The sequence below is a fragment of the Triturus cristatus genome, chromosome 1_1, assembly GCF_964204655.1.
Source record: "Triturus cristatus chromosome 1_1, aTriCri1.1, whole genome shotgun sequence".
NCBI classification, from domain to species: Eukaryota; Metazoa; Chordata; class Amphibia; order Caudata; family Salamandridae; genus Triturus; species Triturus cristatus.
Window position 1 is genome coordinate 127,292,174 of NC_140579.1, and position 61,124 is coordinate 127,353,297.

At 51.3% G+C, this 61,124-nt stretch overlaps 1 protein-coding gene across 1 annotated transcript; it reads right to left on the bottom strand.

The window, feature by feature from the left end:
- Positions 1–497: 497 nt before the first annotated feature.
- Positions 498–42,465, bottom strand: PSMB8 (proteasome 20S subunit beta 8). The gene is made up of 6 exons (XM_085614571.1): positions 42,254–42,465; positions 29,077–29,221; positions 21,179–21,290; positions 18,719–18,848; positions 3,552–3,756; positions 498–760 (listed from the first exon to the last, which is right to left on the bottom strand). The coding sequence occupies exons 1-6, from the start codon at positions 42,383–42,385 to the stop codon at positions 672–674; spliced, it is 813 nt and encodes a 270-aa protein (XP_085470697.1). The 5' UTR covers positions 42,386–42,465; the 3' UTR covers positions 498–671.
- Between the last annotated feature and the right edge of the window lie 18,659 nt (positions 42,466–61,124).

Below are 61,124 nucleotides of genomic sequence, written 5' to 3' on the forward strand. Positions count from 1 at the left end.
TGTGATCTGCAGCTCATATGCCTCGAACACGGCGTTTCCGTGGCGATAGGGGCTTGTACATATGCCCCAATGAGTCTTGACCAATGTCGTTTTTCCTTAGAATAGCAGTGGGTGCCAACTTATACCATGATGACCTTGAATGCCAAGCTGTCCACCAAAGGAGGGGTTCCCTTTATCACCTGGTGACCCCACAATATTACATCGTCTTCTGGTGATGACCAAACCTAAATTAAAATCTTGACTATATGGAACAAGAGCATTTGCAAGTCATCTGGATACTATTGAGAAGGCTGTTGTAAACTGATGAGGCCTTCCTCATTGAGGAGTGGCTGACAAATCATAGGGGGCTTTATATATTACACCGGCTCTGCCAATTACATGTCATTCACTTGGAATGTGCCAATGCTTGTCAATCAACTCTTAAGACTAAGCATTGTAGCCCACAGTAACATTAATATTAAACATTACAAATGGATAGTCCTCACCAGTGACAGATGTGGAGGTTTGGCTCAATAAACTTTATTGATATTTTGCAGTAAGTAAAACTAGGAAGCAATGTGCGTGCTTCATGGATCAGCGTCCAGAGAACTGAGGGAAAAGGGTCTGGACATATCCGACGTCCCCCTGGATCCGGGCTTTGAAGACGGATGAAGCTGGAGTCTCCTTCCCATCTATTGCTTCTCCGATTGGTAGTGGTGAAGAAGTTCGCTGACGTCTTCCCTGCAGACTTTAATCCAGCCATCTTCCTTCATGTGGTACACTGCGAACAGAAAGATGCAAGAGAGCTTAAGCACCGTGAGATAGGAGCCTGCCAAGGCGTGAGGGGAGAGCGGGCTCTGATCAGAGGGGGCTTGTACATGGAGGGAGCTCTCCAAGGTATGAGCAGGGTTAGTGATCAGAGTGGGCTCGTACATGGAGGGAGCTCTCCAAGGTATGAGCAGGGTCAGCGATCAGAGGGGGCTCGTACATGGAGGGAGCTCTCTAAGGTATGAGCAGGGTCAGCGATCAGAGGGGGCTCGTACATGGAGGGAGCTCTCCAAGGTATGAGCAGGGTCAGCGATCAGAGGGGGCTCGTACATGGAGGGAGCTCTCCAAGGTATGAGCAGGGTCAGCGATCAGAGGTGACTTGTACATGAAGGGAGGTCTCCAAGGTATGAGCGGGCTCTGATCAGAAGGGGCTTGTACATGGAGGGAGCTCTCTAAGGTATGAGCGGGCTCTGATCAGAGAGGGCTTGTACATGGAGGGAGCTCTCCAAGGTATGAGCAGGGTCAGCGATCAGAGGGGGCTCGTACATGGAGGGAGCTCTCCAACGAATGAGCGGGCTCTGATCAGAGGGGGCTTGTACATGGAGGGAGCTCTCTAAGGTATGAGCGGCCTCTGATCAGAGAGGGCTTGTACATGGAGGGAGCTCTCCAAGGTATGAGCAGGGTCAGCGATCAGAGGGGGCTCGTACATGGAGGGAGCTCTCTGAGGTATGAGTGGGCTCTGATCAGAGGGGGCTTGTACATGGAGGGAGCTCTCTGAGGTATGAGCGGGCTCTGATCAGAGGGGGCTTGTACATGGAGGGAGCACTCTAAGGTATGAGCGGGCTCTGATCAGAGGGGGCTTGTACATGGAGGGAGCTCTCTGAGGTATGAGCGGGCTCTGATCAGAGGGGGATTATACATGGAGGGAGCTCTCTAAGGCATGAGCGGGCTCTGATCAGAGGGGGGCTTATACATGGAGGGAGCTCTCTGAGGTATGAGCGGGCTCTGATCAGAGGGGGCTTATACATGGAGGGAGCTCTCTAAGGCATGAGCGGGCTCTGATCAGAGGGGGGGCTTATACATGGAGGGAGCTCTCTGAGGTATGAGCGGGCTCTGATCAGAGAGGGCTTGAAAATGGAGGGAGCTCTCTGAGTTATGAGCGGGCTCTGATCAGAGGGGGCTTGTACATGGAGGGAGCTCTCTAAGGTATGAGCGGGCTCTGATCAGAGAGGGCTTGTACATGGAGGGAGCTCTCTGAGTTATGAGCGGGCTCTGATCAGAGAGGGCTTGTACATGGAGGGAGCTCTCTGAGTTATGAGCGGGCTCTGATCAGAGGGGGCTTGTACATGGAGGGAGCTCTCTAAGGTATGAGCGGGCTCTGATCAGAGAGGGCTTATTCATGGAAGGAGCTCCCTGAGGTATGAGCGGGCTCTGATCAGAGAGGGCTCGTACATGGAGGGAGCTCTCTGAGTTATGAGCGGGCTCTGATCAGAGGGGGCTTGTACATGGAGGGAGCTCTACAAGGTATAAGTGGGCTCTGATCAGAGGGAGCTTGTACATGGAGGGAGCTCTCTGAGGTATGAGCGGGCGCTGATCAGAGGGGGCTTGTACATGGAGGGAGCTCTCTGAGGTATGAGCGGGCTCTGATCAGAGGGGGCTTATACATGGAGGGAGCTCTCTAAGGCATGAGCGGGCTCTGATCAGAGGGGGGGCTTATACATGGAGGGAGCTCTCTGAGGTATGAGCGGGCTCTGATCAGAAGGGGCTTGTACATGGAGGGAGCTCTCCAAGGTATGAGCGGGCTCTGATCAGAGAGGGCTTGTACATGGAGGGAGCTCTCTGAGTTATGAGCGGGCTCTGATCAGAGGGGCCGCGCTGACCCCGAACCCCCCCAGCGCCGCGGCGGAATTCGTGCCGCGGCGAAGGGGTTAAATGTTTTAAAAACAAAAACATAAACAAAAAAAATGTCATGAGCAATGCCAATAGCTCTAACTTTAACAATGCCGAGACCGTTGCACTGTAAATGCTTGTTATGGATGGGGTAGTTTTTACAGCTCGGGGGGGGGGGGGGTCAGGTTGTTTTTACGGCTGGGGGGCAGAGGTTTTTTTTAGGGCTCAGGGGGATCGGGTTGTGTTTAGGGCTCTGGGGGGACGGCTTATTTTTGGTGCTCTGGGGGGTCGGGTTGTTTTAGGGCTCGGGGGGTCGTGTTGTTTTTAGTGCTGGGGGTCAGGGTTGTTTTTAGAGTTCGGGGGTTCAGGTTGTTTTTAGGGCTCAGTGGGGAGGGTCAAGGTTGTTTTTAGGGCTCAGGATGGAGGGGCTGGGGTGTGATCTTTACCACAGATATCCCTTTACTAAGTATGCCTTTACAAGGAAATTGCATGGTAAAGGAATGCGTTGTTAAGACACATTCGCTGTTGGGGCCGCGGGTTAGAGGCACGCGTGGTTTAGCCATGCATGCTTCTGTCATACAACCTAATATATACTTCTGAAACCTAAAAATTCCCTTAGCAACCAAACATCATTACCCACAGCTACGCCTTAAAAAATTACTGAACCCCACAAATAACCCTAAAAAGCCTGGGCTCCATATCTACCTACCCCTACGGCCCAAAAAAAACCCTATCACCCCAAATAAATAATAAAAAACAATATTATGTCCTATGATATTCTGATTATCAGGATATTTTGGCAACAATATTAATGACCAACTAGATTTGTGAGTCAATATTATGGTTGAACACTTTCCTAGGACACAGGGAGCCAGGTCACACAGCTCAAGTGCCAGTCGTTCTAGGTAACTCACTATTAACGTAACCACCAGAGTACGCGTCCCGGTGCGTGGCGTGACAGATGGCTCGCTGGCCCAGGTCGTAGGCCTCCTCCACTGTAAGGTCATATCGGTAGCCACTGTCCAGAACTCCATAGGCGTAGCTGTTCCCAGAGCCAGTGGAGAACAGAGGTCCAGTCAGACGCGTCCCATTGTCATCGACATAGTACAGTCCGGGGCCCTAGGAAGGAAGAGAGACGGGTGTCAGTGCCAGGAAAGAACCTGAGTGTGGGAGCCCAGGGGCCCTAGGAAGGAAGCAAGATGGGTGTCAGTGCCAGGACAGAACCTGAGTGTGGGAGCCCAGGGGCCCTAGGAAGTAAGAGACGGGTGTCAGTGCCAGGGTAGAACCTGAGTGTGGGAGCCCAAAGCCCTAGGAAGGAAGAGAGACGGGTGTCTGTGCCAGGATAGAAACAGAGTGTGGGAGAACAGGGCCCTAGGAAGAAAGAGACGGATGTCAGTGCCAGGATAGAACCTGAGTGTGGGAGCCCAAAGCCTTAGTAAGGAAGAGAGACGAGTGTCAGTGCCAGGATAGAAACTGAGTGTGGGAGCCAGGGGCCCTAGGAAGGAAGAGAGACGGGTGTCAGTGCAAAGACAGAACCTGAGTGTGGGAGCCAGGGGCCCTAGGAAGGAAGAGAGACGGGCATCAGTGGCAGGATAGAACCAGAGTGTGGGAGCCCGGTGCCCTAGAAAGGCAGAGAGATAGGCGTCAGTGGCAGGATAGAACCTGAGTGTGGGAGCCAGGGGCCCTAGGAAGGAAGATAGACGGGTGTCAGTGCCAGGACAGAACCTGAGTGTGGGAGCCAGGGGCCCCAGGAAGGAAGAGAGACGGGTGTAAGTGCCGGGACAGAACCTGAGTGTGGGAGCCCAGGGCCCAAGGAAGGAAGAGAGATGGGTGTCAGAGCCAGGATATAACCAGAGTGTGGGAGCCCGGTGCCCTAAAAAGGCTGAGAGATGGGCATCAGTGGCAGGATAGAGCCTGAGTGTGGGAGCCTAGGGGCCCTAGGAAGGAAGAGAGACGGGTGTCAGTGCCAGGATAGAAACTGAGTGTGGGAGCCCAGGGACCCTAGGAAGGAAGAGAGACGGGTGTCATTGCCAGGATAGAACCTGAGTGTGGGAGCCCAGGGCCCCAGGAAGGAAGAGAGACGGTGTCAGTGACAGGATAAAACCTGAGTGTGTGAGCACAGGGGCCCTAGGAAGGAAGAGAGATGGGTGTCAGTGCCAGGATAGAACCTGAGTCTGGGAACCCAGGGCCCTAGGAAGGAAGAGACACGGGTGTCAGTGCCATTATAGAACCAGAGTGTGGGGGCCTGCGGCTTAGGAAGGAAGAGAGACGGTTGTCAGTGCCAGGATAGAATCTGAGTGTGGGAGCCCAGGGCCCTAGGAAGGAAGAGAGACGAGTGTCAGTGCCAGGATAGAACCTGAGTGTGGGAGCCCAGGGGCCCTAGGAAGGAAGAGAGACGGGTGTCAGTGCCAGGATAGAATCTGAGTGTGGGAGCCCAGGGCCCTAGGAAGGAAGAGAAACGGGTGTCAGTGCCAGGATAGAACATGAGTGTGGGAGCCCAGGGGCCCGAGGAAGGAAGAGAGACGGGTGTCAGTGCCAGGATAGAACCTGAGTGTGGGAGCACGGGGCCCTAGAAAGCAAGCGAGACGGGTGTCAGTGCCAGGATAGAACCTGAGTGTGGGAGCCCAGGGCCCTAGGAAGAAAGAGAGATGGGTGTCAGTGCCAGGTTAGAACCTGAGTGTGGGAGCCCAGGGGCCCGAGGAAGGAAGAGAGACGGGTGTCAGTGCCAGGCTAGAACCTGAGTGTGGGAGCCGGTGGCCCTAGGAAGGAAAAGAGACAGGCATCAGTGCCAGGATAGAACCTGAGTGTGGGAGCCCAGGGGCCCAAGGATGGAAGAGAGACGGGCGTCAGTGCCAGGATATAACCTGAGTGTGGGAGCCCGGGCCCTAGGAAGGAAGAGAGATGGGTGTCAGTGCCAGGATAGAACTTGAGTGTGGGTGCCCAGGGGCCCTAGGAAGGAAGAGAGATGGGTGTCACTGCAGGATAGAACCTGAGAGTGGGAACCCAGGGGCCCTAGGAAGGAAGAGAGATGGGTGTCAGTGCAGGATAGAACATGGGTGTGGGAGCCCAGGGGCCCTAGGAATGAAGAGAGGTGGGTGGAAGTGCTGGGATAGAACCTGAGTGTGGGGGTCCAGGGGCCCTAGTAAGGAAGAGAGATGGGTGGCAGTGCCAGGATAGAACCTGAGTGTGGGAGCCCAGGGCCCTAGGAAGGAAGAGAGACGGGTGTCAGTGCCACGATAGAGCCCAAGTGTGGGAGCCCAGGGCCCTAGGAAGGAAGAGAGACGGGTGTCAGTGCCAGGATAGAACCTGAGTGTGGGAGCCCACGGCCCTAGGAAGGAAGAGAGACGAGTGTCAGTGCCAGGATAGAACCTGAGTGTGGGAGCCCAGGGCCATAGGAAGAAAGAGAGACAGGTGTCAGTGCCAGGATAGAACCTGAGTGTGGGAGCCCAAAGCCCAAGGAAGGAAGAGAGACAGGTGTCAGTGCCAGGACAGAATCTGAGTGTGGGAGCCAGGGGCCCTAGGATGGAAGAGAGATGGTTGTCAGTGCCAGGATAAAACTTGGTTGAGGGAGCCTGGAATCAATCATAGAAGGAAGAGAGACGGGTGTCAGTGCTAGGACAGCCCTGGGAATGGATCAAAGCAGCGCTGTATCTGAGGCATTCATTCTACAGTGTCCTGATGATGATCCTTACAATTGGAAAGGATCGAAACGTCGACGACTTTGCTTTTAGACCCTTTTTTGTGTATTTAAGTTGACAGGGGTGTCCTTTGGTAATTTGAATTGTTTTTTGTGTATTTAAATTGACAGGGGTGTCCTTTGGTAATTTGAATTGTTTTTTGTGTATTTAAGGGTGTCCTTTGGTAATTTGAATTGTGACATAAACAAATGATTTTCTATTTTTGTCACGTTTGTTTGCCTGAACACATTAGCATGTCTGTTTCTTTTGGCGTTAGTAAACATTATATCTTTTAATTTTACATATTAACACATTGTGTCATTACTAAATTCATTCTAGTTACTTGTGTCAAATTGTTTCACTGTAGGGACCGTTGTTCCTTTAAAACTACAGTATTTTTGTATAGCAGAGGTGTGTATTTTTACAATACAGGTGATACACATCCTATATTTTCATGATGCAGGCAACGAACGTGAACCGAGCCCCTTGTCTCCTAGTGGTCAGCCCTATCCCAGAGTCCTCTGTGCAACGAAGGCTATAGAAGTCCTCCAGGTAGCCATCCAGGGCTACCATTGTTGTAACTCTGCATAGCCGCGACCCACCGGTGATACTTCTGACTGTGTGTGAGCATGGCACTGCAGCTTCCGGCTCAAGAAGGACCCTGAGGTTTCTTCTCTTCACCCAGCTCTCTGGTTGGCCGAGTGTGGTCTTCCTGTTCCAATGGCCATGGACTAACCATGTGTCCATCCCTGTATCTGTAATGGTTCTCAATGTATCACTGTATGAAGGTCCAGTTTGACCCTAATACAAAACTCCAATTCCTCAGTCTCAGCTGGTGAAACAGTGGAAGTCACAAGTCTAGAACACAAAAAGTTGGCTGGCGAGGTGTGATTAAAGATGGTGCCCAAAACCCATCCCTGCCCAGAATGACCCACAGGCATACTTGGAATTCTTATAGGGAATAATACTGTTTATTGGTGCCCAATACACCACAGTCTGGTCTCTCAGTATCACTAGGACTCTTCAGCCCTCTGAGCCATCGCTGCCTGTCAAGAGGGCGCGGTAAGTACTGTCTCAGAAAGGGAACTCTGGCACTGGATTACCTTGACAGATTCTCAGTCACTTGGGCTGAAACCCACTCAGATGCCTCTCTTTAGAACTAGAGATGGCAAGTAACTAGAACAAACGCAAGATGCATCATATATATTTCTTTATTAATTTGCTTGCTATGTTTAGAGCCTCTGTCAGTCAAGAGGCCACTTTTCATCTCTAATTATAGTACTCTATCTTATGAGTTTCTTCCTGAATCCAGATGTCTTCAGTTTTGAGCACTGAAGAAGGCTGGGCTGCATTGGTCCAGGGGGTCAATGCCTCATGCGAGGGTTGATCCCAGTGATGGCTACAAAGGACCTTGTCCTGCGCTTCATCTTAGAAAGGCTACAAGGGTTCTTTCAATCCTCAGATCTGGACGTAGAGTGTTCCAGAGTTGTGCACTCTCGCCGTGACGTGCTCTCCCTCCCTGAGTTTTCTTAGTGAACCTTATTCGCGTCACTACATTTGCTCTGCTTGACCTCATGGTCTGATCAGGTATGACATGCAGAGTCAGCTGATGAAGGCAGACTGGACCAGGTCTGCTGTGTGATCTGAAGACCGAACACAGACGCTTAAACCTTACTTTGTGCTACTGATAACCAATGAAGCTCTTTGAGAACAAGGCAGTGATTCGTTTGTACATGATTAAGAGTCCAAGGTGTTTCTAAAATTGATGCCAATGCTAGGATTGCAGAATACAAAGGCTGGGTAGTCTTGATTCCACCCCATACCTCTTTCATCCACCACCAAATGTTGGAGACACTTCCTTTTGGGTTTGCGCTTTCCAGTAGTCCAAGAGTATTGTTGATGTGGTTAAAAAGAATCATATCTCTAATCTCGCTCAACGCAGTGTTTTAACTACAGCTTTGGCGGGCACTGGAGCAGGACCCAGTTCCTCGCCATATGAGTATAGCACACACTGTAATGTAATGTAATGTAATGTATGCATCTTGTAAAGCGCACTGCTGCCCTGAGGCGTCCTGGCGCTGTAGACCGCTGGGGAACCCGTCCTGGCTATCCCTGTGAGATGGTCCCTCCTGGGTATCTCCAAGGTGAAACCAGGCATCCCCGGCGAATGTGGGGGGCCGTTGTGGAGATGAGGCAAGCTAATGCCCAGAGTTGCCGAGTGTGATCCCTGGTTAGAGTAGGCACCGAGGCGAGAATTATCGAGTCCACTGGCCCTGGTCCACGACCCTGCCGCGTTGGGAATTGAACCCTGGTCCCGGGCCGTCCTCTGCTTCCGGGTCTGCTGCCTCTAACCAGTGAGCCACACCACTCCACAGCGGGCGAGTCCTCCGTAAGAAGGGGGCAGGTCGAGCACGATAGGAGCTTCTGGCATGCCTCTTCCTAAATATGCCTCTTCCTAAATGGAATATGCTACTTACCAGTATGCTTTTGTTCTTGGCATGTAGAGCTGCAGAGCCACACACTAAGGATAAGATCGCCATCTGGTGTTGGGCTCGGATGATTGCAGGTTGTTGTTGTCTTCGGAAGAAGCCTTTGGTCACGAGACAGGTGACTCCTCCTCTGGACAACAGTGCGCATGGGCATCCACTCCATCCTCAGATTGTTTTTCGCCATGATGGGAAATGATGGAGTGTATAAGAAATAAAGAGAAAGGATGTCCATGTGTAGTGTCTAATTAAGACAATGCTGGAACAGATACAGGTCCCGGGGAGGCGGTTTGGCGTGTGTGGCTCTGCAGCTCTACATGCGGTTTCAATTGAACCAATACAGCTTTTGGTTTCGGTTTCGAAGAAGGGAAACCAGCCGGTTTGGGCATTAATGGCTGCCGCTGAATGTCCGAGGCCGGGCCCGAGGGCGGGGCCGAAGAACTGCAGGATAGGTCTTGGGTAAGGCCCGAAGGCGATCCCTCGACCGGAGCCATAGACTGTTGCACTGGGCTTTCCTCAGTCTGTACGGGTAGGCCTTGCTCGTCACCGGAGCTACTCTCTTCGGCCCCTAAGGCCTCATTGTAGTCTCCTACCTCGGTGTCGTCTTCATCTCTGCGAAAGAGTGTTTCGTCGACGTCTTCCGATCCGGAGTCATGTTCGGAAGCGGGACTGGAGGGTAGGTTCTCCACTTCTTCGACATCTTCGGTCTCGGCGCTGAAGATGTCGGCCGGGGCCGGTGCCGCTTGCTGCGCCTCGAGTCTCGACGCTCGTCGATTCCGGAGAGTCTTCTTGGATCGAAATCGGGCACAGGCCATGCATGTAGATTCGTCGTGATCCGGTGAAAGGCATTTGTTGCACACCGGATGGACGTCGATGTGGGGATATTTCGCATTGCATACCGGACACCGCTTGAATGGTGTCCTCGATTCCATCGTCGATGTCGGGTCGATGGTCGGGCAAGATGCGAAAAAGTTGGTTCTGGAAGTTAGTAAACTAACAAAGATACTATCGATACCGATCGGGAACAGTACCGACGCGAACTAAAGGCCTTTTGGCCTGGAAAAAGTTTTTCCTAACTTGAGTCAAGATAAGCACATCCGAACCCAATGGCGGAAAAAAACAATCTGAGGATGGAGAGGATGCCCATGCGCACTGTAGTCCAGGGGAGGAGTCACCTATCCCAGGATACTTCGAAGACTCTTCCAGGACAACAACGTGCAAACATCCGGACCCAACACTAGGCGGCGATCTATGCACAGATATGAATTCAGCAGCCCACATGCCTCGAACGTAGCATATTCCGTTCGAGGCATATGAGCTGCAGATCACACAATTAGGATAGACTATATAGCAGTGTCTCCTCTAGCGGTGGTCACCTGTATCCGTTGCAGCAGTTTGGAATAGAGTTTTTAGGACAGCCTGGCCTACTGAAGCTTGTTGTTTGGATTGCACATCAACACAGTAATGCTTAGTGAAGGTGTGTGTAGTAGACCATGTGGCTGCTTTGCAAATATCTCCTAAGGGGATGTTCCCTAAGAATGCCATAGAAGCCCCTATTTTACGCGTGGAGTGCGCCCTAGGGGGAACTGTAAGAGTACGTTTAGCTTTTTGGTAACATATTTGGATACATTTAACTATCCACCTGGCTATACCTGATTTTGAAATGGGGTTGCCTTTATGTGGTGGAGATAAAGCAACAAACAGTTGTTTGGTTTTGCGAAAAGGTTTGGTTCTGTCGATGTAATAAAGCAAGGCTCTTTTAACATCTAAGGTATGAAGGGCCCTCTCAGCTACTGAGTCTGGATTAGGGAAGAAGACTGGCAGCTCGGCCGATTGGTTAAGATGGAAAGGGGAAATGACTTTTGGTAGGAATTTTGGGTTTATCCTAAGAACCACTTTATTACGATGTAGTTGTAGGAATGGTTCTTCAAGAGTTAAGGCTTGTATTTCACTTACTCTTCGCAGGGATGTGATTGCGACAAGGAAAGCCACTTTCCATGTTAGAAACTGCAGTTCGCATTTGTGCATTGGTTCAAATGGGGGACCCATGAGCCTTGTTAGAACAATATTAAGGTTCCACACTGGGGAAGGTGGTAATCTTGGAGGAGTAATTCTTTTAAGACCTTCCATGAATGCTTTAATGGCTGGTACCTTAAAGAGGGGCAGGTGTTGTCTATTTTGCAAGTAGGCTGCTAATGCCGCTAGGTGTAGACGTATAGAGGAATATGCTAAATTGCATCTTTGCAAGTGTAGTAAATAGCAAATGATGTTTTGGATGGAAGCATCTAGTGGACGTATGTCATTGTTAGTGCAGTAAATGGCAAATCTTTTCCATTTTGTCGCATAACACGCCCTAGTAGTAGGTCTTCTGGCTTCTTTTATGATATTCATACAGTCTGCAGGAAGGTTGAGGTACCCGAACTCTAAGACTTCAGGAGCCATATTGCCAAGTTCAGTGTTTGAGGATCTGGGTGTCTGATTTCTCCATGGTTCTGGGTTAATAGAGCCGGGGAGAGACGCAATTTTTGATGTGGGACTAGAGATAGTTCCAGAAGTGTGGTGAACCAGGGTTGACGGGCCCAAGTGGGAGCTACTAGGATGAGTGTTAGCGACTGTTGTTTCAGTTTGCGTACCACAAATGGAATGAGTGGGAGAGGCGGAAAAGCGTACGCAAATCTGCCTGACCAGTTCATCCATATTGCATTGCCCTTTGACTGTGGGTGTGGAAACCTGGCGGCGAAGGTTGGGCATTTTGCGTTTTCTTGTGTGGCGAACAGGTCTATGTCTGGTTGTCCCCACTGTTGGAAGAATGGGAGTAGGACTTTGGGGTGTAATTCCCATTCGTGTGTTTGCTGTGTGTGGCGACTTAGGAGGTCGGCCACCTGGTTCTGAACCCCTGGGAGGTGTTCTGCTAGCAGGTAGATGTTTTGGGGAATTGCCCATCTCCAGATTTGCTGTGCAAGTTGGGATAGTTGGAGAGAATGTGTCCCCTCCTGCTTCTGTATGTAATACATTGTGGTCATGTTGTCCGTGCGGATGAGGACAGTTTTGTTTTTTAGATGCACGTGGAAGGATTTGAGTGCTAGGAATACCGCCAGAAGTTCTAGGTGATTGATGTGGAGTTGTTTTTGTTGAGTGGTCCACCTGCCCTGAGTGGTGTGTTGAAGGAGGTGGGCTCCCCACCCCGTGAGAGATGCGTCGGTGATCAGCACAATTTGTGGAAGAGGGTCTAAGAACGGCCGGCCTTTGGACAGGTTGATGGTGTTCCACCACTTCAGTGAACGAAGTGAACGGCTGTCCACCAACACCAGATCGGTAAGTTGTCCGTGAGCCTGGTTCCACTGTTGTGCTAGACATTCCTGTAAGGGAAGCATTTGAAGGCGTGCATGGGGTACTATGGAGATGCATGACGCCATCATGCCTAAGAGTTGCATAAACACTCTTGCTGGAAGAGAGTGTTGGGTTTGAAATTTTTTGATGAGATTTTGTATGTTGGCTATTCTGGCTGTGTTGGGATAAGCTATGGCCTTGGATGTATCTATGGTGGCTCCCAGGTATTGACGTACGTGGGAGGGTTGCAGTTGAGATTTGGGATAATTGATGGTAAATCCCAAGTTGTGTAGGGTTTGAATAGTGTGATGAGTGTGGAGAACGCATTTGTGGAGAGTATTGGCTTTTATGAGCCAATCGTCCAGATAGGGGAAGACATGAATTTGTTGTCTCCTGAGATATGCTGCTACCACTGCCAAGCATTTGGTGAATACCCTGGGTGCGGTTGTTACTTCGAATGGGAGAACGGTAAACTGATAGTGCTGACCGTCTACCACAAATCGTAGATACTTCCTGTGCGCGGGATGCATAGGGATGTGAAAATATGCGTCCTTGAGGTCTAATGTGGCAAGGAAGTCGCCTTGTTGAAGTAATGGAAGGACTTGCTGGAGAGTGATCATGTGGAAGTGATCTGATTGTATATACTGGTTTAGTAGTCTGAGGTCCAGTATGGGTCGTAAGGTCTTGTCCTTTTTGGGAATGAGGAAGTATAGAGAATATACTCCTGTGCCCTGATGTTGGAGTGGAACTGGTTCTATTGCGTGTTTTTGAAGCAAAGACCGAATTTCCTGTTGGAGGAGCGTGAGGTGGTGAGACGACATGGGACGGTGTTTGGGTGGTATGTTAGGGGGGGTGTTTATGAGTTCGAGGCAGTAGCCAAACTGGATAATTTGTCTGACCCACCTGTCTGTTGTGATGGAATTCCAGACAGGCAGGAACTGCTGGAGTCTTCCCCCGACAGGTGTGGAATGGTCTGGGGGGAGTGGGGGCAAGTCACTGTTTAGTGGCTGGAGAGGTGCGGGTGTTGGTGTTGCCCCGCCCTCGGCCCTTGGTATTGTTTCCCCTGTAACCTCCTCTAAAATATCCTCTGTTAGGGGATGTTTGGCCCGATGTTTTGAAGGTGGAAGAGGTGTCTGTTCCCACATTTTTGGAGGCTCCTCTATAAAAGGAGCGTCGAAAGGAGCCTCTAGGTTGAGGAGACTGTAATGCTCCCATTGATTTGGCAGTCTCATTATCCTTCTTCATCTTTTCTAATGCAGTGTCTACTGCGGGTCCAAATAGTTGCTCCTGATTAAAGAGGTGAGCAAGAATGGTTGTTTGTACTTCCGGCTTAAAGCCGGAAATACGGAGCCATGCGTGACGTCTAAGCAATACGCTTGTGTTGACTGCCCTAGAGGCGGTGTCCGCTGCATCTAATGCACATTTGATTGAGGCATTTGATATTAGTTTGCCCTCTTGGATGAGGTCATTGGCCTGTGATTTGTATTGATCAGGCAGGTGTTGCAAAAGGTCCTCTAGCTGATCATAATGAGCCCTATCATATTGAGCCAATAGGGCTTGTGTATTGGCAATACGCCAGTGGTTAGCAGCCTGTGCGGCAACCCTTTTGCCGGAAGCCTCCAAGAGCTTAGACTCTTTGTCTGGGGGCGGTGTGTCTCCAGTTGTTTGGGAGTTCGCCCGCTTTCTGGCATTTGAGACGACTAAAGAGTCTAAGGAGAGCTGCGCTTTGATGTACGCGGGATCCTGTGGGGCTGGTCTATATTTTTTTCTATCCAGGGGTTAAGAACCCTGGCCCTAACAGGGTCTTTAAAAACCTCAGTGGCGTGCTTTTTCACTCCTTTAATCATGGGCAGAATGTGAACGGTTTTTTGCGACTGCTCAAAGGTGTCAAGGAGAAAGTCTTCTTCAGGTGTGTCTGTGTGCATGGTGACGCCATGGAACAGTGCCGCCCTGTTTATAAGCTGACCAAACCCTAAATGGTCATCCGGAGGGGAGGGTTTGGAGGGGTATGGAGTGGGGTCAGGCACGTCAGGCATAGGGTAAGCCCAGTCATCTACGGGTGCTGTGTCCGGGAGTGTAAAGGGATCATTAGGATCAGTAGGATCATTAAGGAAATCCGGGTCTCCCCCTCCCCCTAAATCATCATCATCCTGTGGAGGTGGTGTATGAGAAGGAGATGGTAGAGGTGGGGGTGGGGGGGATGGGATAGGAGGTAATATAGGAGAGGAAGGACGTATGGGTGAAGTGGCACAGTCCTTCTTCTTTAGAGGAGCTGGAGGAGGTGCTGTGTCCAGCTTCCTTTTCTTGTATGGCACAGCTATGACATGTCCGGTTTTAGGATTGATGTAAATCCGTTTTTGCGTAGGATCTGGGCGAAAAAGTTCCTCAGTGTCCGAAGGTGGCTTTGGCGCCGACTTTTTGGGTTCCGATCTGGATTTTGGGAGATCGGCAGAGTCTTTGTGGACTTTTTTCGGCACCGAGGATGGGTTTGGTGCCGAAGAACTTTTCGGTGCCGGGGGAGATTTCGGTGCCGAAGAACCTTTCAGTGCCGGTGGAGACTTAGGTGCCGAAGAACGTTTCGGTGCTGGTGGAGCGGTGCCGGTGGAGACTTCGGTGCCGAGGAACGTTTTGGTGCCGATGGAGATTTCGGCCTCGGAGCCTGTTTCGGTGCCGAAGGTATTGTAGGCCCAATAATATGAGGTTTGCTCGAGCCCGAGCCACCTGCAGGCTTATTCTTCTTCGGAGCCGGGCCCGAGGGCGGGGCTTCTGAAGATGATTTTTGGTCGCAACTGGGCCCAGCTGGCAGAGTCTTGACCAATGTCTTTTTTGGTGGGGTTGGGGTAGGGGAGCTGGTACTCACACGCTGCCCCGGAGTGATGAGGTCATCAGAATCGTCGGCCTCGGACACGATCTGGAGGTCTTCGGAATCGTCGTCAGGGACATCCTGGGCAAAGATGTCGTCTGGTTCTGGAGCCGGTTTGGCCATGATATGGCGTTGAGCTCTTCGGTCCCGGATGGTTTTCTTCGAACGGAAGGCGGCGCAGGCTGGACAGCTGGATTCGTTGTGGTCCGGCGAGAGGCACATGTTACAGACCTCGTGGTGATCACTGTGGGGGAACTTTGCTCCACATTGGGGGCATTTTTTAAAGGGTGTCCTTTCCATGAGCCGCGTCCGGAGCCGGTCCGATGGGATTTCGTCGTCGAGTTGTAAATTTTGGAGAGTTGTTGTGATTGCTAGAAGTTTTCTGCTGGAGCGGAAAAAAGTTCATCCGAACCCAATGGCGGAAAAAAACAATCTGAGGATGGAGTGGATGCCCATGCGCACTGTTATCCAGAGGAGGAGTCACCTATCTCGTGACCAAAGGCTTCTTCCGAAGACAACAACAACCTGCAATCATCCGAGCCCAACACCAGTTGGCGATCTTATCCTAAGTGTGTGATCTGCAGCTCATATGCCTCGAACATCAATGATCACCAACTCTGTTCCCATCACTGGTCCAAGCCAAGATAAACAAACTCTTGGAGTCGACGTGTAGCCTCCCGGTCCATGGTTCTTCTTACAAAGGGGAGGTGGGAGAAGGAATTTGACACATTCACTTGTGTTGCCAGGTGTGTCTGTCCCATAGTTCGAGATACGTCACAAAGCCCATCATAGAAGACTACAGACCCAAGAGTTTCCAGAGATCTCCAACAACGCCAAACCTTTCTACAGAGGATAGCACTGGCCATGGGGACTTCTGTTATTTATATCACAGAGTATAAGACTATGAACCCAAGAGTTTCCGAAGATCTCCGACAATGCCAAACTTTCTTCAGAGGATAGCACTGGCCGTAGGGAGTTCTGTTATTTATATCACAGAGTATAAGACTATGAACCCAAGAGTTTCCGAAGATCTCCGACAACGCCAAACTTTCTTCAGAGGATAGCACTGGCCGTAGGGAGTTCTGTTATTTATATTACAGGGTACACGACTATAGATCCAAGAGTTTCCAAATATCTCCAACAATGCCACACCTTTCTTCAGAGGATAGCACTGGCCGTAGAGACCTCTGTTATGAAGAATGTCCAAAGAGTGCCAAACCTGTCGGTAGAGGATAGCCCTCACCAGAGGGACTTCTGTAATTTATATTACAGCGTATACGACTATAGATCCAAGAGTTTCCAAATATCTCCAACAACGCCACACCTTTCTTCAGAGGATAGCACTGGCCGTAGGGACTTCTGTTATTTATATTACAGCGTATAAGACTATAGATCCAAGAGTTTCCAAAGATCTCCGAGAATGCCAAATCTTTGGTCAGAGGATAGCACTGGCCATAGAGACTTCTGTTATTTATATTACAGGGTACACAACTATAGATCCAAGAGTTTCCAAAGATCTCCAACAACGCCAAACCTGTCTTCAGAGGAAAGCACTGGCCGTAGATACCTCTGTTATGAAGAATGTCCAAAGAATGCCAAACCTATCGGTAGAGGATAGCCCTCGCCAGAGGGACTTCTGTAATTTATATTACAGCGTATACGACTATAGATCCAAGAGTTTCCAAAGATCTATGACAACGCCAAATCTTTCTTCAGAGGATAGCACTGGCCGTAGAGACCTCTGTCATTTATATTACAGCGTATAAGACTCAAGATCTAAGATATTGCAAAGATCACAGAGAATGCCAAATCTTTTATCGGAGGATAGCACTGGCCGTAGAGACCTCTGTTATTTATATTATAGAATATAAGACTATGAACCCAAGAGTTTCCAAAGATCTCCGACAACGCCAAACCTTTCTTCAGAGGATAGCACTGGCCATAGGGACTTCTGTTATTTATTTTACAGTGTATAAGACTATAGATTCAAGAGATTCCAAAGATCCCCGACAGTACAAAAATCTTTCTTCAGACGATAGCACTGGCCGTAGAGACCTCTGTCATTTATATTACAGCGTAGAAGACTCAAGATCCAAGAGTTTCCAAATATCTCCGACAACGCCACACCTTTCTTCAGAGGATAGCACTGGCCGTAGGGACTTCTGTTATTTATATTACAGCGTATAAGACTATAGATCCAAGAGTTTCCAAAGATCTCAGAGAATGCCAAATCTTTGGTCAGACGACAGCGCTGGCTGTAGGGACCACCGATATTTATATTACAGCGTACACGACTATAGATCCAAGAGTTTCCAAAGATCTCTGACAATGCCAAACCTGTCTTCAGAGGATAGCACTGGCCGTAAGGACTTCTGTTATTTATATTACAGCGTACAAGACTATAGATCCAAGAGTTTTTAAAGATCTACGACAACAACTAACCTTTCTGTAGAGGATAGCACTAGACGTAGTGAGTCCTGCTATTTATATTACAGCGTATATGACTATAGATCCAAGAGCTTCAAAGATCTCTGACAATGCCAGACCTGTCTTCAGAGGATAGCACTGGCCATAGGGACTTCTGTTATTTAAATTACTGCTCATAAGACTATAGATCCAAGAGTTTCCAAAGATCTACGACAACGCCAAACTTTTCTTCAGAGGATATCACTGGCCGTAGAGGCTACTGTTATTTAAATTACAGCGCATAAGATTATAGATCCAGGAGTTTCCAAAGATCTCCGACAACGCCAAACTTTCTTCTGAGGATAGCACTGGCCGTAGTGGGTTCTGGTATTTATATTACAGTGTATACGACTATAGATCCAAGAGTTTCCAAAGATCTCCAATAACGTCACACCTTTCTTCAGAGGATAGCACTGGCCGTAGGGAGTTCTGTTTTTTATATTACAGTGTATAAGACTATAGATATAAGAGTTTCCAAAGATCTTCGACAACGCCAAATCTTTCTTCACAAAATATGACAGGCCGTAGATACCCCTGTGTCCCACCAGTGTCAGCCATCTTCCTAATGGAAAATTACCCAGAGTGCACTGAGGTGTTGGTGTAAAAATAAAATAAAACACAATAGACTGATTAGCAACTGAATAATCCAGTACCAACAAAATCAGGGCCCTATTCACAAAGGTAAAGTTAGACCAAAAGTCTAACTTAGACCAAAAGTCCAAGTTTACCACTTTTCAGTATTCACAAAGGTAATGTTAGAACAAAAGTCTAAGTTTACTACTTTTCAGTATTCACCAAGGTAAGTTACAACTAGTAACTTTACTAGTAGTAGTTCTAAGTTTACTAGTAGTAAAAGTATTAAACTTAGACTTAAGTAGTAAACTTAGGCTTAAGTCGAAATTTACTCATTTTTGGCATTCACAAAAGTAAGTTGCTATTAGGAACTTTACTATTCTTAATTCTACTAGTAGTAACTATAATACAAGTAACTTTACTACTAGTAAGTTTACCAGTATTAAAATGTTACTAGTAGTAACTTACCTATGTGAATACCCAAAACTTAGACTTTTAGGTGCTGTATGTAATGCCAGATTCTAAGACGCTTGACAGAAATAAAACTTGACTGGCTGATATTTTTAACTTTCTTCATAGGCCTGCAGTCCACTGTCAAGTTCCTTGCCAGAAGCTTCCACTCTTCATTGGCTCTCTGCCTAGAGTGTCCCTGTCCTTCTCATGGTGGGGCTGTGTCCACCACTCACCTTTTGGTCCCAGCCGCAGATCATGCTGCCTATAGACAGTCCCATGCCCCGGTATTCACACATCATGTTGGAGAGCAGCTTGGACGCGGCGGAGACCGAGATCCTCTCCTTGTTCCTCAGTCGGTAGAGCCTGAGACAAGAGAGGGGAAACAACTGGTAAGGGTGGAGTGGCAGGACAGCTTGAAAACATGGCAGATGTTACAGTCTAGTGCAGATGGCACAAGGTGCCTGAGGCACTCAGTGCCTGATATAATTTACATTTATATTCATATACAAACTCAGGGTCTCGGGACACTCTACACCAATGCTTATTCAAAGTCAACTTGAAAACATCATAGTTTTTTTCCAAGGGTAAATGACAGCTCAAGAGTAAGTCAAAATTTGCGTGTGCATCCTGTGATGGAGCGATTTCAGATACACTGTATCTATAGTGCTGTGCGACCAAGGTTTGTACGGGGTTGGCTATTTTGTTACTCAAGATTGAAGAGCATTTTGCTCGATTGAGGTCACTAGACAGACAGCACTGTCCTGAAGAAGCCCGCGACTCTACTCCACTTTGGTCGAAACGTCGGCTTACTCTTTGGGCTGTCATCTACCCTTGAGTCAAAAGAGTGATGTTTTCAAGCTGCACTGAGACTTTCTGCACCTTGTGCCGTCTGCACCAGGCTGGAGAAAGTGCTGTTCAAGTCTTTAGAGTCAAGGATCATGGTAGATATTTCACCGTTCTGAGGGATAGGGATAATGACAGTATAGAGTGAGTTTTAGGGTCTGAAGAATGTACAGAGTGCAAACATTATTGGATAACTCTGTGGGGTCAGAGGTTATAGGATGAGGAGTGCTGAACTTATCAACATGCCTAGAGATCTGTGGTTGAGGAGGTACTGGAAGGTGCTCGGACCCAGGAGTCATGGTCAATAAAATGACCTGGCAGTTCTCTCTGACCAGTGTTTATGGGCTAAACACAATATTTGACAACTCAATGGGGTCCAAGCTCATGAGCTTTAAGAGCGATTGGGTAACTCAATAGGGTCAGAAGTCGAGGACTTGGAGATCCATTGGAAAACTCAATGGGGTCAGCAGTAATTAACTGGAAATGATACTGGACAACTCAATCGGGTCAAAGGCCAAGGGTCGGAAGGGGTATTGGACAACTCAATAGGGTCAAAGGTCATTGATGAAGAAGTATGGGAGTTCCATTAGCTAAATATCATATGGTTTTGAAGATGTAATCAAGAATTGTCTAGGGGCAGAGGTAATGGGCTGGACCATATACTTTGCTCCCCTGTGGGTTCAGATGTCATGGACAGTAAAAGATGGTGGATCGCTGTGTGGGGACATAGATGATGGGTTTGAAATGATATTGGACAACTCAATGGGCTCAGAGGTCTGGGGGCGAACTTAGATAGTTCTGAAGGACTTGAAGACATGAGCTAGAGAAGGTAGTGGACAGTGATTGTGCTTGAAGGGTTATGGGAACAGATGGCAGGGTAGGGATCATGGGATAAAACAGGTATTGCAAAGCTCTGTGCAGGCAGAAGTTATAGGCTACAAAATTTAGTGGGCACTGATTAAGGTCAGAGATCATGGACTGTTGGAGTATAGGGAAGTTCTGTGGGGTCAAAGGGCACGGGCAGGAGTGGTACAAACAGTGTTAAAACGCCAGAATGTAAGAGGTTTTGGAGGTCTGTAGTGATAAAAAGTATAGTTATATAAAACTGAGCCATATATGTAGGTCATTAATAATTGAAATTATGAAATAATCATTTGAGCTTGTTAAACAATTGTTATTGGAACGATTATATTTTTACTTCTTTTTGAACATTTGGAAACAATGAAAACTTTATTTTAATGCACTGGTATTACAGCTAAAGGGTTTACATAAGTGTCAGAGTAAGGGATGCGCTTTAAATGATGTATTACGCATAACGGTTAGAAGGAAAATAAATGACGAAGCTAGGATTGGGGCAGGGCTGGGATTCAGAATTAGGGTGTGAACTGGGCTAGGTGAGGCTTAGGGTCGGGACCCGAATAAGGTTTGATTAAAAAACTGTGTAAGAGTTAGGGTAAAATGTGAGGTTTGGGCTAAGGTTGGCTTTAGGGTCAGGGTAAGGTATAATGTGTAGTCAATTACCCGTCAGAGGTAAATTTAGACTTTTTTACCACTAAATTTGACTATTTCTAATGCAACTAAATGGAAATCACAACACTTCTATTGGAACATTTGTAGCTCTCCATTTTTTAATCCTGCATTTGTGCATGGGTCTTTATTACAAACAATGTTTTGGACAGTTTTATGACTCAAGAAGCTGTAGACTAGAAGTAGTAAAGGGCATTTATTTGATCAGAAAGCTCACAGACTAAATATTGGAATAGTTCTGTAAGTCAGGGGTCAAAGCCTAAATTAGCCAACAGTTTTGGCGTCAGAGGTGTCCATGGTCCCAGACCAGCCCCAAATCTTACCTGCATTCCTTGGCAAGCACGCGCTCCCAGAACTGGCAGTCGGCGGCGCTCCCAGACATGGTGCCCAGCAAGTAGGGGTTAATCTCGATCACCTTGTTAAAGTGTATGGTGCCTGCAAAGGAGAGAAACAAGACAGCCAGTGAGCAGATGAGAGGGACTAGTGCTCAAGTGAGAGAAGCAAGACTGCAGAGAGCAGAAACAGGCAAGCAGGTGGAAGAAACAAGAGAGCATATGATAGAAACAAGATGGCAGACAGCAGAAACAAGCAAGCAGGTGGAAGAAACAATAAAGCATATGATAGAAACAAGATGGCAGACAGCAGAAACAAACAAGCAGGTTGAAGAAACAAGAGAGCGTGTGATAGAAACAAGAAGGTAGAGAGCAGAAACAGGCAAGCAGATAGAAGAAACGAGAGCATGTGGGAGAAACGAGACAGCAGAAACAGACAAGCAGGTGGTAGAAGCATGAGAGCATGTAGGAGAAATAAAGGGGTAGATAAAAAGAGACAGTAGACAGGTGGCTAGGCATGTGAGACAAGACAGTAGGCATTGTAAGCAAGAGAGTAGGTGAGAGATACAAGAGAAAAGACTAGCGAAACATGAGATCAGGCAAAAGAGACAGAAAACAAGAGAGCAGATGAGACAGGAGCACACCTGGCAAAGGTTCAGGTGGCAGAGACAAGATGGCAGATGGTAGAGTAAAGAACGATGGCAGGACAAACAAGACAGCAGATGAGAGAAATAAGAGCATTGATGTCCAGAGCTCCTGAGCCCATCCCAGGGTGTGGCTACCAAGGGAGCTACACGCCCTGGGAAAACCGGTTCGGCAACTGGATTCCCCTTCCATGTCCCTAGTAACAGCCTGTCTGCCGAAACAATACAGCAGTCCCTCTCCCGACTGTTGCCCATTTGCCCTTCAGAGGCGGCTTCTCCTTTGAAGGTAACCTTTTCGGCCAAGACCTGTGTGCCTTCTTGCGGGAGGGAGGTGTGTAACACTTCTCTTCTGTGTAGGCTTCTATCGTGTCCTTTCCTGGGAGTTGTAAGCACGCCTCTCCAGAAGGGCAGAAAATTGTCTGGAGGATAGACCCCAAAGTACAACTGTACCCGGGAAACTAAAGTGATAGCTTCTTAAGTTGCACTTTGCCCACCAGTGACATTACTTTCAACTTCACCATGAATTCAGATTTAATGCACTGATTATTTTGATACCTGACAGTACCAACCTTAGTGGTCCCATTCAGAAGTTAGCAGGACTGGGGTGCCAGCCTGTAACCCTGTACTTGCCAATGAGGCTACTAGCCTTTCCACAGTAAAAACAACAATTTAGGGTTTTTACTGAGGGAACATGTAAAAGTACATGTTAAACTTTTTAATATACATCACCCTGCCTTGCTACCTGCCTCAGGGCTCCATAGGCCTACCTAGGGGAGACTTAAATATATCAAGAAGGCAAAGATTGGGCGTTACCATTATCTTGAATGGCAGAGTCGGGTTAGCAGTTTAAACCTGCTCCTCCAGTCTGAGATGTTTACCCTGTTGGACCTGTGGTGGCACAACCAGTGCTGCAGTCCACAGGAGACACTTCAACTTACAGGCTTTGAGTACCCCTGGTACCATATACTAGGGACTTACAAGTAAGTGAGGTTATATCAATAGGGGACAAGCCTATTAAACGTGCACCATTTTAAGGGTCAGAGCACAAGCACAGAGTCATTATTAGCAGGGTTCAAGGCATTTCAACACCAGTACCAGTACCCAGTGGTCAAAATGGAGGCAAAACATGGGGAGAAACCTGCAAAAAGCCTCTGTCATTGCACATGTAAAGAGCACACTGAGAGCACGGAAAGCACACAGATGCAGAGAATGCTTCTGAAGTAAGAACAGTGCAAGGAGGGTCCCAAGGGAGAACAAAGATATAAGGCGCAAACAGATGGTGTGGAGAACAGATTGTGGGAATGGAGATACCACCAAGTGCACGATGAGTGCACAGTGTGCGCGGAGAGTGCACTAAAGGCATGGTGAGTGCACAGAGGATACGGTGAGTGCACAGAGGACAAGGTAAGTGCACTAAGTGCACAGTGAGTCACAGAGGGCACAGTGAGTGCACAGAGGATAAGGTGAGAGAACAGAGGACACGGTGAGTACACATAGGGCAGAGTGAGTGCACTAAGTGCACAGTAAGTGCAGAGAGGGCGCGGTGAGTGCACAGAGGGTGCGGAGAATGCACTAAAGGCACGGTGAGTGAACAGAGGATAAGGTGAGTGCACAGAGGACAAGGTGAGTGCACTAAGTGCACAGTGAGTACACAGAGGGTGCAGTGAGTTGACAGAGGGCACGGTGAGTGCACAGAGGATAAGGTGAGAGAACAGAGGACACGGTGAGTACACAGAAGGCAGAGTGAGTGCACTAAGTGCACAATAAGTGCACAGTGAGTGCACAGAGGGCCCTATGAGTGCACAGAGGGCCCTATGAGTGCACAGATGGCACAGTGAGTGCACAGACAACACAGTGAGTTCACAGAGGGCATGATGAGTGGAAAGAGGGCACAGTGAGAACACAGACAGTGGGCATGGTGAGTAGAAAGGGGCACAGTGAGTGGAAAGAGGGCATGGTAAGTGGACAGAGGGTATGGGGAGTGCAAAACCGAATACTAAAGATACAGAGAAGTGTTTGTGGAGCACACTTTTTTCATGCTGAGTAAGTTAAGTTAAGAAACAAATCCCAGAAACAGATGTCAGATCAGAGACAGGAGCAGCAATACCAGGGTGAGCTCTCTAATGTGCAACCTGAGGTGTAGCTCTGCTGTCCAAAGGCTGAGCCTGTGATCTGTGCGACCTGAGGAGTAGCTCTGCTGCCTGAAAGCTGAGGCTAAGATCTGTGACCGGAGGTGTGGCTCTGCTGCCTGAATTCTGAGCCTATGACCTGAGGAGTGGTTTTGCTGTCTCAGAGCTGATCTTGTGACTTGAGGTGTACCTCCACTGTCTGAAAGCTTTCCCTGTGTTCTGTGGCTTCTGAGGTGTAGCTCGGCTGTCTGAGGGCCATGACTGTGATCAGTGTGTCCAGATGTGTGGCTCTGCTGTCTGAGAGCCGATCCTGTGATCTGAGACACGAGGCGAGCTCTGCTGCCTGAGAGCCGAGCCTGTGATCTCTGACCTGAGGTGTGGCTCTGCTGTCTGACAGCTGAGCCTCTGACCTGAGGTGTGGCTCTGCTGTCTGAGAGCTGAGCCTGTGATCTCTGACCTGAGGTGTGGCTCTGCAGTCTGACAGCTGAGCCTGTGACTTGAGGTGTGGCTCTGCTGTCTGAGAGCCGAGACTGTGATCTGTGACCTGAGGTGTGGCTCTGCTGTCTGAGAGCCGAGACTGTGATTTGTGACCTGAGGTGTGGCCCTGCTGTCTGAGAGCCGAGTCTGTGATCTGTAATCTCAGGTTTGGCTCTGCTGTCTGAGAACCGAGCCTGTGATCTGTGATCTGAGGTGTTGATCTGCTGTCTGAGAGCCAAGCCTGTGATCTCTGACCTGAGGTGTGGCTCTGCTGTCTGACAGCTGAGCCTGTGACTTGAGGTGTGGCTCTGCTGTCTGAGAGCCGAGACTGTGATCTGTGACCTGAGGTGTGGCTCTGCTGTCTGAGAGCCGAGACTGTGATTTGTGACCTGAGGTGTGGCCCTGCTGTCTGAGAGCCGAGTCTGTGATCTGTAATCTCAGGTTTGGCTCTGCTGTCTGAGAACCGAGCCTGTGATCTGTGATCTGAGGTGTTGATCTGCTGTCTGAGAGCCAAGCCTGTGATCTGTGACCTGAGGTGTGGCTCTGCTGTCTGAGAGCCGAGCCTGTGACCTGAGGTGTGACTCAGCTGTCTGAGGACCGATCCTCTGATCTGTGTCCTGAGGTGTGGCTCTTCTGTCTGAGAGCCAAGCCTGTGATCTGAGGTGTGGCTGCGCTGTATTACGGGCCGAGCCTGTAATCTGTGATCTGAGGTATGTTTCTGCTGTCTGAGAGCCGAGCCTGTGATCTGTGACCTGAGGTGTGGCTCTGCTGTCTGAGAGCCGAGTCTGTGATCTGAGTGACCTGAGGTGTGGTTCTGCTGTCTGAGAGCCGAGCCTGTGATCTGAGGTGTGGCTCTGCTGTCTGAGAGCCGAGACTGTGATCTGTGACCTGTGACCTGAGGTGTGGCTCTGCTGCCTGAGAGCCGAGCCTGTGATCTGTGACCTGAGGTGTGGCTCTGCTGTCTGAGAGCTGAGCCTGTGAATTGTGACCTGGGGTGTGGCTCTGCTGTCTAAGGGCCGAGCCTATGATCTGTGACCTGAGGTGTTGCTCTGCTGTATTACGAGCCAAACCTGTAGTCTGTGATCTGAGGTGTGGCTAAGATGTCTGAGAGCTGAGTCTGTGATCTGTGGTCTTAGGTGTGGCTCTGCTGCCTGAGAGCTGACCCTGTGATCTGTGGTCTGAGGTGTGGCTCTGCTGTCTGAGGGCCGAACATGTGATCTGTGACCTGAGGTGTGGCTCTGCTGTATTACGAGCCAAGCCTGTAGTCTGTGATCTGAGGTGTGGCTAAGCTGTCTGAGAGCTGAGCCTTTGATCTGTGGTCTTAGGTGTGGCTCTGCTGTGTGAGAGTCGAGTCTGTGATCTGTGACACCTGAGGTGTGGTTCTGCTGTGTGAGAGTCGAGTCTGTGATCTGTGACACCTGAGGTGTGGTTCTGCTGTCTGAGGGCCAAGTCTGTGATCTGTGTGACCGGAGGTGTGGCTCTGCTGTCTGAGAGCTGAGCTTGTGATCTGTGACCTGCGGTGTGGCTCTGCTGTGTGAGAGCCGAGCTTGTGATCTGTGACCTAAGGTGTGGCTCTGCTGTCTGGGAGCCGAGCCTGTGATCTGTGACACCTGAGGTGTGGCTCTGTTGTCTGAGGGCCAGGCCTGTGATCTGTGTGTCCTGAGGCGTGGCTCTGCTGTCTGAGGGCCAAGCCTGTGATCTGTGACCTGAAGTGTGGCTCTTCTGTATGAGGGCCGAGCCTGTGATCTGTGACTTGAGGTGTGACTCTGCTGTCTGAGGGCTGAGCCTGTGATCCGTGACCTGAGGTGTGTCTATGGTGTCTGAGAGCCGAGCCTTTGATCTGTGACCCGAAGTGTGGCTCTGCTGTCTGAGTGCTGAGCCTGTGATCTGTGGTTTGAGGTGTAGCTCTGCTGTCTGAGAGCCGAGCCTGTGATCTGTGACACCTGAGGTGTGGCTCTGCTGTCTGAGGGCCAAGTCTGTGATCTGTGTGAACGGAGGTGTGGCTCTGCTGTGTGAGAGCCGAGCCTGTGATCTGAGGTGTGGCTCTGCTGTCTGAGGGCCAAGCCTGTGATTTGTGACCTGAAGTGTGGCTCTTCTGTCTGAGTGCCGAGCCTCTGATCTGTGACTAGAGGTGTGGCTCTGCTGTCTGAGAGCTGAGCCTGTGATCTGCGACCTGAGGTGTGGCTCTGCTGTCTGAGAGCTGAGCCTGTGATCTGAGGCGTGGCTCTGCTGTCTGAGGGCCAAGCCTGTGATCTGTGACTTGTGGTGTGGCTCTGTTGTATTACGAGCCGAGCCTGTGTTCTGTGACCTGTGGTGTGGCTCTGCTGTGTGAAAGCCGAGCTTGTGATCTGTGACCCGAGTAGTGGCTCTGCTGTGTGAGAGCCGAGCCTGTGATCTGTGACCTGAGGTGTGGCTCTGCTGTCTGAGAGCCGAGACTGTGATCTGTGACCTGAGGTGTGGCTCTGCTGTCGGAGAGCCGAGCCTGTGATCTGTGACCTGAGGTGTGGCTCTGCTGTCTGAGAGCCGAGACTGTGATCTGTGACCTGAGGTGTGGCTCTGCTGTCTGAGAGCCGAGCCTGTGATCTGTGACCTGAAGTGTGGCTCTTTTGCCTGAGAGCTGAGCCTGTGATCTGTGGTCTTAGGTGTGGCTCTGCTGTCTGAGAGCTGAGCCTGTGATCTGAGGTGTGGCTCTGCTGTCTGAGGGCCGAACCTGTGATCTGTGTCCTGGGGTGTGGCTCTGTTGTCTGAAGGCCAAGCCTGTGATATGGGTGTCCAGAGGTGTTACTGTTCTGTCTGAGAGCCGAGCCTGTGATCTGTGACTTGAGGTGTGGGTCTGCTGCCTGAGAGCCAAACCTGTGATCTGTGACACCTGAGGTGTGGCTCTGCTGTCTGAGAGCCGAGCCTGTGATCTGTGACCTAAGGTGTGGCTCTGCTGTCTGAGAGCTGAGCCTGTGATCTGTGACCTGAGGTGTGGCTTTGCAACTTGAGAGCCGAGCCTGTGATCTGTGGCCTGAGGTGTTACTCGCTGCCTGAGAGCTGAGCCTGTGACCTGTGACCTGAAGTGTGGTTCTGCTGTCTGAGGGCCAAGCCTGTGACCTGAAGTGTGGCTCTGCAGCCTGAGAACCGAGCCTGTGATCTGTGACCTGAGGTGTTACTCTGCTGCCTGAGAGCTGAGCCTGTGACCTGAAGTGTGGCTCTGCTGCCAGAGAGTTGAGCCTGTGACCTGAAGTGTGTCTCTGCTGTCTGAGAGCCAAGCCTGTGATCTGTGACCTGAAGTGTGGCTCTTTTGTCTGAGAGCCGAGCCAGTGACCTGAGGTGTGGCTCTGCTGTCGGAGAGCCGAGCCTGTGATCTGTGACCTGCGGTGTGTCTCTGCTGTCTGAGAGCGGAGCCTGTGATCTGTGACCTGAAGTGTGGCTCTGCTGTCTGAGGGCCGAGCCTGTGATCTGTGACCTGCGGTGTGGCTCTGCTGTCGGAGAGCCGAGCCTGTGATCTGTGACCTGCGGTGTGTCTCTGGTGACTGAGAGCGGAGCCTGTGATCTGTGACCTGAAGTGTGGCTCTGCTGTCTGAGGGCCGAGCCTGTGATCTGTGACCTGAGGTGTGGCTCTGCTGTCGGAGAGCCGAGCCTGTGATCTGTGACCTGCGGTGTGGCTCTGCTGTCTGAGAGCGGAGCCTGTGATCTGTGACCTGAAGTGTGGCTCTTCTGTCTGAGGGCCGAGCCTGTCATCTGTGTAACCTGCGATAGATGTGCCTCTGCTGTCTGACAGCTGAGGCTACAATCTGAGGTGTAAATCGGCTATCTTAGGGACGATTCTGTGATATGTATGACCTGAGATGTAGCTCTGCAGTCTTAGGGCTGACGGAGATGTCTGTGACCTAAGATGGGTGCAGCTCTTTTATATGAGGGACACTCCTATGATCTGTGTGCCTGAGATGTAGCTCTGCTGTTTGAAGGTGGCCTGTGATATTTGTGATCTGAGGTATAGCTCTGCTGTTTGGAGGCTGAGCCTGTAATCTATGGTTCCTGAACCTGTAAGATCTGTGTAAAATGAATTGTTGCTCTGCTGTCTGAGGGCTGAACCTGTGATCTCTGTGGCCTGAGGTTTATCTCTGCTGTCCAGCATCCTTTAAGATGGGTGTGGGTTGAATTGTAGGTCTGCTGTATGAGGGCTGAACCTGTGATCTCTGTGGCCTGAGATGTAGCTCTGCTGTCCAAGGCCTGAACCTTTAAGATGGGTGTGGGTTGAATTGTAGCTCTGCTGTCTGAGGGCTGAACCTGTGATCTCTGTGGCCTGAGGTGTAGCTCTGCTGTCCAGCATCCTTTAAGATGGATGTGGGTTGAATTGTAGGTCTGCTGTATGAGGGCTGAACCTGTGATCTCTGTGGCCTGAGATGTAGCTCTGCTGTCCAAGGCCTGAACCTTTAAGATGGGTGTGGGTTGAATTGTAGCTCTGCTGTCTGAGGGCTGAACCTGTGATCTCTGTGGCCTGAGGTGTGACTCTGCTGTCCAAGGCCTGCACACGTGAGCTCCTTGTGATCTGAGTGGTATCTCTGCTGTCTATGGCTTGAACCTGGGATCTGTCGGTGAGAATGGTAAACTGACTCCACCAGTCACCTTGTTCTTGTAAGAGATCACTCACTTATGTAACTCCCAGCGGACGCGCGGGAGTCCACAGCTACGATCACTCCGTGCTGGAACTTGAAGGCCAGGGTCGTCGTCCCATGCCAGAGCTCGATCTTTGCACCATTGTGGCCATGGGTGCACGACTGAAGGAAGCGGGCAGGCTGAAGAAAGACATACACACTATAAGTACTTGGTTAAGGAGTGAGTCAAGATGAAGGGGAAGGAGAGACAGTCAGTACATTCTAATGAAATCTTTTGTCTTTATTAAAATGTGTGAGCGTTAAAAACCTTGAGAATTTAAGCAAACGATACAGCATTTCCAACTTCTTCAGTGCCTAGAATAACAAAAATATACAGTAGCCATTAGAAATGTCATAAACTGGCATAGGAGGAATGTGTACACCATTTGTCCCATATTTTGCAATGTTTCCCTGGACATCCCATCGACTTATACACAAATGACTCTGCTTTGGCGCAGCAGTCCATTCCGAGTGCCCGTTCTGTCACGGAGGGAGCCATTTCTGAACTCCAGTGATGTGCAGCGTGCCACCACCAGTCGAAGTATTTGTAGACAACAGTAATAATGAGTTCTTTGCATAGAATACAGTTCGGCGAATTGCGCCAAAGCTTGCATACCGGTTCCCTCCCAGACATCTCCCTCCCTAGAGATCCCTATGGTGTCCCATGACCGGGAGTGCTCCAAATTCACTGTATATTTTAGCCAATTACCGCTCCATAGCGCTGTCTCCGCCGGAAGCACCCTGTGCCATTTAATCCACATCAGAGCCTGATGCCAGCTCGACAGGGATGCCTGGGGGCCAGAAGGAGATCTGGGTGCTTGTAGGGGTCTTACAAATCAAGTGCACAATGTTTCTCCAAAACCATTAGTTCTAGAGTTACTAGAGGGTCTGCATGGTCTGCGAACAACCAATCATTAAACAGGACAATATGGCTGGCCCAAGAATACAATTGGCATCTGCTATCCCCAGCCACCCCCCATCGTTTGGATTCAGTACACACGTGCGATATGCAATTCAAGAAGCCCCCCTGCCCCAGCTCGTTATTGTACTGCACTGTATTGCAGTATTTATATAGCGCTTACTACCCTTAGGTAGGGTTCTGAAGCACTTGACTACAATGATCGAACTTTACACAGTGTAGGGTGTGTGGACGGAAGGATGCTGTTTTTGTTTTGATCCTGTCTGGGAAGTGTTTTCATGTTATGCGTGATGACCACCGAGGTGCGGTTATCATATTATGGGACACAGCGCCTAGCAGTGTGGTGAATGATGAAGTGTGAAAGACAGAAGCGCTATATAAATGCAATTACAGAAATGTGATTTCCCATTTTCATTTCCACAGGAAAGTTTGCTCTGTAGTGAGAGACAAAATGTGCGAGGCATGTCATAAGGAAAATAAAGTGATGGGGTAATGGGAACCATTGAACCATTTAGAATAACCCCCCCCCCCCACCTGCTACACTGAGGGGGAGGCCCTGTAACATGCCCATGTCCTGGCATGCTCAGGTTCGCAGGGGGCGGTATCAAGGTTCCTTGCCCATCGCCTGGTGATTGCTGTGGGTCTTCCTAGATATTCAACGTGTTCCTCAGCCGCTCTCCTCATGTCTCTGTGCGTCTCCCGAAATGGTGTAAATGTAGATTTGCACCAGTTAAACTTTAAGCCACTAGCCTGCCTGTATACCTGGAGCCTGATGGCCACATTTGTAAGTATTTTACCCAGTTATTAAGCTCACATCAGGCAAAATGTACTGTGGTCTGGACGCTTCATCAAAAACACTGGCCGTGGTCTGGAGGTCAGATCTAAAGCATAGTGTGCTGTTCTGAAGTCAACATCTGGAGTCTTCTCCCTAGGTCTGGAGGCCACGTGAGGTGCACTGTGCCCAGGTCTGAAGGAGTACTCAGCGCAGGTCTGAAGTCCACCTCAAGAGTATTGGTTCAACGCTGGAGGTCACATCTAAAGCTTAGTGTACTGTTCTGAAGTAAACATCTGGAGTCTTGTCCCAAGGTCTGGACGACACCTCAGGAGTATTGTGCCCAGATGTGAAGGCTGCCTCAGAGGCACTGTTCCATGGTCTGGAGGAACCTCAGGAGTATTGTGCCCAGATGTGAAGGATGCCTCAGGACTACTGTTCCATGATCTGGAGGACACCTCAGGAGTATTGTGCCCAGATGTGAAGGTTGCCTCAGGAGTACTGTTCCATGGATTGGAGGACAGCTCAGGAGTATTGTGCCCGGATGTGAAGGATGCCTCAGGAGTACTATTCCATGGTCTGGAGGAACCTCAGGAGTATTGTGCCCAGATGTGGAGGCTGCCTCATGAGTACTGTTGCATGGTCTGGAGATACCTCAGGAGTATTGTGCCCAGATGTGAAGGCTGCCTCAGGAGTACTGTTCCATGGTCTGGAGGACACCTCAGGAGTTTTGTGCCCACATGTGAAGGATGCCTCAGGAGTACTGTTCCATGGTCTGGTGGACAACTCAGGAGTATTGTGCCCAGATGTGAAGGCTGCCTCAGGAATACTGTTCCATGTTCTGGAGGACACCTCAGGAGTATTGTGCCCAGATGTGAAGGATGCCTCAGGAGTACTGTTCCATGGTCTGAAAGAACCTCAGGAGTATTGTGCCCAGATGTGCATGCTGCCTCAGGGACACTGTTCCATGGTCTGGTAGACACCTCGGGTGTATTTTGCCCAGATGTGGAGGCTGCCTCAGGAGTACTGCTCCATGGTCTGGAGGACACCTCAGGAGTATTTTGCCCAGATGTGGAGGCTGCCTCAGGAGTACTGTTCCATGGTCAGGAGGACACTTCGGGAGTATTGTGCCCAGATGTGAAGGATGCCTCAGGAGTACTGTTCCATGGTCTGGAGGACACCCTTAGGAGTATTTTGCCCAGATGTGAAGGGTGCCTCAGGAGTACTGTTCCATGGTCTGCCAGACACCTCAGGAGTATTGTGCCCAGATATGGAGGCTGCCTCATGAGTACTGTTGCATGGTCTGGAGATACCTCAGGAGTATTGTGCCCAGGTGTGAAGGCTGCCTCAGGAGTACTGTTCCATGGTCTGGAGGACACCTCAGGAGTATTTTGCCCAGATGTGGAGGCTGCCTCAGGAGTACTGTTCCATGGTCTGGAGGACACTTCGGGAGTATTGTGCCCAGATGTGAAGGGTGCCTCAGGAGTACTGTTCCATGGTCTGGCAGACACCTCAGGAGTATTGTGCCCAGATATGGAGGCTGCCTCATGAGTACTGTTGCATGGTCTGGAGATACCTCAGAAGTATTGTGCCCAGGTGTGAAGGCTGCCTCAGGAGTACTGTTCCATGGTCTGGAGGACACCTCAGGAGTTTTGTGCCCAGATGTGAAGGCTGCCTCAGGAGTACTGTTCCATGGCCTGGTGGACAACTCAGGAGTATTGTGCCCAGATGTGAAGGCTGCCTCAGGAATACTGTTCCATGGTCTGAAAGAACCACAGGAGTATTGTGCCCAGATGCGCAGGCTGCCTCAGAGACACTGTTCCATGGTCTGGCAGACACCTCGGGTGTATTGTGCCCAGATGTGGAGGCTGCCTCCGGGGTACTGTTCCATGGTCTGGAGGACGCCTCAGGAGTATTTTGCCCAGATGTGAAGGCTGCCTCAGGAGAACTGTTCCATGGTCTGGAGGACACCTCAGGAGTATTTTGCCCAGATGTGAAGGCTGCCTCAGGAGAACTGTTCCATGGTCTGGAGGACAGCTCAGGAGTATTGTGCCCCGATGTGAAGGATGCCTCAGGAGTACTGTTCCATGGTCTGGAGGACACATCAGGAGTATTCTTCGGATCTGAGAACCACATCTGGAGTATTGTTACCAGGTCATAGGATTACTGGTCCAGATCTAGAAGTCACATTTAGAGCAGTGTCTGATTTTGAAGGCCACTTTAGATGCATTATACTTAAGTCTGAATGATACCTTCCGAGAATTGCGCCCAGGTCTGAAAGCCACGTAAGGTGTATTGGTCCAGATCTGGGCAACATCTAGAAGATGTTGCCCAGCTCTGAATGCCATTTCAGAAATATGAATCTAGATCTGGCGACCAAATCTGGAGTTTTCTGCCCTGCTTTGAAGCCCCCTCAACAGCACTGGGCCCAGGTCCATAGGTTAAATTAGGTAAATTGGACTAGATGGACTAATCCCATTTTAGGAGTTGGAAACATTTTCCCGACTCCTAAAATGGGATTCTGAATGGGTACTGTTGGAAATTTGCCCTTTCTGCAGGGCCATCCTGCATTTATTTCACTTTTTACTGAACACTGTTTTTTCTGGCTATAGAACTCTGTTCACTTTGCCCCTGCAAAGCGGTAGTAAAGTGCCTGTGCTCCTCCTTTCAATGTGGAACCATGTATATATTCCAGATTGGTACATTTAGTTTACTCATAAGACTCTTGTATATGGGACTGCCTAAAACTGGATTTTAGTGTTAAATGTTGAAGGACACTAGGATCCCCATACCACACTCTCCCCACACACCCCACCCTCATAACTCGAGATTAGTGTAACCAAATAATTCGGCCATCTTGAAAATGCCCAAAGTAGGTAGGGTTAGCCCATTGGTTAGGGCATACTCAGGGGTCATTCCCACCCACTAGCTCATGCCAGGCATAAATATGGCATCTCCAGGCATGCATTTAAGAACACTTCTGGACCTGTGGAAGATCAGAAGGGACTGGAGCTTCTCTCTTGCTTGTACCCAGCACAAAGAAGTGGACTCCAAGGGGCATCAGGCTGACCTATTCAAGCCACAGGGACACAACAAGCTAGAAGTGGCCTGTCCCGCAACTACCCACTTGACTAGTGGCACCTGCACTGCACCCTCTTGTGGCCTGCAACCTTGTGAGTCTCTAAGTGCCTCTCCGGAGGCCCTGGGGCTTACGCATTGTACTCATGTGGTGGAATGAGGCTTAAAGGACTAATGTTTGAAGGTAAAATCTTTGATGAGGACAAACCTGGTTAGTGTTTCCTACATGCGCTCCATCGTGGTCAGCGTCAAATTGCGCTTAGGTCCTGTTCTACCACTATCTATGCTTAAAACTTTACAAATTCATACCTTATTGAATTTTTGTTATCTGGTTTATGAAATAAATTTCCAATTAATTTTGGTATTTTTTATTGGTTTTCATTTCAACGTTAATACTGTTTTAGTGCGCAATAAACCCTTTACACACTGCCTCTAAGTTAGGCCTGTCAGCTCCGTGCCGTAGCTATTAGGGGGTTCAGCCCAGGCTTATTTTGTGACTTTTACGGTTCACCCAGACCGGGATTGTGGGGTATTATTTGAGCTGGGTTCTCACCCCTCTCAACTAATAACGCAATTTCTGACCAATTCAGTATCTGTAAGGGGTGTGTTGTAATCGTCCCCTCCAAATACCATATCAGTATCAATGTTTTTCAACCGAATTTCAGTCTCGAGACACTGACATTTTACCAACACCTCAAACGAGGTGATAATTCATTCACAAAAGAGATCAACCTATGGGGTAATTTTCAATATTGTGTTTATTTGTTGCATTATTTTGTGGGAGAGCATGTCATATGGTATGTATGTAGTAGGAGGCTGGACTCGTATATGATGCACACTTTTTTAAGTAAAGCACCCTGCACTAATCCAGACAACCCTTATTGTGATTTTAGTGGTCTTCGACAACCATAGAAAGCTCAATAAGTGGTAGCTGTGGAGAGCAGCCTTCAGGCTTAGTCCAGCAAGAGTGTAAAGCAGCTTGTTTTACCAGAACTAATCATATAGTGTAGGTTAAATGAAAAGGAACCACACAGTGTAGTTATAAAAATATATATTTATTATAAACGCTCACTAACACATTGCAATATCTCCTACCGGGACATATAATCACAATACACACAATAGTTCAGTATTAGAACAGGCAAGTCGCACAAATACACAGTGGTCTCCAGGGGGAGACCAAACCTTATACTAAGAAAGTGGAATGCGAACCACGACCTAAGTCAACACTGGACCCAGAAGACGTAGAAGAGCCGGGGACCCAAGAAACCACCCAATGTAAGTACCCAGGAACCCCACGGAGGCCGTGTGCAGAGTGGGAACATGACGTTTGCTCAATAGAAGTCAATGGGTAAGTCCCGGTTGCAGTTTTTAAGAAGAAGGACCCTTCCCAGAGGACCCTGAAGAAACCCCTTTGAAGACAGAAGGTTGGAGAGTCACCCCACCCGTGGATACCCCAGGGATCAGGATACCTACACCAGGGGAAGCCGGATGCATAGGTGCGAAGTGATGTCGGAAACCGCTGTAGACCACAATTGAGGACTTCAGTGAGGATGCCGCTGGCGAAGAAGGTGAAAGAGTCCGTTGGAACCCAAAGGTGGATTCAGGATGAGAGGGACCTGCAAGCAGTGGGTACAGGGTCTATGCCACTTGGGAGTGACCAGGAGGCACGGAAGACGAATACCCACCGATGTCGGAAGATGCAGGAGAGTTGACCGTGAAATTCACGCTGTAGCTATGAGCACCAGAAGATGCTGTGGAAGACCAGTAACCGTTCACGAGCTGTCGGATGTCGAGAGCTAGGGGGTCGGTGCCTGGTGGGAGCACCAACAAGCTTTGGCAGCAGCAACGAAAAGGTGCAGTGTTGGGACCAGCAAGGTCCAAGGGACTCACCACAAGCAGGTAAGCTTCTTGGAGCCTGAAGATCTCTGGAGGATAAAGTCAACAAACCTTGGCAACGCCAAGTTGACGTGGTGTACAGGGGTACTGCTCTAGCAGTTCCGACAAGGGATACTGGCTTCAAACTTGCTGTGAAGACAGGGCGGGCCTTGAGGGAGTTGCAGAACCACCACCTGTGTTGCTGAGGTGACTCCTTCGCTCCAAGGGAGATTCCTTCGGGTGTCTTGGATGTCCACAGGCCTTGAGGAGAACCTGTATGGAGCAAAGGCACAGACGACGAGACCAGGAGCAGCAGGAGTCTTCCCCATTGCAGTCTCGGTTCCCAAAGCGAAGTCCAACGAAGTTCAAAGTGCCCAGACGGTTGAAGATGAAGTGGTTTCAGATCTGAATCTTGTCCCACAACGAATCTAAGGAACTGCCCACAGGTAAGCCCTTAAGTACCCTAAGGAAAGGGCTGGGATGATTCAGGGGTCCCTCCCAGAGGAGGGGCTGGACAGTGGGGAGGATACTCCCTTGTCCTTTGTCCAGTTTTGCGCCAGAGCGGGAGCCAACAGTTCCCTGAACTGGTGTCAACTGGAGTATGCAAGGAGGGCTCAAATGTGCCCTTCAAAGTAGTCTTGTGGCGCAGGTAAGCACCCCCACCCTGTCCCAATAAACTAAATCCTGTTTGGAAGGTGGACACACCTCCCTGTGACAGGAAACCTATTGTCCAGCCTTCCCCTGCTCGAGCTTGGCTCAGCAGTAGGAGGGCAGAATCATGTCTCTGGTCGGCAACAGCCATAGTTTGCTGTCCGGGTGTGGAAGACAGGTACCGGGAGCACTGAGGGCCTCCCGGAGGGGCCCCACACTGCATGGAATCATACCTCCAACACTCTTTACGTGTTGGGGTATGATTCCAACATGTTTGACACCAAACATGACAGGGTTCGTTGCAGCCAGTTTTAAAGTTAGCCATTGCGTAATGACGCATGATTTGCACCCTGCTTCTGGCTGCCCCTGTGCTGCTAGTGGTGTATGGTTGGTGCTGCCTTGGGCCTCCCCTGCACTTAGCTGCAACCAGCACCATTGTGGTTGCCCCCAGTCTCCAATGACTAACATTGGGCTCAGTGACCTCTGCACCAGGCTGCCCCAGTGCCGCTGGTGGTGCAATACCTACCTTGATCTAACCCTTGCCCGGTGTTGGTCTAAAACATAAAAGTCTGGGTGTGTAAGTCGAGTACTTACCTGTAAATGTGCATTTTCCTCCCATAGGATTGCATTGCATTTCTTGCTATTGCACTGTGTCTATCCTTCACATTGCAAAGTTACTGCTACTGTTGATTGGCACCACTAAGTATTTTCAGTATCAATGTAAAGTACTCTTATTGCTTTTGCAAACACATTCCTACTGTAACTGAAAAGTATTGTTACTTTAAACTAGTACTTACCTTTGTTAGAAATGGGGGTCTCTAGTTGGCAATGGCTGGCCACTGTCCAAGTAGGGACCCTTCTTCCTAAGTCAGAGTAAGCGGGCTACACCCTTTGATAACCCCTGCTCAACCCTGTGGTAACGTAGCACGAGAAGCTAGGCTTATCTCAGAGGCAGTGTGTGAAGCATTTATGACCATCCACAGTAACACAGTGAGGAACACTACAAAGGGACACCACACAAGTAGTTATAAAAAATAAGTATCTTTATATATAGACTTAACACAAGACCAATAACAGTAAGAAGCCACAATACTAGAAAAATAGGGTTACTCTTGAAAGGCTGCAAAAATAGTTCAAATGTGCAAAGAGGAGTTCAGTTCAAAGCAGTGGTCTCTGCGACCCTTTTACTTACAAAGTACCTGGATTCTGTAGTAAAACAACCAAAATGTCGCAAAGGAGCTGTAGCGACGATTTTCCTCACGAGAGACCAGCGATGCGTTGAAATCCTTGCCGCAAGGGAGGATGATGCGCTGAATCTGTTGCGTGTGCGATCTTGTTGCAATGAAAAGAAATGGCGCTCCGCGAGGGAGCAACGATCCTGATGCGATGCGATGAAAATGGCGGGCGCACGGCGTCCGCGCAGCGATGTCGTGAAGTGATGAACTCGATTCGATGACCTTTGGTTAGCGAGCACTTGGAGGCCCGCAAACGTGCGATGCGATGATCTTCGGGTTAGCGAGCCTTTGGCAGCCCGCAAACGTGCGATGTGATGATTTCCGGTAGCGAGCCCTCAGCGGCAGCAGCGCGATGATTTTCCTTACGCTCTTCAGCTGCGGCAGCTTGCTAACGGGCGTTAGCGACGATTTTCAGCACTCTCTTCTCTGTAGCAGAACTAGAGGCCCTGGAACTCACAGGAGCCTCACCTGCAGATAGAAATCCTCGCTGGGAGGAATCAGGAGGCTGGTGGTGGAGTCTGATGTGCCTGAAACACCAGCAGGAGGCTAGCTCTCTTCTAGCCCTTGGGTGATTGCTGTAGCAGATAAAATAAAAGTTCCTTCAAAGTCCTTTTCCTCTTCTTCCAAGTCCAGTAGTAACCACTGTAGGCCAATCCAAGAAACAGCACACAAGCACAAGGACAGTCCTCTCCTGCAGATTCCTTCAGTTACACGGACAGAGGTTCTTCTTGTTGACCAGGAGCAATACAAATTGTAGGGGTTTCAGCACAGAGATTTATACCCCAAAAGTCTTTGTTCTCAAAAGCTACAAGTCACTGAACCCAGCCAGAACCAGTTCTGCCCAGTCTTGGAGCACTTTGTTTACCAGGCTGCATCCTTCCTTTCAGAAAGAGGGGGTCTGCCGTCAGACGCACAGTAGGAGGTGGAGCCAGCATTAACATTGCCAGGCACAGCCCTACTCAGGTCAAGGAGCTACCCATCCCCATACTCCAAATGCAGATCTCTCTATTCACCACTGGGACACCTCACCCTGTCTCCTGGAATTCCCCAGCACTGTTACTCCAAAACCAGGCAGCCAATACACATAACAGCAGAGCACACTGGAAGGCTTAGGCAAGAAAATACCTACTTTCTAAAAGTGGTATTTTCAAACACAGAATATAAAAATAAACTTCACTAAAATATTAATATTATGAGCTCAGGCATACTAAATTCGTTTTTCTACCATGTTCTTTGGATCAGCTAGGACTATACAATGTAATAGTCAAACTGCCCATTCTGGCCTATGGAGAACAAGTAGCCTTACAGTAGTGAAAAACTAAATTGTGTGTAATTCACACACCAAGACATGTCCTACCTTACACATACAATGCACCCTACCATAGGGGTGACTTACATGATGCCAAGGGAAGGTTCAGGGGCTGGGAAGTGGGTGCACTTCACAGCCAAGATGGCAGTTCTGGACTGCACACAGACTCTGCAGTGGCAGGTCTGAGACACACTTTACAAGCTGCTTCTGTGGGTGGCGCCAACCAGCGCTGCAGGCCCACCAGCAGCATTTGGTTTACCAGCCCTGGGCACACACAGGCCACGCTACTAGGGACTAACAGGCAAACCAAATAAGCCACTCATGGATATACCAATTCACATGTTATATTTACACAGGGAGCATTCGCGCTGTGGCACTGAATGGCAGTGGCACAGCGCCCAGAGCATCTAACACCAGCAAAGACAACAGCGAAAAATGGAAGGGAGACCCACGCAAATGGTGCCAGGTCTAACAACCTGCAACTGAGTTTCTCTTGATTCTAAAATAAAAGTAACAAAGTAATATTTTTTATAAAAAACAATCGGTCTTGGATTTAGTCATTGGGTGTGGGTAATCATGTCTTGCCTGAGTGTGTCCAACAAATGCTTAACACTGTCCTCTGATAAGCCTTACTGCTCGCCCACACTACCTCAAACAGAGAATAAGGTGCTATCTACTTTAACCTCTGCCTACCTTTGGGGATCCACTGGACTCTGTGCAAACCACACCTTACTTTGGTAAGTATATACAGTGCCAGCTTTCTACAGCACGTGATTTCAGAGAGATGTATATACCACAGAGGTATAGAGACATTCGTACAACACAGGAATATTAACACATATGCTGAGGCAGGCGTGGTGCGAGGTTCCAGCAGGAGTTGGTGACACAAGTTAAGTTACTGGATTTAACAAGCACTGGCATAGCCAATAGGTCTCGCTTTTGGGACCTTATAAGTATTTCGTTATGCAGCACAGTATCCTTGGTGCAACAACATCAACTGTTGCGTGGCTAAACACTTATAAGGTCCCAAAGGCGAGACCTATTGGCCATGCCAATGCTTGTTTTCATTAATTATGGACACAGTCTGCTTGCTTCCCGCCAGGGGATGGAGTGAAAAGCGCATCTGACCGCTGAGTTTACAGGAAGGACAAACACTTGCACACTGAAGTCGTCTGACCGGCTGAGTCTTTTAACCAGGTGAGTAACACATTTTAATATTGAAAGCCAAATATATCTAAGCCAGCTCATGCATTTGTTGTTGTCAAGGAGGAGCAGTGCTTCGGCTCAAATGCCAATATACTGTTTGATGGATGCAAGATGTGTGCTCTTGGGCAGAGCGTGCACGCACTGGACCGCGAAAGTGAAGACGGATGTGGCCCTTTTTAACTTGTTAGTTGAACAGAGTCTCCTAACGATTGCAGGTTTGGTACCAGAGTGCAAAGGAGACAGTTTATGCTGCCAGAATCCCGTTTTGCTTCCTTTAGAATTTACTGCTGACTGTCTCGCAGATTTCACGTTACAATCATTTTACAGAGGGAAGAACGGCCTGTAACCATGAGGCTTTTTAATGAGTTTGTGTCCAGCTGCGTGGCTTCTCCCCTCGTCTGTTTAAATATATCCTCTGCGCATGAAAGCAGGGCCATGCACGCTGATCCGCAGACTGTAATGGCAAGTTCTAGGTCAGTATAGCGCCCAGAGCGCTTTTATTATTGATCTATCATTCAGACTTGTGTAGCGTTCCTGCATCACTAAGTATTAGGGCCCCTTACATGCATTCACATTCGTAACGCGCCATTAAATGTACAGCAAAACATCCGACTACAAGAACGAGTCTCGAATAGAGCGCAGGTGTCGAGGCGCTTCAGAGCAGCCTGGCAGAGTCGAAGCCATGTGTTGTACACCCGTCAACTGCCGGGGGAGAACATTTAGTTCAATACAAATCAGAAGGGGTGAGTTTTTAAGCGTTTTACATTCTTAAATCGATGTTAAGACACGGCGGTGCTATCTGTAGATTCAGCTCAGAGATGTTTGACAATAACAGCCATGGTTTGCCCTTTTAGGTGCTCAGGGTGAGGCACTGGACATGCTGTGGACGTTGTCATAACGGGTGGATTATTTCTGATGACGATACGGAGTGGGCGCTTGGTTTGAGATCAAGAGGCGTTCTTGCCAGTCTTGGGGAACATTCCACTCGTTCAGCTCAAGTTTCACTTCGACTGGCAGTCAGTGTACGAATTACAGATGAAAGGAGCCGAACCTGAGAAACAACTTCTTACAATGGTTTTCTGAGAGCATGTGTAGAGAGGGGGTGGGGGTAGAAGGGACAGAAGCCCCCCAGCATGTCTGAACTGCTCCAGAATCAATGAAGACTTCTTTCAGCAAGCAGGAAGTGGGATAAGGGAGGGGGTGGCAAATGGTGAGCACTTTCGCGGCCGCTTTGATGTTCTCAGTGGCCGCGCGGCTCACTGAGAACATCAAAGCGGCCGGCGAAAGTGTTCAGGCAAGCTGACAAATGGTGCGCCCGCCCGGTGCACATGCACTGTATTTGGAGACCAGTCAGGACCGGTGGTGCTGGAGAGTAACAAGGGTCCCAGAGGGACAGCAGTTGAGAGTCACAAGGGTCCCGGAGGGACAGCTGTCAGGGTCGGTGGTGCTAGAGAGTAACAAGGGTCCCAGAGGGGCAGCTGTCAGGGTCGGTGGTGCTGGAGAGTAACAAGGGTCCCAGAGGGACAGCAGTAGAGAGTAACAAGGGTCCCAGAGGGGCAGCTGACAGGGTCGGTGGTGCTGGAGAGTAACAAGGGTCCCAGAGGGACAGCTGTCAGGGCCGTTGGTGCTGGAGGGCAACACGGGTCCCAGAGGGACAGCAGTCAGGGCCGGTGGTGCTGGAAAGTAACAAGGGTCCCACAGGGACAGCAGTCAGGGCTGGTGGCGCTGGAGAGTAACAAGGGTCCTAGAGGGACAGCATTCAGGGCTGGTGGCGCTGGAGAGTAACAAGGGTCCCAGAGGGACAGCAGTTAGGGCCAGTGGTACTGGAGAATAACAAGGGTCCCAGGAAGACAACTGTCAGGACCTGGGGTGCTGGAGAGTAACAAGAGTCCCAGAGGGACAGCTGTCAGGGACGGTGGTGCTAGAGAGTAACAAGGGCCCCCGAGAGACAGCAGTCAGGACCGGTGGTGCTTATTATCAGCCGTCACAGATGTTATTGCTACAGTGTATATATATGATGTGGCCCCAGAAGCACAGCCAGGACTGCGGGTGGCGCCTTCCGTGCCCCCTGGCAGTAACTGGTCGAGAGCTCCCGCCCCGCCCGGGAATCCCCGCCCCTCCTCACCTCCAGGCCCCTAGGCAGGGCCATGTGGCCCCCGAGCAGCTCCTTGCAGGGCCCCTGGCTCCTGTCGTCCTCGGTACTGTCCAGAGGCAGGGTCCAGTCCCGGGGCCCCCGGAAGAGATCTAGCAGCGCCATGAAGAGTGCGTGCAGTCGACTGTGTCCTCTGTGACTGGCCTCCAAGTCCCAGCCCTCACCCTCCCCCGGAACCGAAACCGAAAGTGAAGGTGCCGGAGCTCAACGCGGAAGGAGGAAACAGAAAACCGGGGAGGGTCATGGGGGGGGGGGAGGGGAGACAGAAGGGAGCGGCGCTGCCCCGATGGTAAAGTCTGAAAGCATGTCTGCCCAAAACTTTATTTTTGAGCGCTATACAGCGCGAACCCAACCCAGAGGTAGAGCGCTTCTCACGATCACCAGCTACGTTAAATAAGGACACATTCGTGTTTTAGTCACAAGGAGATTACATGACTTGCCCAGGATCACGGTATGTGGAGCTAGTGCAGGGACTCGTATCTTTTTCCTTACTTCTAGAGCGGCAGCTCTGACCGCTTCATGAGACCTCCTGGCCAAATAACGCGTAAAAAAGACGTTAGTGCAGATATAATATATACAATGCTGCAACAAGGGCATAATATGTACTTTCTGGGGTATTATAACTGCGGTAACTCACACACGGGCATTTGCTGCTGGGAGCATGTATACGTGATGCTGAATTTAGGTTTGCAAGTCTGTTGTCCAGCACTTCAAGGTGTGGAACAATACTTCAATCAAGTACTGCCTGTCAGTCTACTCACCCTCCACCTGTGAGGGATTCACATTCCAGCTGTGAGGGCTCTGCTGAGCCCTCTCCTCATGGATCCATCCTCCTCCCGTGAGGGCTGTGCTGTGCCCTCACCCTGTCATGGTTCACCCTTCACCTGTGAGGGCTGTGCCCTCTCCCTGTGAGGGATTTGTCTTCATCATGTGACTAGAGCCGTGCTGCGGCCTCCACCTGTGAGGGATTCACCTCACCCTCCAGCTGTGAGGGCACCTACGAGAGCCGTGCTGCATCCTCGGTCTGTGAGGGATTCACCTCACCCTCCACCTGTGAGGGCACCTAGGAGAGCTGTGCTGCGCCGTCCACCTGTGAGGGGTTCACCCTCCAGCTGTGAGGGCTCTGCTGAGCCCTCTCCTTCTCATGGATCCATCCTCCTCCTGTGAGCCTGTGCTGTGCCCTCACCCTGTCGTGGTTCACCCTTCACCTGTGAGGGCTGTGCCCTCTCCCTGTGAGGGATTCATCTTCCTCCTGTGACTAGAGCTGTGCTGTGCCCTCTCCCTGTGAGGGATTAATCTTCCACTTGTAAGGGCTGTGCTCCACCTTCTCCATGTGAGGGATTCATCTTCCTTCTGTGAGGGCTGTGCTGCGTCCTCTCCATGTGAGAGATTCACCTCACCCTCCAGTTGTGAGGGCACCTAGGAGAGTCGTGCTGCGCCCTCCACCTGTGAGGGATTCACCTTACCCTCCAGCTGTGAGGGCACCTTGGAGAGCCGTGCTGCGCCGTCCACCTGTGAGGGATTCATCCCCGAGCTGTGAGGGCTCTGCTGAGCCCTCTCCTTCACATGGATCCATCCTCCTCCTGTGAGGGCTGTGCTGGGCCCTCACCCTGTCATGGTTCTTCCTTCACTTGTGAGGGCTGTGCCCTCTCCCTGTGAGGGATTCCTCTTCCTCCTGTGAGAGCCGTGCTGTGCCCTCCACCTGTAAGGGATTGACCCTCCACCTGTGAGGGCACCTAGGAGAGCCGTGCTGCACCCTCCACCTGTAACGGATTCACCCTCCAACTGTGAGGGCCCTGCTGTGCCCTCTCTCTGTCATGATTCACCCTCCAGCTGTGAGGGCACTTAGGAGAGCTGTGCCGCGCCCTCCACCTGTAAGGGAGTAACCTCACCCTCTACCTGTGAGGGCACCTAGGAGAGCCATGCTGCGCCCTCTCCCTGTGAGAGATTCACCTCACCCTCCAGCTGTGAGGGCACCTAGGAGAGCCATGCTGTGCCGTCCACCTGTGAGGGATTCACCTCACCCTCCAGCTGTGAGGGCACCTAGGAGAGCCGTGCTGCGCCGTCCACCTGTGAGGGATTCATCCTCCAGCTGTGAGGGCTCTGCTGAGCCCTCCTCATGGATCCATCCTCCTCCTGTGAGGGCTGTGCTGTGCCCTCCACCTGTAAGGGATTCACCTCACCCTCCAGCTGTGAGGGCACCTAGGAGAGCCATACTGCGCCCTCTCCCTGTGAGAGATTCACCTCACCCTCCAGCTGTGAGGGCACCTAGGAGAGCCGTGCTGCGCCGTCCACCTGTGAGGGATTCACCTCACCCTCCAGCTGTGAGGGCACCTAGGAGAGCCGTGCTGCGCCGTCCACCTGTGAGGGATTCATCCTCCAGCTGTGAGGGCTCTGCTGAGCCCTCTCCTCATGGATCCATCCTCCTCCTGTGAGGGCTGTGCTGTGCCCTCTCCGTCATTGTTCTTCCTTCACCTGTGAGGGCTGTGCCCTCTCCCTGTGAGGGATTCATCTTCCTCCTGTGACTAGAGCTGTGCTGTGCCCTCTCCCGGTGAGGGATTTATCTTCCTCATGTGAGGGCTGTGCTGTGCCCTCTTCCTGTGAGAGTTTCACCTCACCCTCCAGCTGTGAGGGCACCTAGGAGAGCTGTGCTGCGCCCTATACCTGTGAGGGATTCACCTCACCCTACAGCTGTGAGGGCACCTAGGAGAGCAGTGCTGCGCTCTCCACCTGTGAGGGATTCACCTCACCCTCCACCTGTGAGGGCACCTAGGAAAGCCGTGCTGCGCCCTCTCCCTGTGAGAGATTCACCTCACCCTCCTGCTGTGAGGGCACCTAGGAGAGCCGTGCTGCACCTTCCACCTGTGAGGGATTCATCCTCCAGCTGTGAGGGCTCTGCTGAGCCCTCTCCTCATGGATCCGTCCTCCTCCTGTGAGGGCTGTGCTGTGCCCTCCACCTGTAAGGGATTCACCTCACCCTCCAGCTGTGAGGGCACCTAGGAGAGCCATACTGCGCCCTCTCCCTGTGAGAGATTCACCTCACCCTCCAGCTGTGAGGGCACCTAGGAGAGCCGTGCTGCGCCGTCCACCTGTGAGGGATTCACCTCACCCTCCAGCTGTGAGGGCACCTAGGAGAGCCGTGCTGCGCCGCCCACCTGTGAGGGATTCATCCTCCAGCTGTGAGGGCTCTGCTGAGCCCTCTCCTCATGGATCCATCCTCCTCCTGTGAGGGCTGTGCTGTGCCCTCTCCCTGTCATTGTTCTTCCTTCACCTTTGAGGGCTGTGCCCTCTCCCTGTGAGGGATTCATCTTCCTCCTGTGACTAGAGCTGTGCTGTGCCCTCTCCCGGTGAGGGATTTATCTTCCTCCTGTGAGGGCTGTGCTGTGCCCTCTTCCTGTGAGTGTTTCACCTCACCCTCCAGCTGTGAGGGCACCTAGGAGAGCTGTGCTGCGCCCTATACCTGTGAGGGATTCACCTCACCCTACAGCTGTGAGGGCACCTAGGAGAGCAGTGCTGCGCTCTCCACCTGTGAGGGATTCACCTCACCCTCCACCTGTGAGGGCACCTAGGAGAGCCGTGCTGCACCAGCTGTGAGGGATTCACTTCACCCTCTACCTGTGAGGGCACCTTGGAGAGCCGTGCTGCGCCGTCCACCTGTGAGGGATTCATCCTCCAGCTGTGAGGGCTCTGCTGAGCCCTCTCCTTCACATGGTTCCATCCTCCTCCTGTGAGGGCTGTGCTGTGCTCTCACCCTGTTATGGTTCTTCCTTCAGTTGTGAGGGCTGTGCCCTCTCCCTGTGAGGGATTCATCTTTCTCCTGTGAGGACTGTGCTGCGCCCTCTTCCTGTGAGAGTTTCACCTCACCCTGCAGCTGTGAGGGCACCTACGAGAGCCGTGCTGCATCCTCGGTCTGTGAGGGATTCACCTCACCCTCCACCTGTGAGGGCACCTAGGAGAGCTGTGCTGCGCCGTCCACCTGTGAGGGGTTCACCCTCCAGCTGTGAGGGCTCTGCTGAGCCCTCTCCTTCTCATGGATCCATCCTCCTCCTGTGAGCCTGTGCTGTGCCCTCACCCTGTCGTGGTTCACCCTTCACCTGTGAGGGCTGTGCCCTCTCCCTGTGAGGGATTCATCTTCCTCCTGTGACTAGAGCTGTGCTGTGCCCTCTCCCTGTGAGGGATTAATCTTCCACTTGTAAGGGCTGTGCTCCACCTTCTCCATGTGAGGGATTCATCTTCCTTCTGTGAGGGCTGTGCTGCGTCCTCTCCATGTGAGAGATTCACCTCACCCTCCAGTTGTGAGGGCACCTAGGAGAGTCGTGCTGCGCCCTCCACCTGTGAGGGATTCACCTTACCCTCCAGCTGTGAGGGCACCTTGGAGAGCCGTGCTGCGCCGTCCACCTGTGAGGGATTCATCCCCGAGCTGTGAGGGCTCTGCTGAGCCCTCTCCTTCACATGGATCCATCCTCCTCCTGTGAGGGCTGTGCTGGGCCCTCACCCTGTCATGGTTCTTCCTTCACTTGTGAGGGCTGTGCCCTCTCCCTGTGAGGGATTCCTCTTCCTCCTGTGAGAGCCGTGCTGTGCCCTCCACCTGTAAGGGATTGACCCTCCACCTGTGAGGGCACCTAGGAGAGCCGTGCTGCACCCTCCACCTGTAACGGATTCACCCTCCAACTGTGAGGGCCCTGCTGTGCCCTCTCTCTGTCATGATTCACCCTCCAGCTGTGAGGGCACTTAGGAGAGCTGTGCCGCGCCCTCCACCTGTAAGGGAGTAACCTCACCCTCTACCTGTGAGGGCACCTAGGAGAGCCATGCTGCGCCCTCTCCCTGTGAGAGATTCACCTCACCCTCCAGCTGTGAGGGCACCTAGGAGAGCCATGCTGTGCCGTCCACCTGTGAGGGATTCACCTCACCCTCCAGCTGTGAGGGCACCTAGGAGAGCCGTGCTGCGCCGTCCACCTGTGAGGGATTCATCCTCCAGCTGTGAGGGCTCTGCTGAGCCCTCCTCATGGATCCATCCTCCTCCTGTGAGGGCTGTGCTGTGCCCTCCACCTGTAAGGGATTCACCTCACCCTCCAGCTGTGAGGGCACCTAGGAGAGCCATACTGCGCCCTCTCCCTGTGAGAGATTCACCTCACCCTCCAGCTGTGAGGGCACCTAGGAGAGCCGTGCTGCGCCGTCCACCTGTGAGGGATTCACCTCACCCTCCAGCTGTGAGGGCACCTAGGAGAGCCGTGCTGCGCCGTCCACCTGTGAGGGATTCATCCTCCAGCTGTGAGGGCTCTGCTGAGCCCTCTCCTCATGGATCCATCCTCCTCCTGTGAGGGCTGTGCTGTGCCCTCTCCGTCATTGTTCTTCCTTCACCTGTGAGGGCTGTGCCCTCTCCCTGTGAGGGATTCATCTTCCTCCTGTGACTAGAGCTGTGCTGTGCCCTCTCCCGGTGAGGGATTTATCTTCCTCATGTGAGGGCTGTGCTGTGCCCTCTTCCTGTGAGAGTTTCACCTCACCCTCCAGCTGTGAGGGCACCTAGGAGAGCTGTGCTGCGCCCTATACCTGTGAGGGATTCACCTCACCCTACAGCTGTGAGGGCACCTAGGAGAGCAGTGCTGCGCTCTCCACCTGTGAGGGATTCACCTCACCCTCCACCTGTGAGGGCACCTAGGAAAGCCGTGCTGCGCCCTCTCCCTGTGAGAGATTCACCTCACCCTCCTGCTGTGAGGGCACCTAGGAGAGCCGTGCTGCACCTTCCACCTGTGAGGGATTCATCCTCCAGCTGTGAGGGCTCTGCTGAGCCCTCTCCTCATGGATCCGTCCTCCTCCTGTGAGGGCTGTGCTGTGCCCTCCACCTGTAAGGGATTCACCTCACCCTCCAGCTGTGAGGGCACCTAGGAGAGCCATACTGCGCCCTCTCCCTGTGAGAGATTCACCTCACCCTCCAGCTGTGAGGGCACCTAGGAGAGCCGTGCTGCGCCGTCCACCTGTGAGAGATTCACCTCACCCTCCAGCTGTGAGGGCACCTAGGAGAGCCGTGCTGCGCCGCCCACCTGTGAGGGATTCATCCTCCAGCTGTGAGGGCTCTGCTGAGCCCTCTCCTCATGGATCCATCCTCCTCCTGTGAGGGCTGTGCTGTGCCCTCTCCCTGTCATTGTTCTTCCTTCACCTTTGAGGGCTGTGCCCTCTCCCTGTGAGGGATTCATCTTCCTCCTGTGACTAGAGCTGTGCTGTGCCCTCTCCCGGTGAGGGATTTATCTTCCTCCTGTGAGGGCTGTGCTGTGCCCTCTTCCTGTGAGTGTTTCACCTCACCCTCCAGCTGTGAGGGCACCTAGGAGAGCTGTGCTGCGCCCTATACCTGTGAGGGATTCACCTCACCCTACAGCTGTGAGGGCACCTAGGAGAGCAGTGCTGCGCTCTCCACCTGTGAGGGATTCACCTCACCCTCCACCTGTGAGGGCACCTAGGAGAGCCGTGCTGCACCAGCTGTGAGGGATTCACTTCACCCTCTACCTGTGAGGGCACCTTGGAGAGCCGTGCTGCGCCGTCCACCTGTGAGGGATTCATCCTCCAGCTGTGAGGGCTCTGCTGAGCCCTCTCCTTCACATGGTTCCATCCTCCTCCTGTGAGGGCTGTGCTGTGCTCTCACCCTGTTATGGTTCTTCCTTCAGTTGTGAGGGCTGTGCCCTCTCCCTGTGAGGGATTCATCTTTCTCCTGTGAGGGCTGTGCTGCGCCCTCTTCCTGTGAGAGTTTCACCTCACCCTGCAGCTGTGAGGGCACCTACGAGAGCCGTGCTGCATCCTCGGTCTGTGAGGGATTCACCTCACCCTCCACCTGTGAGGGCACCTAGGAGAGCTGTGCTGCGCCGTCCACCTGTGAGGGGTTCACCCTCCAGCTGTGAGGGCTCTGCTGAGCCCTCTCCTTCTCATGGATCCATCCTCCTCCTGTGAGCCTGTGCTGTGCCCTCACCCTGTCGTGGTTCACCCTTCACCTGTGAGGGCTGTGCCCTCTCCCTGTGAGGGATTCATCTTCCTCCTGTGACTAGAGCTGTGCTGTGCCCTCTCCCTGTGAGGGATTAATCTTCCACTTGTAAGGGCTGTGCTCCACCTTCTCCATGTGAGGGATTCATCTTCCTTCTGTGAGGGCTGTGCTGCGTCCTCTCCATGTGAGAGATTCACCTCACCCTCCAGTTGTGAGGGCACCTAGGAGAGTCGTGCTGCGCCCTCCACCTGTGAGGGATTCACCTTACCCTCCAGCTGTGAGGGCACCTTGGAGAGCCGTGCTGCGCCGTCCACCTGTGAGGGATTCATCCCCGAGCTGTGAGGGCTCTGCTGAGCCCTCTCCTTCACATGGATCCATCCTCCTCCTGTGAGGGCTGTGCTGGGCCCTCACCCTGTCATGGTTCTTCCTTCACTTGTGAGGGCTGTGCCCTCTCCCTGTGAGGGATTCCTCTTCCTCCTGTGAGAGCCGTGCTGTGCCCTCCACCTGTAAGGGATTGACCCTCCACCTGTGAGGGCACCTAGGAGAGCCGTGCTGCACCCTCCACCTGTAACGGATTCACCCTCCAACTGTGAGGGCCCTGCTGTGCCCTCTCTCTGTCATGATTCACCCTCCAGCTGTGAGGGCACTTAGGAGAGCTGTGCCGCGCCCTCCACCTGTAAGGGAGTAACCTCACCCTCTACCTGTGAGGGCACCTAGGAGAGCCATGCTGCGCCCTCTCCCTGTGAGAGATTCACCTCACCCTCCAGCTGTGAGGGCACCTAGGAGAGCCATGCTGTGCCGTCCACCTGTGAGGGATTCACCTCACCCTCCAGCTGTGAGGGCACCTAGGAGAGCCGTGCTGCGCCGTCCACCTGTGAGGGATTCATCCTCCAGCTGTGAGGGCTCTGCTGAGCCCTCCTCATGGATCCATCCTCCTCCTGTGAGGGCTGTGCTGTGCCCTCCACCTGTAAGGGATTCACCTCACCCTCCAGCTGTGAGGGCACCTAGGAGAGCCATACTGCGCCCTCTCCCTGTGAGAGATTCACCTCACCCTCCAGCTGTGAGGGCACCTAGGAGAGCCGTGCTGCGCCGTCCACCTGTGAGGGATTCACCTCACCCTCCAGCTGTGAGGGCACCTAGGAGAGCCGTGCTGCGCCGTCCACCTGTGAGGGATTCATCCTCCAGCTGTGAGGGCTCTGCTGAGCCCTCTCCTCATGGATCCATCCTCCTCCTGTGAGGGCTGTGCTGTGCCCTCTCCGTCATTGTTCTTCCTTCACCTGTGAGGGCTGTGCCCTCTCCCTGTGAGGGATTCATCTTCCTCCTGTGACTAGAGCTGTGCTGTGCCCTCTCCCGGTGAGGGATTTATCTTCCTCATGTGAGGGCTGTGCTGTGCCCTCTTCCTGTGAGAGTTTCACCTCACCCTCCAGCTGTGAGGGCACCTAGGAGAGCTGTGCTGCGCCCTATACCTGTGAGGGATTCACCTCACCCTACAGCTGTGAGGGCACCTAGGAGAGCAGTGCTGCGCTCTCCACCTGTGAGGGATTCACCTCACCCTCCACCTGTGAGGGCACCTAGGAAAGCCGTGCTGCGCCCTCTCCCTGTGAGAGATTCACCTCACCCTCCTGCTGTGAGGGCACCTAGGAGAGCCGTGCTGCACCTTCCACCTGTGAGGGATTCATCCTCCAGCTGTGAGGGCTCTGCTGAGCCCTCTCCTCATGGATCCGTCCTCCTCCTGTGAGGGCTGTGCTGTGCCCTCCACCTGTAAGGGATTCACCTCACCCTCCAGCTGTGAGGGCACCTAGGAGAGCCATACTGCGCCCTCTCCCTGTGAGAGATTCACCTCACCCTCCAGCTGTGAGGGCACCTAGGAGAGCCGTGCTGCGCCGTCCACCTGTGAGGGATTCACCTCACCCTCCAGCTGTGAGGGCACCTAGGAGAGCCGTGCTGCGCCGCCCACCTGTGAGGGATTCATCCTCCAGCTGTGAGGGCTCTGTTGAGCCCTCTCCTCATGGATCCATCCTCCTCCTGTGAGGGCTGTGCTGTGCCCTCTCCCTGTCATTGTTCTTCCTTCACCTTTGAGGGCTGTGCCCTCTCCCTGTGAGGGATTCATCTTCCTCCTGTGACTAGAGCTGTGCTGTGCCCTCTCCCGGTGAGGGATTTATCTTCCTCCTGTGAGGGCTGTGCTGTGCCCTCTTCCTGTGAGTGTTTCACCTCACCCTCCAGCTGTGAGGGCACCTAGGAGAGCTGTGCTGCGCCCTATACCTGTGAGGGATTCACCTCACCCTACAGCTGTGAGGGCACCTAGGAGAGCAGTGCTGCGCTCTCCACCTGTGAGGGATTCACCTCACCCTCCACCTGTGAGGGCACCTAGGAGAGCCGTGCTGCACCAGCTGTGAGGGATTCACTTCACCCTCTACCTGTGAGGGCACCTTGGAGAGCCGTGCTGCGCCGTCCACCTGTGAGGGATTCATCCTCCAGCTGTGAGGGCTCTGCTGAGCCCTCTCCTTCACATGGTTCCATCCTCCTCCTGTGAGGGCTGTGCTGTGCTCTCACCCTGTTATGGTTCTTCCTTCAGTTGTGAGGGCTGTGCCCTCTCCCTGTGAGGGATTCATCTTTCTCCTGTGAGGGCTGTGCTGCGCCCTCTTCCTGTGAGAGTTTCACCTCACCCTGCAGCTGTGAGGGCACTAGGAGAGCTGTGCTGCGCCCTCCACCTGTAAGGGATTCATCCTCCAGCTGTGAGGGCTCTGCTGAGCCCTCTCCCTCTCATCTCTCATGGATTGATCCTCCACCTGTGAGGGATTCATCCTTGAGCTGCGAGGGCACCTAGGAGAGCTGTGCTGCGTCCTCCCCCTGTGAGGGATTCACCCTCCAGCTGTGAGGGCCCTGCTGTGCCCTCTCCCTGTCATGATTCACCCTCAAGCTGTGAGGGCTGTGCCCTCTCCCTGTGAGGGATTCATCCTCCACTTGTGAGGGCTGTGCTGCATCCTCTCTCCGTCATGGATTCATCTTCCACCTGTGAGCTGTGCTGTGCCCTCTTCCTGTGAGGGATTCATCCTCCACTTGTGAGGGCTGTACTGCATCCTCTCCCCGTCATGGATTCATCTTCCACCTGTGAGGGCTGTGCTGTGCCCTCTCCCTGTGAGGGATTCACCTTCCGCTTGTAAGGGCTGTGCTTTACCTTCTCCCTTTGAGGGATTCATCTTCCTCCTGTGAGGGCTGTGCTGCGCCCTCGCCCTGTGAGGGATTCACCTCACCCTCCAGCTGTGAGGGCTGTGCTGTACCCTCTCCCTGTCAGGGATTCATCCTCTACTTGTGAGGGCGCTGCTGTGCCCTCTCCCTGTCATGATTCACCTTCCAGATGTGAGGGCTGTGCTGTGCCCTCTCCCTCTCATGGATTCATCCTCTCCCTGTGAGGGCTGTGCTGTGCCCTCTTCCTGTGAGGTATCTATCCTCCACTTGTGAGGGCTGTGCTGCGTCCTCTCCCTGTCATGGACTCATCTTCCACCTGTGAGGGGTGTGCTGTGCCCTCTCCCTGTGAGGGATTCATCTTCTTCCTGTGAGGGCTGTGCTTTGCCCTCCACCTGTGAGGGATTCACCTTCTCTCTGTGAAAGATGTGCTATGACCTCTCCCTGTGAGAGATTCATCTTCCTCCTTTGGCTAGAGCTGTGTTGTGCCCTCTCCCTGAGAGGGATTCATCCTCCACCTGTGAGGGAAGTGCTATGCCCTCTCCCTGTGAGGGATTCATCCTCCACTTGTGAGGGCTGTGCTTTACCTTCTCCCTGTGAGGGATTCATCTTCTCTGTGTGAAGGATGTGCTGCGCCCTCTCCCCATCAGAGCTTCATCCTCCACTTGTGAGGGCTCTGCTGCGTCAGGGCTGGGCTGTGCCCTCTCCCTGCGAGGAATCCCTCCTCCACCTGTGAGGGCTGTGCTGTATCCTCTCCCAGTGAGGGGTACATCTTCTCTCTGTGAGGGCTGTGCTGTGTCCTCTCCCTGTGAGGGATTCATCCTCCCTCTGAGAGGGCTCTGCTGTGTCTTCTCTCTGTGAGAGATTCATCTTCTCTCTGTGAGGGCTCTGCTGCGCCCTCTCCTTCGCATGGATTCATCCTCCACTTGTGAGGTCTCTGCTGTGTCCTTTCCCTGTCAGTGATTCATCGTCTCTCTGTGAGGGCTCTGCTGTGCCCTCTCCCTATGAGGGATTCACCCTTGAGCTGTGAGGGATGTGCTTCACGTTCTCCCTGTGAGGGATTCATCTGCTCTGTGTGAAGGATGTGCTGCGCCCTCTCCCCATCAGAGCTTCATCCTCCACTTGTGAGGGCTCTGCTGTGCCCTCTCCCCCAGGGATTCATCCTCCACCTGTGAGGGATGTGCTTCACCCTCTCCATGTGAGGGATTCATCCTCTCCCTGTGAGGGCTCTGCTGTGCCCTCTCCCTGTCAGAGATTCATCCTCCACCTGTGAGGGCTGTGCCGTGCCCTCTCCCGGGGAGGGAATCATCCTCCACTTGTGAGGGCTCTGCTGTGCCCTCTCCCTGGGAGGGATTCATCCTCCACCTGTGAGGGCTGGGCTGTGCCCTCTCCCTGGGAGGGATTCATCCTCCACCTGTGAGGGCTCTGCCGTGCCCTCTCCCTATCAGCCTATTGTCTACTCTGTATTAAGATACATAAGGGTGGGATAATCCTTGCCTCCATGTCCTTAATAGCATTGAAAGTTCTTTGACACAACAGCTAGAAATCTTTGTATTCTATGCCAGCATCGGAGGCTTCAGTCTATGCTTGTTCAAAGCTGTCCACAACAACAGAGGCATTGGTTTATGATCAAATATTTTCACAGTAGAGTCTGAGGACCAATTAGCTGCCGCCGTGACATCGTCCAAGCCGGAGCCCAACGCAAAAGATTTGGATGCCAAAGCTCCCCTCATTGAATTCACCCCAAAAATCGAAGTATTAATGCCAGCCTCGGACAGCAACCGCTTAACCCATCTGGCCACGGTGGCTGATTTCTCTGAACAGAAAGGTTTTTGTAAAGAGATAAGCAACTGACCCCCAGGGGATTGGCGAAACTCCCTGGTGCAGTCTTCATTGGCCTTAAGACATCGTACTACACTGAATTGAGGATAGCTCACACATCGAGAGTTTGTTTTATTCCGATTAGATATACAAAAGAGCACACCAGTAGGGGAAAATACTCTACCTCAAATTCAAAGCAGGCACATCCAAAACCCCTCTACAGGAGATAAGGCATAGAAGAACAGTAGGGTTTGCTGACAACTGCTTTCTGGAGAGATCCTCATTAGCTGCCATGCTCTAAGAAAACAAAGTACCACATCAACACCCCATAAGTCACAGTACTTTAGTTTAGGGGGTATAATCAATCTAATACTCCTCAACAACTTACACACCAAATGATGCTCAACTCCTGGTCTACCTTCCAAAGGATGGTGACCCACAGAGAGAGCTGACTGAAAATGATTCATTGATCTGTAGACCAAACCCTGATCTGGCAATGAAAAAGGAAGTTAACTATCAGCAGTTAATCTGCAATCAGGGGATCCAATGAGAAATACACTTAACTTATGGCTGCTGAGCGGCAAAGAAAGAGGAAGGAAAATTTAGTCAGCCTGTTATAACTGTATTGAGATATGATTGGTGGAAGTGGAGTGATGTCATGGGACTTCTCATGGGAAATATAGTTTTTGATTGTTTACTATAACGTTGTTACGATTTCATTGGCTGCTGTGTTTTTGCAGTAAAGAACAGAGAAGCATAATCCTTGCCTCTGTGTCCTTAATAGAATTGAACATTATTTGAGGTGACAGCTGAAAATCTTTTTACTCCCCCTGACTTGTGTGAAACCCCAATCCTCTCAACATGGAGGGAAGAGGTGGATGTAAAGGGTGCAGAACCAGTGAAAAAGGTGAGGCTAGTTGGAAAGATAAAAGGTGAAAGGTAGTGCATGGATGGTAGAGGTAACTATAGGAGAGGCAGAATCATGAGGAGAACTTAAATTGCAGGAAAAGAGAATGGTGAGAGGTGGATGTAAGAGGTTATACGGCCACTAAGAGAAGGTAGGAGGCGGGGGAGAGAGGCAGCGGAGAAGTAGTTGTTGAAGGGACAGAACCAGTGAGAGAATATTTGAGGCTGGGCAGATATGAGAGGTAAAGTATGCAGCAGCGAAGAGAAAGATAGATTTTAGAAGAGCAGAATCAGTGAGGAAGACCAAGGGTAGGAATGGATTGAAATGTAGAGCATGGAAGGGAGAAGTGGGTGTAAGAGAAGCAGAAACAGTGAGAAGATAGGAGGCTGGGGTTGAAAGGGGAGAGGTGGATATAAAGGGGACAGACCAGCAAAAATTGTTACAAGGAGGAGGGAGATATGAGAGGTAAAGGGTAGCACTTGAATGGGAGATGGTAGGAGGCTGGGTAGAGAGGCATCCTCCACCTCTGAGGGCTCTGCTGTGTCTTCTCCCTGTGAGGGATTCATCCTCCACCTGTGAGGGCTCTGCTGCGCCCTCTCCCTATCATGATCCATCCTCCACCTGTGAGGGCTCTGCTGTGTCGTCTCTCTGTGAGGGATCCCACCTCCACCTGTGAGGGCTCTGCTGCGCCCTCTCCCTGTGAGGGTTTAATCTTCTCTCTGTGAGGGCTCTGCTGTGTCCTCTCTCTGTGAGGGATCCCTCCTCCACCTGTGAGGGCTCTGCTGCACCCTCTGCCTGTGAGGGATTTATCCTCTCCTTCTGAGGGCTCTGCTGTGCCTTCTCCTTGTGAAGGATTCATCCTCCACCTGTAAGGGCTCTGCTGTGTCCTCTTCCTGTGAAGGATTCATCCTCCACCTGTGAGGGCTCCGCTGTGTCTTCTCCCTGTGAGGGATTCATCCTCTACCTGTGAGGGCTCTGCTGCGCCCTCTCCCTATCATGATTCATCCTCCACCTGTGAGGGCTCTGCTGCGCCCTCTCTCTGTGAGGGATTCATCTTCTCTCTGTGAGGGCTCTGCTGTGTCCTCTCTCTGTGAGGGATTCATCTTCTCTCTGAAAGCGCTCTGCTGTGCCCTCTCCCTATCATGATTCATCCTCCACCTGTGAGGGCTCTGCTGCGCCCTCTCTCTGTGAGGGATTCATCTTCTCTCTGTGAGGGCTCTGCTGTGTCCTCTCTCTGTGAGGGATTCATCTTCTCTCTGAAAGTGCTCTGCTGTGCCCTCTCCCTATCATGATCCATCCTCCACCTGTGAGGGCTGTGCTGTGTCCTTTCTCTGTGAGGGATCCCTCCTCCACCTGTGAGGGCTCTGCTGTGTCCTCTCTCTGTGAGGGATTCATCTTCTCTCCGTGAGGGCTCTGCTGCGCCCTCTCCCTATCATGATTCATCCTCCGCCTGTGAGGGCTCTGCTGTGTCTTCTCCCTGTGAGGGATTCATCCTTCACCTATGAGGGCTCTGCTGTGCCCTCTCCCTATCATGATCCATCCTCCACCTGTGAGGGCTGTGCTGTGTCCTCTCTCTGTGAGGGATCCCTCCTCCACCTGTGAGGGCTCTGCTGTGTCCTCTCTCTGTGAGGGATCCCTCCTCCACCTGTGAGGGCTCTGCTGCGCCCTCTCCCTGTGAGGGTTTCATTTTCTCTCTGTGAGGGCTCTGCTGTATCCTCTCGCTGTGAGGGATCCCTCCTCCACCTGTGAGGGCTCTGCTGTGCCCTCTCCCTGTGAGGGATTTATCGTCTCCCTCTGAGGACTCTGCTGTGCCTTCTCCTTGTGAGGGATTCATCCTCCACCTGTAAGGGCTCTGCTGTGCCCTCTTCCTGTGAAGGATTCATCCTCCACCTGTGAGGGCTCTGCTGTGCCTTCTCCTTGTGAGGGATTCATCCTCCACCTGTGAGGGCTCTGCTGCGCCCTCTCCCTATCATGATTCATCCTCCATCTGTGAGGGCTCTGCTGTGTACCCTCCCTGTGAGGGATTCATCTTCTCTCTTTGAGGGCTCTGCTGTGTCCTCTCTCTGTGAGGGATCCCTCCTCCACCTGTGAGGGCTCTGCTGTGCCCTCTTCATGTGAGGGTTTCATCCTCCACCTCTGATGGCTCTTCTGTATTCTCTCTCTGTGAGGGATTCCTCCTCCACCTGTGAGGGCTCTGCTGTGCCCTCTCCCTGCCAGGGATTCATCCTCCACCTATGAGGGCTCTGCTGTGTCCTTTCCCTGTGAAGGATTTATCCTCCACCTGTGAGGGCTCCGCTGTGTCCTCTCCCTGTGAGGGATTCATCTCCTCTCTGTGAGGGCTCTGCTGTGTCTTCTCTCTGTGAGGGCTCTGCTGCGCCCTCTCGCTATCATGATCTCTCCTCCATGTGTGAGGGCTCTGCTGCGCCCTCTCCCTATCATGATTCATCCACCACCTGTGAGGACTGTGCTGCGCCCTCTCCCTGTCAGGGATTCATCTTCTCTCTGTGATGGCTGTGCTGTGCCCTCTCCCTGTCAGGGATTCATCTTCTCTCTGTGAGGACTGTGCTGCGCCCTCTCCCTGTCAGGGATTAATCTTCTCTCTGTGATGGCGGTGCTGTGCCCTTTCCCTGTGAGGGATTCATCTTCTCTCTGTGATGGCTGTGCTGCGCCCTCTCCGTCAGGGATTCATCTTCTCTCTGTGAGGACTCTGCTGTGTCCTCTCCCTGTGAGGGATTAATCTTCTCTCTGTGAGGGCTGTGCTGCGCCCTCTCCCTGTGAGGGAACTCATCTTCCCCATGTGAAGGATGTGGTTTGCCTTCTCTCTGTGAGGGATGTATCCTTCACCGATAAGGTGTGTGCTGTGCCCTCTCCCCATGAGTTCTTGTATTGTAGTTGGGAGGGTTGGGTTTTCACAGAAGTCAAGCTGGAGTGAAAAAATGCCTAGCTGTCATGTTAAATAATTTTCAATTCTATTAAGTACAGGAGGGCAAGGATTATGCTCCCCTATTCTTTACTGCAAAAACACAGCAGCCAATGAAATCACAACAACATTTCAGTAAAAGACCAAAAACTAAATTTCCCATGAGCTGTCCAATGACATCTCTCCCCTTTCACCAATCATATCTCAATACAGTATAAATAATAGGCTGACTCAATTTTCCTTCCTCTTTCTTTGCGTGAGTCCAACATAGGTGAACTAGAACATCCAACCAAACTGTCTGGAAAAACTTGGTATCTCCTTTATCCGAAGATCCCTCCTGCATGAACAGAAGTCGCCAATCTCTCCGACCACCGACCGAATCCAGACCACTAGACTGTCAACCAGCTCTGCTTGCGGTATCTCAGGATTCAATCCTGTTTGCCATCAGAGCCTATGGAGAAAAGAAAACATCATGTAATAACCCCCCAAAATACTCCATAAATGCAAAGGTGGGCTGTATCGCGTATAAGTTCATACTTGACATATCAATGAAATCACAATTAAAATCATTGAAGTAGACAATAAGATCCATAAGGGTGGGATAATCCTCACCTCCATGTCCTTAATAGCACTGAAAATTCTTTGACCCAATAGCTAGAATTTTTTTTATTGCATGCCAGGTTCGGTCGGCTTCGGACTATGCTTGTTCAAAGCTGACCCATAACAACAGAGGCAACAATTGGTTTATGATCAAATATTTTCAAAGTAGAGTCTGAGGACCAATCAGCTGCCACCATGATATCTTACGAGCCAGAGCTCAACCTAAAAGATTTGGATGCCAAGGCTCCCCTCATTGAATTAAGCCCCCAAAAATGAAGTATCAATGCCAGCCTCGGACAGCAACCACTTAACCTATCTGGCCACGGTGGCTGATTTCACAAGATGGAAAGGTTTTTGTAAAGGGATAAGCAACTGACTCGCAGGGGTTCGGTGAAACTCCCTGGTGCAGTCTTAATAGGCCTTCAGACATCAAACTGCACAAAGTTTATGGCTGCCTGGGAGTTAAGGATAGTTCACACATCTAGTGGGAAGAACTGTGTTGGGATTACCCTGGGACTACGATCTTCGTGAACAGACTAAAATATTCGCTCTGCTTTATTGTGAAGCAATTTTGAAAAACGAAACGTTAATGCTAATATGCTGTGCCAAAACCTTGAATAATAAGCCTTGAAAAAGCCCTGGCCCAATTTGAGCCATTGGGTGAAACACGTGTCGGCTGTTCACTTTGTTCTAAATGTGAAGAAAGAAACAATAAAATAATAAAACAATACAGGATATAACCTGAATGTTTGGAACACTTGAAACAGAACTTTTCATGTTTGAACAAATAAAACAAAAACCTGTACTTATCAAAGTACTCTGACTATTCTTATTTTAAACTAATCAAGGAGGAGCCTTTGACTCATAACTTTACACACATTGAAAGTTTGTTTTATTCCGATTAGATATACAAAACAACACATCAGTAGTGTTAAATGGTAGCGGCAGTCGTAGTCGATAACCTTTCAAGTATTGCCCGGCGGTAATCGCCTCTTATACCATTCGATGCTAAACCAATAAAGAGGCAGGCGCCGGAGACTGGAAGGCAGGAAACAAAGTTTTATTCCGTCGGAGTGGAACACATCAGATCAGACAGCGAGGTATCGTCACGAGGTGCTCTAACTGCATCTCTGAGGCCTGGCCTCTTATACACAGGTTTATGACTTTATTGCAGGTTTATCATACATGGCACATTCTTGAGATTGTTTTGCTACATGAAAGAACATCTTCAGAATCCCCACTTCAAGCTCGTTCCCACACATATCTACAGTGGAAGTCCCCACCCCACCCACAGTAGGAGATGGCTATCACACAGCTGGACATTCCGCCAATTCCCGGGGGTGTGTGCGACCGGTCGGGTCTCAGGGGGGTGGGGGCCTTGATCTACTGTAATCCCTTTGATGTGGGGTGTTTCCCTTACAGTAGGGGCAATAAACTGCATCCGCAGGGCTAGGTGATGGCCTGGGATCGGTTCGGACAATGGGGCGCAGAGGAAGGGGGTTATCAAAGAGATGCATGACCATGTATGGGATGTCGGTCAGGCGTGGGATGTGGTTCCATGGTAGGGTCGCGCAGAAGGAGAGGGTTTATGGCCCGTGTATGAGAGAGCGGGGGTGGCCGGCGCGCGGGGGAATGCTTGCAGCGCCAGGGGGACGCGCTGGCGATCGGCAATGAGCAGGGAGAGACCAAGGTGCCTAAAATGGCTGCCGTGCGCTTTCCTGTGTGTCGCGCTGGGGAGAGACAAGATGGCGCAGATAATGTTCAGTTCGTAAGCCAAATTTCCACAGTAGGGGGAAATACTCTACCTCAAATTCAAAGCAGGCACATCCAAAACGCCTCAACAGGAGATAAGGCATAGAAGAACAGTAGGTTTTGCTGACAACTGCTTTCTGGAGAGATCCTCATTAGCTGCCATGCTCTAAGAAAACAAAGTACCACATCAACACCCCATAAGTCACAGTACTTTAGTTTAGGGGGTATAATCAATCTAATACTCTTCAACAACTTACACACCAAAGGATGCTCACCTCCTGGTCTACCTTCCAAAGGATGGTGACCCACAGAGAGAGCTGACCGAAAATGATTCATTGATCTGTAGACCAAACCCTGATCTGGCAATGAAAAAGGAAGTTAACTATCAGCAGTTAATCTGCAATCAGGGGATCCAATGAGAAATACACTTAACTTATGGCTGCTGAGCGGCAAAGAAAGAGGAAGGAAAATTTAGTCAGCCTGTTATAACTGTATTGAGATATGATTGGTGGAAGTGGAGTGATGTCATGGGACTTCTCATGGGAAATATAGTTTTTGGTTGTTTACTATAATGTTGTTACGATTTCATTGGCTGCTGTGTTTTTGCAGTAAAGAACAGAGAAGCATAATCCTTGCCTCTGTGTCCTTAATAGAATTGAACATTATTTGAGGTGACAGCTGAAAATCT

What these genes read in the sequence shown, in the direction of transcription:
- PSMB8 (XM_085614571.1), bottom strand. Translation starts at nt 42,385, where the DNA reads ATGGCGCTGCTAGATCTCTTCCGGGGGCCCCGGGACTGGACCCTGCCT. An exon ending in CCCTGCCTAGGGGCCTGGAG is followed by an intron (nt 29,222 to 42,253) that starts GTGAGGAGGGGC and finishes GTCTTTCTTCAG; the next exon opens with CCTGCCCGCTTCCTTCAGTC. An exon ending in GTCCGCTGGGAGTTACATAA is followed by an intron (nt 21,291 to 29,076) that starts GTGAGTGATCTC and finishes TCTCCTTTGCAG; the next exon opens with GCACCATACACTTTAACAAG.